General features: G+C 42.2%; 1 protein-coding gene across 1 annotated transcript; it reads left to right on the top strand.

The window, feature by feature from the left end:
- Positions 1 to 7,463: 7,463 nt before the first annotated feature.
- On the top strand, positions 7,464 to 49,584 carry tnfaip8l3 (tumor necrosis factor, alpha-induced protein 8-like 3). Its single transcript, XM_060924246.1, has 2 exons — positions 7,464 to 7,768; positions 45,425 to 49,584. Exons 1-2 carry the CDS (start codon positions 7,723 to 7,725, stop codon positions 45,985 to 45,987), a joined length of 609 nt encoding a protein of 202 aa, XP_060780229.1. The 5' UTR covers positions 7,464 to 7,722; the 3' UTR covers positions 45,988 to 49,584.
- The last annotated feature ends 1,154 nt before the right edge of the window (positions 49,585 to 50,738 follow it).

Raw genomic sequence — 50,738 nt, 5'->3', positions numbered from 1 at the left:
TCCAATCTGTGCAGATCAGACTCCAATCTGTGCAGATCAGACTCCAATCTGTGCAGATCAGACTCCTCAGACCACTTCAGGTTCCTCTCTCAGACTTACCTCTGAGGGTATCAGACTCATCTCACTTTTCTTCTATCTTTTAATCTCATTCTCTCTGTCAACTTCTTTCTCTCTCTCTCTCTCTCTCTCTCTCTCTCTCCATTGTTCTACAGTGACCGAGGTGTAATTTTGTCTCTGTGCTTCTCTCTGATGTCTTTGTAACAATGAGCCAGAGAGCAATTACCTTCCATTAAAGCTTTCTACCGTTGTTTTAATTTCCCTCATCACCCACACACACACACACACCCACACACACCCTCGGAGGCTCCGTGCCCACTGTGCAGTGTGAGACGGTGTTGGAGTGTGTATCGGTGTTTGCGGTGTGTATAACCATGTGATGTATAAATGCATGTGACTGGTGTTCATTAATGTTAATGAAGGTTAATTCATGTTAATAAGTGTTAATTCATGAACACTGACCTCCAGCACAAAGTGCGTCCAGTTTTGCCTGGGGTTCAGTGCCCTTTCTCCTGAAACACACGGCCAGAAACGAGAACCGTTCCCTTTAAATGTTAAAGGAGATAAAAAGCTGAATATTCATCAGCATGTAATGGAATTTAATATTAGATATGAATATTTATTTCAGGACCTGAGCCTTTAAAATGAGGTTTTATTCAGATTTAAAAGATAGAAATAATCAACACAACACTTTATTTCAATAAAAAAGACAATTTAAATATGTTGTAATTATTTTTTAAAAATCCATCAACAAAAATATACAACTATATATTTTTTTAAAATATAGAAAATCATTTAAATTTAGTAAACTAATGACAAAATATTATTTTAATACCAAAATAATATATTTAAAAACAATATGAGGTAGAATATTAAAATAGAGCATGTAGACTTCATCTCATCTCATCTCATATCTGTAGCTGCTTTATCCTGTTCTACAGGGTCGCAGGCGAGCTGGAGCCTATCCCAGCTGACTACGGGCGAAAGGCGGGGTACACCCTGGACAAGTCGCCAGGTCATCACAGGGCTGACACATAGACACAGACAACCATTCACACTCACATTCACACCTACGCTCAATTTAGAGTCACCAGTTAACCTAACCTGCATGTCTTTGGACTGTGGGGGAAACCGGAGCACCCGGAGGAAACCCACGCGGACACGGGGAGAACATGCAAACTCCGCACAGAAAGGCCCTCGCCGGCCCCAGGGCTCGAACCCGGACCTTCTTGCTGTGAGGCGACAGCGCTAACCACTACACCACCGTGCCGCCCGTGATTTATTTTTATTTTCATTATTTAGCTGTTTTAGCCACATTAGCCGGCGATTATTAAAGTAATCCTGTCTGACTGAATTTGTTCTTTTAGCCATATTAGCATGGCAGATTGAGTCATTAATAGACCGCATCGTGAGGAGATCAGGCGAAATCACGACCATCTGCATATTGAGATGTAATAGATGACCCCATACACACACACACACACACACACACACACACACACACACACACACACACTGCCCCTGGATTACGGAGCCATCTGCTCCCTCACTGTCCCCACTGTGATTCCTGTGAGGCATACAGACAACCAGACACACGCCCCGGAGAATGGAAGGAGAAAATAAATGAAAGAAAGAAAGAAAGAAAGAAAGAAAGAAAGAAAGAAAGAAAGAAAGAAAGAAAGAAAGAAAGAAAGTTTAGACTTAAGAGGAAACATCTGATTAGCTTTGCGTACACAACACTAGCAAAATCTGAAAGTTATCCTATTAGCATTACGCCACACCAGTAGATAAACACCAGGCTTTAAACATGCTTCCAGATTTTTCACACTTTTAAAGACAACATAAATCCACTGAAGGCTCAATCTAGTGATGTTTCTGAACAACAACACTTTAAACATTATTCTAGAAGTTTCCTCTTTCCTGTGCGGTGTGACATGCTGTTCAAAATCTACAGAAATGGGATTCAAATATAAAAACTTTCAAATTTTACCAACCTGAGTGTTAAACATCCGAAAAGCTCTGAATTTAAAGAAGAAAAAAGAAAACAGGATGTAAATGAGATAAAACACTCAAACTGGAGTTTAATTTACTGATCAGACCTCCCACTGAGAGGCCGTCTGAATGGGTGTGGCCTAATAGTCTAATGAGCATGCTTGAGACCCCGCCTACAACTCCACTCAAACAACTACATCAGGGTCCATGGAGTAAATCATTATAGAGCGTGTCGAGAAAAACATCTAGAAAACAGTTATTATTTATTTATTTATTTATGCTTATGAGCTTTTTGGTTACTGATTTGTTTTTCGTTATATTACACAATATTAATTTTTTTCCGGACAAGTGGAAAACGTTATTAACACTGGATGAAAGGGTTAATCATAGTGCCTCTTGGTATGTTTACTGGTTCCTGACACCTATGGAGTTTTTTTCCGTCTTAAATCAAGAGTGTAGTCTTTCATTTCGAGAGCAGTGTTTATTAATTTTGCACCGATTTTCCTCAAACCTGACCCCTCTCTCTCTAATAGCCCCTGCTCACATGCACATCTGCTCTGCTCCTGATCAAAACTGTGTCTGAACTCAGATATATTGTTCGTTGCTTCACCTTGAGTTCATCTCCTTGCATTCACACTGGATCCCAGTGTGCTTTGTAGCTACTATCCTTTATGTAGAAGAAGAAGAACTTTATTCATCACACACTTGTGAAATGCCTCTCTGCATTTAACTCATCTGAAGCAGTGAACACACACATGCACATACCCAGAGCAGTGGGCAGCCATGCTAACAGCGCCCGGGGAGCAGTTGGGAGTTTGGTGCCTCACTCAAGGGCACCTCAGCCCAAAGCTGTCCCATATTAACCTAACCGCATGTCTTTGGACTGTGGGGGAAACCGGAGCACCCAGAGGAAACCCACGTAGACACGGGGAGAACATGCAAACTCCACACAGAAAGGCCCCTGCCAGCCGCTGGGCTCGAACACAGAACCTTCTTGCTGTGAGGCGACCGTGCTAACCACTACACCACCATGCCACCCATGCCCCCGGACCATCCTTGAAGGCCATGACTGCATCATTATTATCGTAAAAAAAATTTCAGACACTGATATTTATATTAACTCCAAAAGTTCAACCAGAGAACAGTGAAGTACCTACACTGGACAAATCCTGTAAACAGTGACACACTTGACACCCCCCAGAGAATGAGAAGCAGTGGATCAGACTGCGTGATGCAGTCATTGCCTTCAAGGATGGTCTGGGGGCATGCTCGTCCCAGAAGATTTTGAAAAAAAAGGTGTAAAGTGGTGCATTCTCCTGCATTCTGAGTGCCATATTTGAAGAAAACTGATCTGGAAATCGGACCAAGGTACTGTGCTTCACAGAATCCGTGCTTCTCACCTCACTTCAGTGTTGGATGATTGGATGACCAAGTTGCCTTGAACATGCTGTCATCAAAACTTCAAAGTCCTTCCCATGCCAGGACCTGGTCTTCCCAGGCAGTCTCCCATCCCAGTACCCCTTAAGGCACATCGGACATCATCAATCTCATCACCATCTACAGCCCTCAACCTTTCACCTATTACTCAGCTAGGGTTACAGTGGTGGTGGTGGTGGTGGGGGGTCCTCTGGTAATCGCGAGAGTTTGACTCCCTTCTCACATCTGTACTGTGGCACCTCACCAGATGGCAGTAGGCACCATTTTTATGATGGTCTTTGGTACTTGACCGCGAGTAGAACTCACAAGCTTCCGGTTGAGAGGCGGACACGCTAACCACGAGGGCAACTGAAGGTGAATTTGTTGTCATAATGAACCTTTTTTATCTTCAGAGTTTTTATTGTTCATGATCACCAGAGCGTGTTTGGTTTTTACACATAAATACTGGTGCGATTTGTTGTAGTATGTGAGCTCATTGCTGATTGCCTCGAACCATAACAAGAACCAGTGGAAGAGTGTGATAGGACAGAGCTATACAATTTAGATTCAAAATCATTATCGTGCCGTTTCATTGGCTCTTGGCTTCACTTCATACCACTATCTGACGCTGTAGAATTGTATCCCCTGTGCTGAAAAAAGCTGAAGCAAGATCAGAAGAGTGAATCCAGCAGTGTTCACTGATTCTTTCATAATGCAGTATTTTTTAGATACCCGTTCACAGTTTGTACATAATGATGACGTAGTAAGTACGTATGCGGGCGCATTTTGGCAACAGAAGTATGGTGGAAATCAACAGCTTGTCAAGCTATGCAAGGGGATTAACCACAAAAGACTGCGAATGTTACCTCAACAAGTTGACTTTGACAAATGGTGATCGACTTCCAGATCAAGTCAAGTTTATTTGTAAAGCGCTTTTAACAATAGACATTGTCGCAAATCAGCTTTACAGAATTTTAATAACTTTAAACATGAGCTAATTTTATCCTTAATCTATCCCCAATGATCAAGCCTGTGGTGACGGTGACCAGGAAAAACTCCCTCAGACGATACGAGAAAGAAACCTCAAGAGGAACCAGACTCAAAAAGGAACCCATCCTCATTTGGGTGATAACAGACAATGTGATTATAACATTTTTAGCAGTTTTAACATGAAATCAGTTTCATTGATGTTATAAACTCTTCACTGACGGAAACTTGAGTGCAAAACTGTTCATGACCACTGCAGTCCTAAAGTTAGCAAGTCAACTGTAGTCCTCAGCCATAAAAGCATTACTGTAAGAGTCCAGAGCGTCTTCCAAGTGTGACTTTCAGCTGTCCGTATGGGGCGCCGTCCTCCACAGGAGCGATGTGATGAGACTCCAACCATCAGGATGGATGAGGCAGGTCCGAGGAGCAGAAGAGGTCAGTATCTCAATCTCAGTATTGACATGTAACTCAGAGGGACAGACGGGGGGTTTTGATCCATGTGCTGTTAATGTGCGGATTGAAGACTTTAGCAAGTAATACTACTACTAATAATAATAAGTTAAATTTATATAGCGCCTTTCAAAAAACCCAAGGACGCTTTACAATTATAGACAAGGAAAGAAAAAATAAATAAAATAAAAAATATAATAAAAAATAAAAAGTAAAAAGTACACCAAGTAGGGGTCAGGATGTAATTCCCGTGGTGTAGCAGCCACAGTCCCACCAAAAGGCGCACGAAAACAAGTCCCACATCTCCAGCACCGCCGCCGTGACGCCGTCAGCAACATCGCTCAAACACCACGCCATGGATCCACACAGCGAGCAGAGAAGCTCCACCACGCAGAGCGCTGGTGTGTCCCAAACCGCCTGCACAGCCGCCGCGACACCACCAAGCAACATCGCTCAGAACATCACGCCAAGCGTTAAAGTGCAGAGCGCTGGACAACCATGATGTAAAATGGGCAACGAGCTCACTGCAGTCCATAGCTGGGAGTGCAGGCATTGCCCATGGTGAACCAAGGCCTGGAGGGAACCGACGCCCAAAACTGGGTCCGGAGCTACACCACAACCGGCAGACAAAACATTCAAACAAACATCAAACTACACAAACACACAGAAAAAAAATAGAAAAAGAAATAAAATAAGAGCTTTGGTGAGAAGCGGCAGCCAGAATGCGCATGACGTACTCTCAACCGGAAATGGAAACAAAAAAAAAAAAAAGTAGTCCACCAGTAGAAGGTGGTCGAATATACATGTATGAGGCTTGGGTTATAATCAACAAAGGAGAAAACTATGACCTCACAGCGAACTGCACCTGTATGGCAGGGTACGTAGCCTATTATTTGGTGTTGTGGGCTTGGAGCTAACATAGTTCAAAGTTCTATGATATAGCTGTTATGCAAACATGAATTATGCTTCTGTTACTGTCCTTTCAAATTTAACTTTGGTTATTACTCTCCTTACCATATCAAAAAAGTGTATGCTTTGCCCCTGTAACTTCGACAGATAGATAGATAACCTTATCTAATCTAGGTGCTGCAGATGCAAGCATTTTTGATTGTGTCCTCATTCTAGTCAACACATTTAAGCAGCCACAGAGGCTCAGAAACGGCCGTGATCCTGTCAGAATCCTGTAAAACGTGAGTCCTTCGGTGGAATATCCCTTTCTGTCTGTTCCCCTGAGTTACAGGTCAATCCTGAGATCGAGATGCTGAACCCCTTCTGCTCCTCAGACCTGCCTGATCCATCCTGGTGCCCTGTGTCTGGTTGGAGTCTCATCGCATCGCTCCTGTGAAGGACGGCCCCACATGGACAGTTGAAAGTCACACTTGGAGGACGCTCTGGACTCTTACGGTAATGCTTTTATGGCTGAGGACTGCAGTTGACTTGCTAACTTTAGGACTGCAGTCAGTTGTCATGAACAGTTTTGCACTCAAGTTTCCATCAATGAAGAGTTTATAACATCAACGAAACTGACTTCATGTTAAAACTGTTAAAAATGTTATAGTCACATTGTCTGTTATCACCCAAATGAGGATGGGTTCCCTTTTGAGTCTGGTTCCTCTTGAGGTTTCTTCCTCATGTCGTCTGAGGGAGTTTTTCATTGCCACCGTCGCCACAGGCTTCATCATTGGGGATAGATTAGGGATAAAATTAGCTCATGTTTAAAGTTATTAAAATTCTGTAAAGCTGCTTTGCGACAATGTCTATTGTTAAAAGCGCTTTACAAATAAACTTGAATATCAATTCCGACAACCATATACGCAACAACCAGACATTTTGATGCTGGAAACAGTTTTTATTTGATTTTAAACGCTTGCTATCTTGTCTGTGTCAGTCAGAATGGCTGGGGAACAACACCACTTCCAGTGCCAAAGTGTGCACGCAGTTTTTGATGACGTTGGCTATGAAGGGCTCTAGAACTAAAAGCGGTAGGTGGGATCCACCTATCAGAATCGGTAGAGATGGTAACTATGCAGTAACTACCCTGTTACAGTCCGACAGTTGTGTTATGGAAGGACGCTAATCCACTCGACATGCCCTTTATAGATCTGGAGACGGCCTGTATTTGTGTGAACATGCTTGTTGAGGGTGGGACTGCAGGAGTGTTGGGTATCTGAGGCACCACTTTGTGCCATCCACAGTGAGTCGTGTCTGCATTCTTGGTGTAATATTTACAGCGGATGTTGGATTTGTCAAGTCCGTTACGCGGGAGTATGAAGTCATGACATCATTAGTATGTGCTGTGGTACGACGTGGTACAGTGGAGTGTGTTGTGTAGTGATGTGTTGCGTGCAGGACGCTTGTGAACTTATGAAAAACTTATTCAGAGGAAACGGAACGATCAGAAAACTGAAAACAGGAAAACCACGCGCAGACACACACACACACAACACACAGCTAAAAGACTAGAGCTGTTCCTCTTCTGGTGTTTTTATAAGCAACAGGAACTCTGAGCCAGAGGGGGAGAGAGGGAGGGAAAGAGGGAGGGATTCAGAAGCTGAGTGAAAAGCAGAGCGAGTCGGCAAAGGCGACATAGAGAGCTGCAGTGAAAGAGGCTGACTGAGAGAGAGAGAGAGAGAGAGAGAGAGAGAGAGAGAGAGTGAGTGAGTCACCAAATAGCTTGCGCTCTCAGTGTCGGTTTTATTCCAACCACGGACAGCTGCTGTGATCGAGCCAGAGAGGAAAGCGAGAGAGACAGACAGACAGAGAGAGAGTTTTCACAGAAAGAGAAGAAGAGAAAAGAGAGGAGAGAGAGGAGAGAGAGGGATGGACTCAGATTCGGGTGAGCTGAGTGAAGGAGAGCTTTCTCCAGGTAAGACACACATTTCTCTCCTCTGTCCACAATTTCCTGAATCTGTCTGTCTTCATTCCATTTATACCTCCACTCACTGTCACTCGCTTTTTACCCCGTGTCACCTAACACCAGTTCGAACATCTCTCTAATTTGCTCCTATAACTTCCCTTTGAAACATTTACCTCCACCCCCCCACCCCCACCCCCCCTTCTCCCCAAAAGCCCCTTTACATTATTGTCTGGTTTGACCCCCCGGACGCTTCACCCTGTTTTCAGCTCCAGATATTACTCTACCCTTTTACCTGTTTCGTAAACACGAATGCCCCCATTGTGCAGATTTTATTTGCCTCTCCTCTGCCTTTCTGCCCCTTTACACCCACTTCTACCCCATCATTCCATATTTCCCCTCCTTACCCCCTCACCCCATCCCCCATTCAGTTACAGAGTTACAGTTATGAATAGCATTTTGTGAAATATTTCTCACACAAGATTTCAGCATGGTGCGTTCTGGTTGGCTGTAGGACCGTAGAACACACACACACACACACACACACACACACACACACACACACACACACACAGGAGTGTATGAACAGTCAGTGTATGTCAGGTGTGATTGAGTGAGTGAGCGAGCGAGAGAGAGTGAGAGAGAGCGGTGTATGTGTGTGTGTCGTGTAACCCTGTGTTCGAGCGATGAGTGACGGATGAGTGTGTATTTTCACAAATTTGTGCAACACAAATCGGCGATTTCAGTGACGTCTTAATTGAGATTTTCTCAATTCTACATAAATTAGGTACAAAGCTGTGAAGAAGCGACAAATCTGAGCAACTGTCTGAACAATTCCTGGGTCCGACCCGATGTGGCGTGCGAGCTGATGTTTCTTCAGTTCCTCGCTCAGGGCTTTAGTTCCGACCTGCTGTTAGTTCCCTTTTACTGTTTGACACAAAACTGGAAGGAAAACCTTTAAGTGTGGTTTTATTTCCTTCTGTCATATACACACTCTCATTAAACGTGTACAGAGACGTTACGAAGAAAATGAAGCTTGGAAAGAAGTAGCCGAGATCATTGTGTACAGGCCACGCCCACAAACATCAATGTTATCGCTTGCTACATGCCCACAAGAGATGAGACAGGCCGACATACGACCCACCCACAGCAGCCTGAGGAGCCGTTGGGGGTTTGGTGCCTTGCTCAAGGGCACTTCAGCCGGGCACTTCAGCCAGTCCTGCTGGTCTAGGGAATTGAACCAGTGACCTTCTGGTCCCAAGGCTGCTCCTCTAACCATTAGGCCATGTCTTCAAGTGAAGTGATCGTCTAGATCTTCACATTACCTTTTAGTGCAAATGTAAGGTTAAGGAGAAGCTTTAAAGCTACATTAATATGCACACACACACACACACACACACACACACACACACACACACACACACACACTTTCTCTTACACTGAGACAAACAGACACATATTTACACATGCAACAACACACTCTCTCTCGCTTTAGAAATTTATTCAGCACTCAGCTCACTCACTCACTCACTCTCACACACACACACACACACACACACACACACACACACACACACAGAGTCATTAAGTAATAGGAAACTGCAAGAGTCTACAGAATATTTTTAATGTATTTTCAAGACGGTTGATGTATGCTGTGTCTGTGCCACGCTCGTGCATGTGTGTGTGTGTGTGCGTGTGTGTTACAGAAATACTGACTCTGAGCCAGTCTTTGAAGTGACAGAGTATTGGCCTCTAGTGAGGAATGATAAATATCTTACTCACACACACACACACACACGTGTTCAAATGGAGCAAGCACATTCCATACCAACCGAGCAGGAAAATCACACACACACACACACACACACACACACACACACAGAGTTGGTTAAAATAGATTCCAGTGGTTTTTAATAAAGGAGAAGGAGCTGAACAGTGAAAGCGCCACAAACACTGATATATAGAGAGATGACGACGACGATGATGATGATGATGATGATGTATATTCTGGACTATCAGACGCCTTCTTATTTAGGTTTTTTTTCCATTTATGCAATGATTTTATCATCCCTATTACACCTCCCTGAGATCCATTATTATTCTCTCCACATTCACTGGATATGAGCAATCGCGCGCTCTGATTGGCTACTCTACTACTAGGATATCAGCTCATATACCGTGAGTAGAGAAAAACAAAATGGCAGAGCGTGTTGCTGAACCAACTGAGGATGAAATAAAAACTCTACTCGAAAACAAAACCCTAAAAATACAAAAAAAGCAACAAAATATGGAATAAAAGTATTTGATGATAAGAACATATCTTTTTAATTATTTTTCAAGAATTATTATTATTATTGCATTTTTCACAAATTGCTCCTGTCATTTCGCCGGATTGTTTACATTGTAAGCGGAAATTATTTTGTCAGACGTTTTGTATAAAGTTTTTATTTACTGAATTTGCAAAAATTAAAAATAAAAATGCTCCGTTTCTCAAAATCCAGTGAATGTGGACAGAATAAAACAGTTATTCCACTCAATCTCGGTGCTACGCGCCTCGTCACCTATCAGCTCATGTACGACTCGATTTCATGGAATAACTGTTAAGCACATCTGTGTTACCAGAGCTGCTCAGATTTACGTATTTCATGTTGGATGCTCTACATGGCGTATGAAATGATTTGTGAAGGCGTCTTAAATACTGACACGCTCTGGAAGCCCCGCCCCTTTATGCTTTTAACTGTTAGCTCTATATTGCATCACTGCTCTTTGTCACAGTAAACAAAAACATCTTGAGTTCTTTAATCTGCAGTAATATCCATCAGTGTGTGTGTGTGTGTGTGTGTGTGTGTGTGTGTGTGTGTGTGTGTGTGTAACTCTTTCAACCCAAAATGGTGGAAATTCTCACGTTCCTGTCTTTCCTTTGTTATTTTCTTTTTTATGTTATTAAATTCTTTATTGCAATTTTTAAATGGAAAATTGCAAGCAGGAAAACTCCACTCTATATTGCACAGGAAGACCTGTTTACACATTTATTTATTGTGTGTTTATCCCACCATTTACACAACTGTTCATTTTTGCCATCAGTTTGCTCACATATTAGTGTTTTTACGGTAGTTTGTGTAATTATTGAGATTTTTACATCAGTTTACACAATTGTTTGTTTTTTAATGTACAACCCCGATTCCAAAAAAGTTGGGACAAAGTACAAATTGGAAATAAAAATTGAATGCAATAATTTACAAATCTCAAAAACTGATATTGTATTCACAATAGAACATAGACAACATATCAAATGTCGAAAGTGAGACATTTTGAAATTTCATGCCAAATATTGGCTCATTTGAAATTTCATGACAGCAACACATCTCAAAAAAGTTGGGACAGGGGCAATAAGAGGCTGGAAAAGTTAAAGGTTCAAAAAAGGAACAGCTGGAGGACCAAATTGCAACTCATTAGGTCAATTGGCAATAGGTCATTAACATGACTGGGTATAAAAAGAGCATCTTGGAACAGGGCCGCATTAACCCTTGCCGAGTCCCTGGGCAGACACCCCCCTGAGGCCCCGCCCCGCCTGTTGTCAACTGCGCTCAGCACATTCACCCCCTCAGACGTGCCTGTCTAACTAGACACAGAAACTTAAATAATGACAGTGGCACAATTAGAAATACTATTGAACGATAAAACTTTATATCCATCAACACCTATTTAATCGAGAAAAAGCAATGGTGAAATAGGCAACTGCATGGTGAAAAAATCCATCAGACATCACGGTTAACAAGTCTGGTTCACTAAAGTTTAGCCTCAATTTAGCCTTTGAATGAGTGAGTCAATGAACAACATGTCAAGAACATAACGTCGGCCTACAACAGTTTCTTTAGTATTCAGAACAAGAACATTCATTTGCTATGTAACCATTCGTTTTCATTTTGGAATCCAGGCGACTTTTAACTTGTGAAAACAAAGCGCAATAACAAAGAAAGAAAAATATCTTGCTTCTCAGAAATAAATCTCAAAATGTTAGGCTGTGTGAAACATTTCATCCTTTCACACACGTAATGTCCCAAACAGCAGTGGCACACAGCTTTGCGCATTCAGTTTGACAGCCATGGGTCAACTTACAAGGGCACTTTCCTACTTTTCTGGAAAGCGAAGTCATTAATTAAATCATTGAACTCAAGCTGGCGTAGCGTGTGAAGACATGGTGGACAGTGATCATGTTGACAATGATGGGTGATTTATGCGACGGGACAAGGTGGGCTTCCTTACGAGTGGCGAAATGCATCAAAAATGTTATCAATATGATCAAAACTTCTGAAAATATCGTTTCATATTTTCTGATCTCGCCTCCTCCGAGGCCCCGGGCAGCTGCCCATGAAGCCCATTAGGATAACGTGTCCTTGTCTTGAAGTGACAGCGGCTCTCAGAAGTAAAGATGGGAAGAGGATCACCAATCCCCTTAATTCTGCGCCGACAAATAGTGGAGCAATATCAGAAAGGAGTTCGACAGTGTAAAATTGTAAAGAGTTTGAACATATCATCATCTACAGTGCATAATATCATCAAAAGATTCAGAGAATCTGGAAGAATCTCTGTGCATAAGGGTCAAGGCCGGAAAACCATACTGGGTGCCCGTGATCTTCAGGCCCTTAGACGGCACTGCATCACATACAGGCATGCTTCTGTATTGGAAATCACAAAATGGGCTCAGGAATATTTCCAGAGAACATTATCTGTGAACACAATTCACCGTGCCATCCGCCGTTGCCAGCTAAAACTCTACAGTTCAAAGAAGAAGCCGTATCTAAACACGATCCAGAAGCGCAGACGTCTTCTCTGGGCCAAGGCTCATTTAAAATGGACTGTGGCAAAGCGGAAAACTGTTCTGTGGTCAGACGAATCAAAATTTGAAGTTCTTTATGGAAATCAGGGACGCCGTGTCATTCGGACTAAAGAGGAGAAGGACGACCCAAGTTGTTATCGGCGCTCAGTTCAGAAGCCTGCATCTCTGATGGTATGGGGTTGCATTAGTGCGTGTGGCATGGGCAGCTTACACATCTGGAAAGACACCATCAATGCTGAAAGGTATATCCAGGTTCTAGAGCAACATATGCTCCCATCCAGACGACGTCTCTTTCAGGGAAGACCTTGCATTTTCCAACATGATAATGCCAAACCACATACTGCATCAGTTACAGCATCATGGCTGCGTAGAAGAAGGGTCCGGGTACTGAACTGGCCAGCCTGCAGTCCAGATCTTTCACCCATAGGAAACATTTGGCGCATCATAAAACGGAAGATAGGACAAAAAAGACCTAAGACAGTTGAGCAACTAGAATCCTACATTAGACAAGAATGGGTTAACATTCCTATCCCTAAACTTGAGCAACTTGTCTCCTCAGTCCCCAGACGTTTACAGACTGTTGTAAAGAGAAAAGGGGATGTCTCACAGTGGGAAACATGGCCTTGTCCCAACTTTTTTGAGATGTGTTGCTGTCATGAAATTTAAAATCACCTAATTTTTCTCTTTAAATGATACATTTTCTCAGTTTAAACATTTGATATGTCATCTATGTTCTATTCTGAATAAAATATGGAATTTTGAAACTTCCACATCATTGCATTCCGTTTTTATTTACAATTTGTACTTTTGTCCCAACTTTTTTGGAATCGGGGTTGTATGCTTGTACACTTTGTCCACCAGGTTACACAATTTTTATGGTAATTTATTTTTTTCATGAGTATTCATGACAGTTTGCCCTTTTGTTAGTGTTTTTATGATAAATTTTACATTTCAGACAGTTTTACATCAGTGTGCTCATCTGAGTGTTTTTACAGTTTGTATAATTGTTCGTGTTTTTGTGTGAGTTTATACACTGACAGTCAATGAAAATGTCCAGGTGACATTTATGAAAATAATTTTATTCATAAGCTATGAAATCATGTACTAGAAGCTTACAGATCAATATACTGACATTTAACTCGAGATGAATAAACAAAAAATCACAATTGTTGTGAGTTTTGATAATTTACAGTCCGAACAAAATGGATACCCTGTAATTGGAAAGTTGCAGCTTCAGTACTGAGTATTGTCCCCACCAACAGCAATACAAGCCGTCAGTCTGCGACGCATACTGCGTATCAAATGGCGAATCCTGTCTTGTGGAATGGCCTGCCACTCCTCTTGAAGAGCCTGGATCAGTTGACCTCTGTTCATGGGACGAGGAACACGGTTCTGGATCTGAACACCAAGGTGATCCCATAAATGCTCAATGGGATTGAGATCAGGTGAATATGCAGGCCATGGCAGGGTTTGGACATTCAATCAACGCCCAACTTCTGAAAAACTTAGGCCGGCTTGCACCATGCCGAGGGCCCGCCATCTGTCATCTGGATTTAACCGTGGCATCTTGGACATAAGGAATACAAAAGTCGGCTTTTTCATGGCCTTAATAAAGGCTATCCAACCCATCCTTTCAACCGTGTACAACTTTTTGTTTTTCTCCAAAACAGCACTTTGAGCTGATTCCTAAAGACCACTCCCTGAAGACTATTGAAAAATGTTTGGATTGAGGAGAACTCATTAATGACTTCTGTGCATGCTATTCAATAGAAACATCTCAAAACAAACATTTCCCCAACTCCGTATTGCATAATATGTTGAATTATTGACCTGGACTTTTTCATTGACTGCCAGTGTAAGTTTTACGGTTTTTATATTCTTAAATCGATTTGCCTGTTTGTTCACAGATTTATGATGATGTTTGATACAAAAGCAGAATGTCAGACAGAAACATATTTACAAAGACCCTTATGTTGAACAGAAACCTTTAAAAATATTCCTGTCATCGCTTCCCTTTTCTTTAAACCTCAGCATGACCCTCGTCCTCAGGCAGGTATCTGGGTAAAGTCCTGACATTCCTTCTCTCTCTCTGACAGGAAGGAGTTATTTTTAATAACAAAACTCAAGCCGTGTTTCTATGAACCTGCTTCACTGAAATTCCAAACCAAAAAAAAAAAACAGAAACATATTTAAAAAAAACCTATCAAATATTGTAAAAAAAAAAAATTAGACACTCATGAGATTTTTTTAAAGATGATGTGACAAAGTAATAGTTCACAAAATTGAAATGAAACTGTGTGGGGTTTTTTTTGCATTTGATTAAACACTACACACACACACACATTCTTGCTTACCTACATGTTTTTGTGAGCTGGGAAGAAACCAGAGACCCAGAGGACAGGGAAAGAACACACACAGGTGACCCTTTTCCACAAACAGGCAACAGGTTCAGTTCTGGCTCACACAACAAATACTGAACCTTTTGGAGCATCTCATCTCATCTCATCTCATCTCATTATCTGTAGCCGCTTTATCCTGTTCTACAGGGTTGCAGGCAAGCTGGAGCCTATCCCAGCTGACTACGGGTGAAAGGCGGGGTACACCCTGGACAAGTCGCCAGGTCATCACAGGGCTGACACATAGACACAGACAACCATTCACACTCACATTCACACCTACGCTCAATTTAGAGTCACCAGTTAACCTAACCTGCATGTCTTTGGACTGTGGGGGAAACCGGAGCACCCAGAGGAAACCCATGCGGACACGGGGAGAACATGCAAACTCCACACAGAAAGGCCCTCGCCGGCCCTGGGGCTCGAACCCAGGACCTTCTTGCTGTGAGGCGACAGCGCTAACCACTACACCACCGTGCCGCCCCCTTTTGGAGCATTTCAACCAAAAACAAATCAGTTCATAAGCTGAAAAGTTGTCTCCCAGTAGGAACCGTGATGACATCAGTGGGCGTGTCATTAGTTTGGAGAGGAAGCGGAGCGCAGTGATGGAGAACGCAATGGAAAAGGAAACATCTTCAGGAAAAATGGACTGAAAACAAACATCTGTAATAATTGGTAATCAATGAGCTCCGACATCCTACTCCTACTGTTTACGCCGGTTGTGAATTGTGCCACGCCCTCTGTTCATGATGCGTCCTTGATTACAGCGGTTCTGATCAAAACTGGTGAAAATGTGGGCTGGATCATAAGCGGGCACCAAGTTTCAAAGAATCCTGAACAGAACCGGTTCCAGAAGCCATTCCCTGTTGGCCGAAAAGCAGTAAAAGTGTAACCAGAGCTCGGGATTGAACCGAACCAGAGACCTTCGAGCTGTGAAACAATACACACAGAGTGTGTGGTGAGAGTGTGTGGTGAGAGTGTGTCAGGAGTGTTTACTGTGTGTGTGGAAAAGACAAGTCAGAGGTGAAGAATGCAGGAGCGATTTTAGTTTCTCTTCACGCCAATAGCAGGATATGGGCTAGAAATGCCCAGTGTGTGTGTGTGTGTGTGTGTGTGTGTGTGTGTGTTTGCTGAGAGATGGAAATCTTTCGCAGCCACAGTACCCTCTCTCTCTCAGGAGGAGAGAGAAAGAGAGAGAGAGGCAGACAGACAGATAGAGAGGACACAGAGGGTGTCTCTCCAGCCTTCATTATTTGTAGCAACTCTCTCTCCCTTCCTGTCTCTCTCTCTCCTCCTGTCTCTCTCTCTTGCTCTCTCTCTTTGTCCCTCTCTGTCCTTCTCTCTCCCTCTGTCTCTCTGTCTCCCTCTCTCTTTCTCTCTATCCCTCTCTCTCGCCCTCTCCCTCTCTCTTTCTCTCTATCCTTCTTTCTCGCCCTCTCCCTCCGTCTCTCTCTCTCTGTCCCTCTCTCTCTCTCTCTTTTTCTCTCTGTCTCTTTGAGGTAAAACCACAGTTATTTCTCTCTCTCTCATTAGGTACAGTAAAGGGACTGAGCTAACACTCCTGTTATATTCGTGTGTGTGTGTGTGTGTGTGTGTGTAGAAAGGCATCTCGTGCAACATTTGAAGAGTGTACAGCTTTGACGTAGATCCTGAGAAAACACACACACACACACACACACACACACACACACACACACACACACACACACACACAGATGTGCTCACTTCTGGGATGCGCACAGCAGCGTTATATTAAAGAGGTTATTATTAGAGATTCAAAACAGATGAGCTACAACACACACACACACTTAACGGAAGTACAGAAAAGCTGGCAGAAATTATAGAACTCCCACGCTGTGTGTGTGTGTGTGTGTGTGTGTGGTGAACGAAGTACACTAATCCTGTAGTTGAGTGAAAGCAGAGACAGCCCTCGGTAAAATATTACTACAGTAAAGCTAGAAATCCACTTGAGCTGGAGTGCTAGAGGACGTGTCGTTATATTCACTCACTGGAAGCTGAACTGGTGGAAGTCGCCATCCCAGTTTAACTCAGAGGAACTCTCCACTCCACCTGCCAGCTGTTTTAATATCATCTGCTGCATCCCAAACCCGTCAACTACAGATTTTCTTCCCCCAAGTCCACATGTTCACACTGAGTGTGTACCATTTCACAATCGCTGAAGAGCTTTAAACACTTCAGACTGAGGGGAAACAGCTACCGGTAGCTCGCTAATGCTAACAGAAATGGATAAAAATTGATTACGAGCTCCAATCTGCATTTATTTATTTTTAATTTATTTATAACAATGTTTATTCAGGAGGCTTTCGTTACGGCGGTGTTTTTCAGAGAGGTCCTGCACATATATAATCATATCGATCTAATGAGACCATCAGTGACGGTGTAGCTCACTCGGGCCCCGTCTACACGCCCGGATCACTGCACAGGCTTCATATGGCTTCAGTCTAGGGGCCCCCACGCCCCCCGCCTCACAGGGGGGCCCCCAATTGGTCAAAAGAAAAAAACCCTTCATATTCATTGGCTCAAAATGAATATTTAAATAAACGGACGCTGATTGGGTGAGGCAAATCTGCCTTCCATATATAAACATTAGACGTCACGCACGACATCACTCCACAGTTGAACAGTGAACATGTGTGACAGAAAATACGAGAGCGGTGCTCAAAAGCGCAAGGCGCAACGGCGAAAAGCCCAACGTGACAAAGCTCTATTGAGCAATATACCAAAACTAACAGGGTTTTTTAAACCTAATGAAATTATATCGCCTCTCTGATTTATCATCCGATTCCAGTTCTGGTCAATGTTTTGGGTCGATCTTCCCTCGAGGAACAAAACTTGGTCATTTGTTTGTTGATTTTCCTGTTGTAAACAATTTGTTTATTTTCAGTTAAATCGTGTCGCCTCCCTCCCTCCTTCAGTTCTCAGTGGATTTCAGTTCTGATGGTTTTATTTGAAAGAACTCGACCTTCTGCACAACACTTGGTTGTTGTATTGTCAATTTTTTGTGAACAAATTAGTAATCAAGTCAACTTAACACATTTTCTTCTGACTAGAATCGTATCTCCTCTCTCATTTATCATCCGACCTCAGTTCTGATCGATGTTTTGGGTCGATCTTCACTCAGGGAACAAAATTGAGTTCTTTGTTGATGTTCCTGTTGTAAGCAGTTAGTGGTGGAGGTTGGTCCTCTCTCTCTCTCACATCGTCACATTTCAGTTCTGTTTGATGTTTTGGTCGTCGTGGTTGGTTTGATGGCAGGCCAGATGAGATGCTACATCCTTAACGTTCTGGTAACTGATTAAGAGCTTGAGTGGCAGAAGAGTACTTGGGTTGGTCAAAAACAGATATTTCAGCATTATTTTGTAATATTTGAAGATGCTGCATGAGTACTCATTATTTTCTATCACCCCATACTAAATCAGGAAATAGAAGGTTATTGGAAAGTGTCACGCGAGCGCTAAGCAGTATCAGATGCTCAACGCGGCGCAATACGCCGAACCTCTGAGAGACTTCTGTGCTTAAGGCATTCTTATAGTTATATTTGAGATGTATATTTTTATGACTCATGGAGTGTGTTATTGCTGCTCTGAGTGTGTGAGTGCACACACACACACACACACACACACACACACATTCAATTTTCAGCTGTGTTTTTACAGCCTGCGCTTTTAGAAAGTGTGAGAAAGGCCAGGAATAGAGCTGTGATTACATAAAGCCTGGATCTAAAGCCAGAAAAATAAGTGTAATTACACACTTCTCCGTCATCAGATGAACGGTTCTGATCATGTTGGATGGCGGTGTTTTTTCTGATCTCCTCATAAAGTTTAATAAACCAGGATGGAAATGTAACCCATTCAAACACAGCGAATCAGACTGTGTGACACTCGGTGTGTGTGCGCAAATCCCATGCTGTCATCCCTCAATACAGCAGAATCCACTTCAGTTAAGTTAGCGGTTCATGCTAGGTGTAATGAGGGAGTAATTTTAGTCTTTCTCAGCCTTTTCTCAGTAATTTTCCAACATATCTGAGGTAAATGTTGACGTTGTTGACGATTCTGTTTCATTTCCACCGTTCCTGTGTCTTTACTCCGTCTGTAATCAGAGATCTCAGAGCTACATGCTAACTACATCTCCAGTAAATCTGTTTACACAGTTTCCTCACAACGCTGCTCATGACCTCACCAAAAACTCTGTATTGATTTGTTTTTGAGGAAGTGTAGTGCCCGACTCCCTACTCCCTTTAAACAGCAAAGGGTATGAGGTTAAATCTCTGGGGTACATCATACTGCAGGGGATTGTGGGATTGCTGAAGAGTTGCGTGTTTATGCTGTAGTTTAATCACGCTGATTAAAATCAGACTAATAAATGCATTTGGAGTGTGTGTGTGTGTGTGTGTGTGTGCACACTATGGGAACGCCATCAATCCCACGGCCTCCAGTGACCTCCTGTGTGTGCCAGGCACGAGGAGGAAGAAGAGGCAGGGAGAGACAGAGACAGAGAGAGAGAGAGATGGAGAGAAAGAGACAGGGAGAGAGAGAGAGAGAGCAAGGTAGACAGACAGACAGATAGAGGGGACACAGAGGGTGTCTCTCCAGCCTTCATTATTTGTAGCATCTCTCTCTCTCTCTCTCTCTCTCTCTCTCTCTCTCTCTCTCTCCTGTTTTCACCCAAACTGAGGTCAAAATTTCACGAGTGATCAAAGAAAATGCCAAGTGAAGGCCAAGGTCTAAAGTTTAAACACACACACACACACACACTATATATATATATATATATATATATATATATATATATATATATATATATATATATATATATATATATTTTTTTGGTCTCTGTATGATAGTAGGACATGGAAAACAAAACATCAGAGATGACAAAAGATTAAAACAGAAAGCTCTGATGCAGGATGAGTTCTGAGTTCCCTCGGCAGGCCAACGGTGTGTGTGTGTGTGTGTGTGTGTTAGATTGAGGCCACTTGATCTAGACTCAGTGTGACAGTGAGTCCTGCTGTCTGAGAGACGGGGATCATGTTGTGTGTGAGAGTGTTGCACAGCGACGTGGTGCTGTGTGATCATTTACAGGTTTAATTATTATATTATTATATAATTCTATTATCACAGTGTGAGATTAATAAGCACTGCGCTGGCGTTACAGTGAAACACACACAGGCAGTAACAGGGTGGTGTGATGAAGCAGAGTCACTGTTACCACCCTGGAGCTATAAACACTCGTTCCCTCAACAGTCTCTCTCTCGCTTTCTCTCTCTTTGATTTAGTAAAACAGAAACACGCAGCTTATTACATCATGTTACCATAGAAACTGTAAAGAAGTGTAAACTCCTCTGTACTGAAGATGTCAGAAATCCTAAAGTCCCCGCTGCAGCTCTGACTGATACACAGCGCTGACACTGGAGACTCCTTCCAGAGACGTAACACAAACACCTCCTGCTTATGTGGAGCGTCTGCTGTACGAGTCCCCATGAACAAGCCGTTACTATAGAAACCATAACGATTACGTATCAGAGTGAGAGCGTTAATATAAACCCGCACTACTGTCAGAGCTGCTGTTAGAGACAACTAATCAACACCTGATTAATCAGAGGACAGAATTCAACAGTGGTGTGGTATAAAATTCACACACACACACACACACACACACACACACACACACACACACACACACACACACACACACACACACAGTGTGACTTTCCTTCAGCTCACCTGAAAGAGAGAGACAGAGAGAGACAGACGGACAGAGAGGCAGAGAGAGAGACAGACAGGCAGAGAGAGAGACAGAGAGATCAAGCGAGCAAGAGAGAGTGTCAGAGAGAGAGCAAGTGAGAGAGAGAGAGAGAGAGAATGTTTGAGAAGCCGCAGTGGCTCCTGAACTGACAATGTGTTAAACATTAAAATCAGTTCAGTGACTTCATTCTGTGATTTAAACACTGAGCATCAAAACCTGTATAAATCTTTAATATTCGAATACATCTGAATATTAATGAGCCTACAATGCTGTGGAATGATGACCAGTAAATGAGGAACGGGTCCTGTCAGGGTGTGTGTCCACATCGCGGTTCTTTCTGTCCTCAGTGTCTACTTCGAGTCGAAAGTGCTGGTGTCTTCACTGTCGTGACGTGACGTGACTCCTTTTCAGGCAACCAATCACATGGGTGGGACTCGTCACCATGGTAACCAGGAAAATGGAGGAGAAGCTTGTTCTGTCTCTCTCGATCTGGAACAATAACACACAGAGAATAATAAGCGAAGGGACGAGGCTGGTCTGGCATACAGCGGCAGGTGGAATGGTGTTGTCACGATATTGTTGTCATAGAAACAAAACCCACACAGGTTTTTTTTTCTCCTGATGAAGCGCTGGGCTGAAGCCAGCACGTTTCTGCCAGAGAAGAACGCTACACGGACACACACCCTGACTTACACCCTGACTGCGTTCAGGACATCGTGAGAATATAAAATGTAGGAGTGTGTTCTGCCTCCTATTCCGAGCTCAGTCAGGGTTTAATACTGAAATTACACACATCAGTGTTCAGGCCTCAGACGTAACGACAGACTTACATGCTATTCAGAAGTTACGTGAAAACGTTATGCACACAGGGGGCGGAGTTTAAGTTGAACAGAGGCGTGTCTCAGTTACACCTGATTTTGGCTTTGGACTTCAGTGCATGCAACTTGCATGATCTCAAATACACCCAAACACTGAAATATCATATGACTAAATGAGCTGAATACAAAACGGTGTGTGTGTGTGTGTGTGTGTGTGTGTGTGTGTGTGTGTGTGTGTGTGTGTGTGTGTGTTTTAGATTCAGTAAAGTTCTGATGTTTACATTCATAATGTTTGGGTGTTTAAAAATTTATGTCAGCTTGAGGGTTAGTGAACACACACACACACACACACACACACACATTGAGATAGAAAAATAGAGATATAGCTCAGCTCATTTACCCAGAATGCACTGCGGTCCGATAATGTTTTGATTTGTGAAAAACTAGTGTGCGAATCTGTTTATACTGTAAATATCCAGATCTGATCCAGAGATGAGTGACTGCGTACAGAAATGAAAACACTTCAGGATCACAAGCAGCCAAAAACAACAAACAACTCCTTAATCTCCTCCTTAAAGTAAAAATAAACAAATAAATAATTAAAAAAACAAACAAAAATAAACACCGGTTTCTGAACACAGCAAGTGCCGTGATGTTCCCTCCGCACATTCAAATTAAAAATGAAACTTTATAACAACAATTTATCCATTTTAAAAGTTACAATACTGCTAAAAATTGGTTTACCTGGACACAACCTGAAACCGGATATCCGGCCATAACATTAACAGCTCACGAAAACACTGTTTCCCTTCATTACACAGAGCCATCAAATAAAGGCTTCTAATTCTAAAAAATAAAATCCCCAGGCGCCACTGTTCTCTCTCTCTTGCTCTCTCTCTCTCTGTCTCTCTCTCACTGTGTGTATGTCTCACTGCTTCAGCAGGGTTAAATACAGAGAAAGAACTTCACTGTGCTGTAATGTTTATGTGACAAATAAAGGCTGCTAATTCTAAAAATCGAATCAGTAATATTCTGTAATTGTATGATTTTTACTGGCAACAAAATCCTCGAATCAACAGACTTCACTTTTATGAAGTTTAAATCTCACTCGGCGAGATAATGCATACACAGTACTGACATCTAAAAAACTTGACATCTAAAAAGACTGCATTTCTCAGTGAATTAAAACAAACAAAAGCATGTCACATAAAAATACAAGGAAAATTAATTTAATTCATCATCTTCAAAGTTATTTAACAATTTAGAAGTGATGTATCCACTCGATCTCAGCCTTGGTAAGTCATGTAGTATGTAAGTGACATCACAATCTCAGATTCTCTCACATAATTTATGCTCAGAGCATGATATCTGAACCTCTGAGAGAGTGTGAGTCCCACTGAAGGAGGTGTGGCCTTTGTGTGTGTGAGTCCCAGTGAAGGAGGTGTGGCCTTTGTGTGTGTGAGTCCCAGTGAAGGAGGTGTGGCCTTTGTGTGTGTGAGTCCCAGTGAAGGAGGTGTGGCCTTTGTGTGTGTGTGTGTGTGTGTGTGTGTGTGTGTGTGTGTGTGTGTGTTCCAGGGAAGGAGGTGTGGCTTCTCTGTGTGCACCCGTCACAGTAAAGTGGACATGGCCTCTGTGTCTGTGTGTTGCTATGAAGTGGGCATGGCTTTGTTCCCATCAGTGCCAGTGAAGGGGCGTGGTGGTCAGTTATTACCCCTCCCCCCTTGTGCTGTAGGTTCACACTTCCTCGTTCCTCAGAGACACTTTCCTGTTGTTCAGTGTGTTGAAGACAGGAACGTAACACAGAACAGTATCGTGATTAGAAGCTACAGTGGTGCTTGAAAGTTTGTGAACCCTTTAGAATTTTCTATATTTCTGCATAAATATGACCTAAAACATCATCAGATTTTCACACATGTCCTAAAAGTAGATAAAGAGAACCCAGTTAAACAAATGAGACAAAAATATTATACTTGGTCATTTATTTATTGAGGAAAATGATCCAATATTACATATCTGTGAGTGGCAAAAGTATGTGAACCTTTACTTTCAGTATCTGGTGTGACCCCCTTGTGCAGCAATAACTGCAACTAAACGTTTGCGGTAACTATTGATCAGTCCTGCACACCGGCTTGGAGGAATTTTAGCCCATTCCTCCGTACAGAACAGCTTCAACTCTGGGATGTTGGTGGGTTTCCTCACATGAACTGCTCGCTTCAGGTCCTTCCACAACATTTCCATTGGATTAAGGTCAGGACTTTGACTTGGCCATTCCAAAACATTAACTTTATTCTTCTTTAACCATTCTTTGGTAGAATGACTTGTGTGCTTAGGGTCATTGTCTTGCTGCATGACCCACCTTCTCTTGAGATTCAGTTCATGGACAGATGTCCTGACATTTTCCTTTAGAATTCGCTGGTATAATTCAGAATTCATTGTTCCATCAATGATGGCAAGCCGTCCTGGCCCAGATGCAGCAAAACAGGCCCAAACCCTGATACTACCACCACCATGTTTCACAGATGGGATAAGGTTCTTATGCTGGAATGCAGTGTTTTCCTTTCTCCAAACATAACGCTTCTCATTTAAACCAAAAAGTTCTGTTTTGGTCTCATCCATCCACAAAACATTTTTCCAATAGCCTTCTGGCTTGTCCACGTGATCTTTAGCAAACTGCAGACAAGCAGCAATGTTCTTTTTGGAAAGCAGTGGCTTTCTCCTTGCAACCTTGCCATGCACACCATTGTTGTTCAGTGTTCTCCTGATGGTGGACTCATGAACATTAACATTAGCCAATGTGAGAGAGGCCTTCAGTTGCTTAGAAGTTACCCTGGGGCCCTTTGTGACCTCGCCGACTATTACACGCTTACTCTTGGAGTGATCTTTGTTGGTCGACCACTCCTGGGGAGGGTAACAATGGTCTTGAATTTCCTCCATTTGTACACAATCTGTGTGACTGTGGATTGGTGGAGTCCAAATTCTTTGAGATGGTTTTGTAACCTTTTCCAGCCTGATGAGCAACAACGCTTTTTCTGAGGTCCTCAGAAATCTCCTTTGTTTGTGCCATGATACACTTCCACAAACATGTTGTGAAGATCAGACTTTGATAGATCCCTGTTCTTTAAATAAAACAGGGTGCCCACTCACACCTGATTGTCATCCCATTGATTGAAAACACCTGACTCTAATTTCACCTTCAAATTAACTGCTAATCCTAGAGGTTCACATACTTTTACCACTCACAGATATGTAATATTGGATCATTTTCCTCAATAAATAAATGACCAAGTATAATATTTTTGTCTCATTTGTTTAACTGGGTTCTCTTTATCTACTTTTAGGACTTGTGTGAAAATCTGATGATGTTTTAGATCATATTTATGCAGAAATATAGAACATTCTAAAGGGTTCACAAACTTTCAAGCACCACTGTAATATCATCTGCAGATGCTGTTTGCTAGCTAGCGTTTTGCTAACTAGCATGCGTAAGCAGAAGCAGGAAGTTTGTTTATTAGCGTGGAAGTGAATGAGAGCAGATACACACGCTCATAGTGCAAATGTGTGTGTGTGAGGTTTAATTGCTAACAGAGCTCTGTGTTTTCCGCATTAGCATTGGGGGTTAGCAATAAATTAATGTAGGCGCAGATGCTAATGCATGACCACTAAACACACACACTCCAAACTTAACCTTAGCCATGGAGGGAATCATGGTGTTTTATCACCACTTTGTGTAAAAATACTGTAATATAAACGCCGCTCCAGATAAGAGGGCTGTTTCTAATATATTAGTGCTGTGGGAATTCACTCCTCACGCTCAGGGCAGAGACACGGGCTAGCACAGGAATCTCACAGGAACAGCAGTCTGAATGTGATTGGTTCTGGCAGACAGAGAAATCAACAAACCGATCAGAGCTCAGGATGTTTACAAAAACAGACTTTAATTTATTTTGCAAACCCAGATAAAGTTTTTATGATTTGGGGAGTTTGGTGGCATGAGACAGGACACTGAATTCCAGAATCAAAGGGAGGATCAGAGAGTCAATTATAGCATCATCCTGTCCCATGAGCAGTGTGTGTGTGTGTGTGTGTGTGTGTATAAACATTTATATTTAAAAACTACATATTTTATTAGGGCTCGATACCACAAATGACATCACTGAGCCACAAATGTCCCCGTGGCCTATTTAAGAAATACACTCTTCTACCAAACATGCACCATATGAGGAAAAATGCAGATGCAGGAAATGAAAGAAAACATCATTTGTGTCACATACAGGTATGTTTAAAAAAAATGGAGCTTTAAAAATATATGAAAACTAATGTAAGTCTATGGAGTGGATTCAGGGGTGCACTTATTTTTGGTAGCATGCATTATTGCTGGAAAGGAGGAATCAGTAGTGGATTTATTTAAAATCAGGTTAATATTTAACATCAGACAGCTAATGAAATGCAACAGTATTTTAAATACAGTGGTACTTGAAAGTTTGTGAACCCTTTAGAATTTTCTATATTTCTGCATAAATATGACCTAAAACATCATCAGATTTTCACACAAGTCCTAAAAGTAGATAAAGAGAAAACCAGTTAAACAAATGAGACAAAAATATTATACTTGGTCATTTATTTATTGAGGAAAATGATCCAATATTACATATCTGTGAGTGGCAAAAGTATGTGAACCTCTAGGATTAGCAGTTAATTTGAAGGTGAAATTAGAGTCAGGTGTTTTCAATCAATGGGATGACAATCAGGTGTGAGTGGGCACCCTGTTTTATTTAAAGAACAGGGATCTATCAAAGTCTGATCTTCACAACACATGTTTGTGGAAGTGTATCATGGCACGAACAAAGGAGATTTCTGAGGACCTCAGAAAAAGCGTTGTTGATGCTCATCAGGCTGGAAAAGGTTACAAAACCATCTCTAAAGAGTTTGGACTCCACCAATCCACAGTCAGACAGATTGTGCACAAATGGAGGAAATTCAAGACTATCGTTACCCTCCCCAGGAGTGGTCAACCAACAAAGATCACTCCAAGAGCAAGGCGTGTAATAGTCGGCGAGGTCACAAAGGACCCCAGGGTAACTTCTAAGCAACTGAAAGCCTCTCTCACATTGGCTAATGTTAATATTCATGAGTCCACCATCAGGAGAACACTGAACAACAATGGTGTGCATGGCAGGGTTGCAAGGAGAAAGCCACTGTTCTCCAAAAAGAACATTGCTGCTCGTCTGCAGCTTGCTAAAGATCATGTGGACAAGCCAGAAGGCTATTGGAAAAATGTTTTGTGGATGGATGAGACCAAAATAGAACTTTTTGGTTTAAATGAGAAGCGTTATGTTTGGAGAAAGGAAAACACTACATTCCAGCATAAGAACCTTATCCCATCTGTGAAACATGGTGGTGGTAGTATCATGGTTTGGACCTGTTTTGGTGCATCTGGGCCAGGACGGCTTGCCATCATTGATGGAACAATGAATTCTGAATTATACATACCAGAGAATTCTAAAGGAAAATGTCAGGACATCTGTCCATGAACTGAATCTCAAGAGAAGGTGGGTCATGCAGCAAGACAATGACCCTAAGCACACAAGTCATTCTACCAAAGAATGGTTAAAGAAGAACAAAGTGAATGTTTTGGAATGGCCAAGTCAAAGTCCTGACCTTAATCCAATGGAAATGTTGTGGAAGGACCTGAAGCGAGCAGTTCATGTGAGGAAACCCACCAACATCCCAGAGTTGAAGCTGTTCTGTACGGAGGAATGGGCTAAAATTCCTCCAAGCCGGTGTGCAGGACTGATCAACAGTTACCACAAACGTTTAGTTGCAGTTATTGCTGCACAAGGGGTTCAGATACTGAAAGCAAAGGTTCACATACTTTTGCCACTCACAGATATGTAATATTGGATCATTTTCCTCAATAAATAAATGACCAAGTATAATATTTTTGTCTCATTTGTTTAACTGGGTTCTCTTTATCTACTTTTAGGACTTGTGTGAAAATCTGATGATGTTTTAGGTCATATTTATGCAGAAATATAGAAAATTCTAAAGGGTTCACAAACTTTCAAGCACCACTGTATTTAAAAAAAAAACAATAACAGTACATGTGACCTATAGAACACTATTATAATAACAATAATTGTATTAAAATTATTAAATCAAAACATGAACAAAAGGGATTTAATATAAGATACAGTGAAGTAAAATTAAAATGAAAGGACAATAACTGAATAAAAGTAATGTTAAAATAATTTTTTTTTTAAATGCCCTTTTATTGTTAACATTTGTATCTTTTCATCACTCGGGGTAACGACACCAGACAACGACGTCCTCCAGCTTTAGAGTGTTAAATTACCCAGAGTTCCTCTTTATTATTAAAATAAGAGCAAGATTAAAGTGATAAAGACAGAAATGGTTTAAAAGTGATGAATAAAGAAGAATAACGAATACATAAGTGCCAGAGGGCTGAGTCAGAACAATGAGCTCCGACTCGCTGACAGACGAAACACAACTGAACTCCAGCACGGGTACAGTGATCACATCCCACACAGCAGGGATCAGGGATGCGACACTGCACTAAAGGGGATTTGGAGCACAGCCCATGGGCTCAGAGCAGAGCAGAGCAGAGCAGCCCACCAGAGGGGTTTACAACACCAGGAACTCTGTGTGTGTGTGTGTGTGTGTGTGTAAAACGTGTATTAATCTCATCTCATTATCTGTAGCCGCTTTATCCTGTTCTACAGGGTCGCAGGCAAGCTGGAGCCTATCCCAGCTGACTACGGGTGAAAGGCGGGGTACACCCTGGACAAGTCGCCAGGTCATCACAGGGCTGACACATAGACACAGACAACCATTCACACTCACATTCACACCTACGGTCAATTTAGAGTCACCAGTTAACCTAATCTGCATGTCTTTGGACTGTGGGGGAAACCGGAGCACCCGGAGGAAACCCACGCGGACACGGGGAGAACATGCAAACTCCGCACAGAAAGGCCCTCGCTGGCCACGGGGCTCGAACCCGGACCTTCTTGCTGTGAGGCGACAGTGTTAACCACTACACCACCGTGCCGCCCACGTGTATTAATGATAATGATAGTTTAATATTGTATAAGGAGCACACACAAACTAACTAATAGACTGTCGCACTTTCTCTCTCTCTCTCTCTCTCTCTCTCTCATTTTCTGTCTGTCTGCCTCTCTGTTTCTTTGTCTCACTCTCAGTCTCTCTGTGTCTTTCCGTCTTTCTTTCATTTTCTCTCTTTCTCTCTCATTTCTCTCTCTCTCTTTTTCTATTTTTGATTTTCTCTGTCTCTCGCATTACCTGTCTGTCTCTCTGTATCTGTTTCTCTCTCTCACACTCCAGACGTGTTCAGTCTGACACTGCTGATTACTGTAACACTAACGCTGACAAAAACCCTGCAGTCAGTCTCTCTCTCTCTCTCTCTCTCACACACACACACACACACACTTCCTTGTCAGTAATTTGACCCATCATTCTCTCAGTCTGACCTGTCAGGGAAATCAGTGACAGTGTGTGTGAGGAGTGTGTGAGGAGCGAGAGTGTGTGTTCTCTCTCTGACTGACACAAATCCAGGACAACGTTAATAATGATGGAGCCTCAAACTAAATGCAGTCCAGAGCCTATCACCCCTGCTCTATCATCCCTACCTCATCACCCCTGCCTCATCACCCCTACCTTATCATCACTGCCCCATCACCCCTGCTTTATCCTACAGGCTGCTATCCAGTGATTATTTTTAGATTAATCCCATAATTAATAACAGTTGACAATCAACAACATATGACATTTTTAACCTCGCCCAATTTGGAGAGAACACACAACCATGGCAACACGTTAAGCTTCATGTCCGCTGCTCCTCCCCCGAGCATGATGGAGCAGTGTGATTCCTGCCCCAGTGGGATTCTATTAACTCTTGTTGCAGTTCCCATTTTGACCACTAGGTGGAATAACAACTCTACAGAGCTCATGCTGCGTTCCATTTACCTCAGAATTCAGAAGTCGGAGTTGTGAATGACGTCAGACCCGAGTTGACCTCGGTCCAGTACAACAAGTCAGAAAACCAAGGTGGCAATTAGCATTACCAGTTCTAGCCAGGTTAGCCATTGTTAGCATTACCAGTTTAAACCAAAGCATTACCTGGTCATTTTGCATGTAAAAGCACTGTAGCAACACGTCCACAGGTAGAAGTTGGACATTACTGCATGTACGACTGATATAATGAGACACGAAGAAGACAGAAGTACATTACTAAAGCTTCCTTACAGCAATGTGCAAAGCAGCCATCTTGGATTTTGACGTCGGGGTTGGTGAGGTTCTTCTGACTTTCCAAGTTGGAAATCTGACTTCGGGGGTGTTCCAGTTTACATTTCTGACTGGGAACTCAGAAATTTCAACTTCCCAGTTCAAATAGAATGCACCATTACATCCCACGACAATCTAGACAATTCGGCAACACTGGATTAAAGGTGCTGACTGGAAAGTCATCTGAAACTTTTTAATTTTTTTATGTCTCAAAAGAACAATATCATGTGAACGAGATGTGATCATTTTGAGGATTGCTTTCCTCAATTTTGGGACCGTTTTCCTCCCTCTTGAGGTAAACAGTACGGCCCTACGGAAACAGGAAACAGCTGAATGCAAGGGAGGAGCTTTAACTAATTAGCATAACTATGGGACTGCGTCACACCAAGATGGCGACGCGCGGAAAACATCGTGACTCTGTATCGACCTCGGAGAGCGTTGAGTCGCAGGGATTTGTGTAATTTGTCATTGACATTCATGAATAGATCCATGAAACAAACAAAAGATGAATATTTATATCTTTTCTCTGCTCCTGCTTTTGTGTTCTCGTTTCTTTCTCTGTAAGATTAAAACGTTAGGTGTGTAACTCCATACTCGCTACCATGGAGTCGAGCCCATGCACTCTAAGGCTAAAGTAGCTAAGCGCTAGCTAGAATGATTTAGTTATCTGTCCAGAAAAATGACACGTCTTCTCTCTAACCTTGTTCGATCTTGCTGTTGCACTCATCAGGCAGGCTTGGCTTTTCTTTTCCGCTGGAGGGAGAGCAGAGTCCACCGTGTTTGTTTGCCCATGCCGACTTGTTCTGGTTAAAAGTAGTTCAGACACACCCCACGGTGGTGACATTTTTATATTGGTGCTCGCTTGCGTCAGTGATCTCTGGAATCGTAAAACGTCAGATGCTTTTTATCTCGGCAAAACATTTTACACACAGGATACACGGTGTGTGTGTGTGTGTGTGTGTGTGTGTGTGTGCAGCAGCACAACATCTCGAAACTCCAACACCAATAGAAATAGAACATTTTACCCAGAATTCAACTTTGCAGTCAGAACCTTTGTAAAATGTCTGGAATTGTGAAAGATAACTTTATAAAGATAAACGATTGTTGACCAGGCGGCACGGTGGTGTAGTGGTTAGCGCTGTCGCCTCACAGCAAGAAGGTCCTGGGTTCGAGCCCCGTGGCCGGCGAGGGCCTTTCTGTGTGGAGTTTGCATGTTCTCCCCGTGTCCGCGTGGGTTTCCTCCGGGTGCTCCGGTTTCCCCCACAGTCCAAAGACATGCAGATTAGGTTAACTGGTGACTCTAAATTGAGCGTAGGTGTGAATGTGAGTGTGAATGGTTGTCTGTGTCTATGTGTCAGCCCTGTGATGACCTGGCAACTTGTCCAGGGTGAACCCTGCCTTTCGCCCGTAGTCAGCTGGGATAGGCTCCAGCTTGCCTGCGACCCTGTAGAACAGGATAAAGCGGCTAGAGATAATGAGATGAGATGAGATTGTTGAACAGCTGATAAATATGAATTGGGGCTCTGCTTCATCTGCCCCCTGTGGACGAGTCGCCACTGCAGAAATGACACTTTATTTTATTCACACTTGAGTTTTGTTACTCAGAATACCTCACCTCATCGACACACCCGCTAACACACACTCCTGTAGTGCACACTACTTAGCAATGGTGTCTTTTTATATATTTTATACAGGCAGCATTGTTCAGTGGAATATTAGCGAGTGCATCTTCCTTCACACTGATGTATCTCTTGTTAAACGGTACGCATGACCAGGAACACAAGCTAACATTACTAACTAGCATGCTCTAATGGACAGAAGCCTAAAAGTTTATGACGTGACTCGTGTCCTTGAAAATTCCTCATGAAGAAACCGCCTCGTCACACTCACCGCTTCGGAAGCCAAACACTCCTGACTCACAGTTACTCAACAGGGCAGAGCTTGTGAACGTTGTGTTTGTATCTGAGCAGCATATTCCATAAGAGAGCACTTTTCAGAATAAAAAAGAAAGCATAATGAAGGCTGCTGGGTTTTGGTGCAAAATGAAGAAGCGAGTGTGACAGTCAAAGTGTCCAGAAGAACTGTGGCTGGTTCTGTAAGATGCTCAGGAAAACCTACAGATCATTTCCACATAAAACTGCACTCACTGGACCTCAGACTATTTTTTTAAAGCAAACGGAATTTCGTCTCACACCAAATATTGACATTGTTTCAGTTATTCTGGATTACTGATTACTGTTTATAGTATTTTTTAATGTTGAAACATTTAATTTCATTTTGGTCGACAGCATTTCTTTATATGTGCCGAAGACTTTTACACAGGACTTATGTTTTCATTCGTGTATTATACACGAATGAAAACATAATTATATCCGTGTGACAGTCTATTAGTTGGTGTGGTTTTGTAACTTCGAATAAGCCCTCTATGACTACGTTCAGACTGCACCCTGAAACGACCCATATCCGATTTTTTTGCCCATATGCGACCTGTATCCGATTTGTTATTGACAATCTGAACGACACAGATCCGATTTTTTCACATACGACCCAGGCCGCTTGGATATGTGGTCCTAATTCCGATGCATATCCGTTATTTTCACATGCGACTGCAGTCTGACCGGACAGGTCGCATTCATGCGACCTACACGTCATCAACAAGAGACAAACGTCACTATCCTGTGTTGGCTAATCCCGCCTCTTTGGTGGAAAACAACAACATTTGTACAGTTTTCAGAATTTAAATAGACTTTTATAGAATTGATCAAGCTAATGGTGGATTTGGTAGGGACCTGGATGTTGATCTGTTAGCCTGATTAAATAACACAGTTTCTATAACTGATTTATAACTTAAACCATCCTGTATTACAAGATTATAAGATTGTTCTGGAAATTTCCAGTAATTTGACACCTTCGGTCTCATTAGTCTGCTGCCCACATTAATCAGATTATTGTGTGAGTTCCGCCGCCGCCATAAAAACCACATCGCCAGGTCTAACCCAGGTCTCCATGCTTTATTTGCAAACTTGAAGAGTGCGCTTTTTTTTTGTTTACGTATTACGTAGATGTGCTTATTACGTGTCAATTTGCGCATGCGGGACACTTTTGGGTCGTTTTCCGTTCATATTGGAGATCGCATACAAGTCTCATATAATTGGTAATGTGAACAGCCTAACAAAAAAATCGGATTTCACAACAAATCGGATATGGGTCGTTTCAGGTTGCAGTCTGAACATAGTGTATGTCTGTATAGTGAGCAGATCCAATTCCACAGAGCCGCCATGTTTCTCCAGCAGCCCAGAACAGACAAACTAAACACTGGCTCTCAAGAGCGCATTTCTCATTCCATGGCAGCCTGAATCCAGCACCAGACAGAAGACGAAGAATGTAGCACTACGTTCAGACTGCAACCTGAAACGACCCATATCCGATTTGTTGTGAAATCCGATTTTTTTGTTAGGCCGTTCACATTACCAATTATATGAGACTTGTATGCGATCTCCAATATGAACGGAAAACGACCCAAAAGTGTCCCGCATGTGCAAATTGACACGTAATAAGCACATCTACGTAATACGTAAACAAAAAAAAAGCGCACTCTTCAAGTTTGCAAGTAAAGCATGGAGATGAGGCGAGACCTGGTGATGTGGTTTTTGTGGCGGCGGCGGAACTCGCACAATAATCTGATTAATGTGGGCAGCAGACTAATGAGACCGAAGGTGTCAAATTACTGGAAATTTCCAGAACAATCTTATAATCTTGTAATACAGGATGGTTTAAGTTATAAATCAGTTATAGAAACTGTTTTATTTAATCAGGCTAACAGATCAACATCCAGGTCCCTACCAAATCCACCATTAGCTTGATCAATTCTATAAAAGTCTATTTAAATTCTGAAAACTGTACAAATGTTGTTGTTTTCCACCAAAGAGGCGGGATTAGCCAACGTAGAATAGTGACGTTTGTCTCTTGTTGATTCATGCGACCTGTCCGGTCAGACTGCAGTCGCATGTGAAAATAACGGATATGCATCGGATTTAGGACCACATATCCAAGCGGCCTGGGTCGAATGTGAAAAAAATCGGATCTGTGTCATTCAGATTGTCAATAACAAATCGGATACAGGTCGCATATGGGCAAAAAAATCGGATATGGGTCGTTTCAGGGTGCAGTCTGAACGTAGTCTATGAGTCATTTTAAGAGACTGATACGCTGTAAAAAATAATAACCATGTTAATTTATATGAACGTATTTTGTCTCTTTAATTCCAGTAGGGGCGGCACGGTGGTGTAGTGGTTAGCGCTGTCGCCTCACAGCAAGAAGGTCCGGGTTCGAGCCCCGTGGCCGGCGAGGGCCTTTCTGTGTGGAGTTTGCATGTTCTCCCCGTGTCCGCGTGGGTTTCCTCTGGGTGCTCCGGTTTCCCCCACAGTCCAAAGACATGCAGGTTAGGTTAACTGGTGACTCTAAAATGACCGTAGGTGTGAATGTGAGTGTGAATGGTTGTCTGTGTCTATGTGTCAGCCCTGTGATGACCTGGCGACTTGTCCAGGGTGTACCCCGCCTTTCGCCCGTAGTCAGCTGGGATAGGCTCCAGCTTGCCAGCGACCCTGTAGAAGGATAAAGCAGCTAGAGATAATGAGATGAGATGAGATAAACACCAGTGTGTTGGACGCTGCACGGCAAATCTGTAATTCCTTCTTCCAGAAGTCCCTGTCTAAAGCATCTTTTAGTGTAAGGCACCACTTCTTGAGGTCCTGGTTGACCAGTTCACACCAGGTCTTGCGGGGGCGGTCCTTTTTCCTTGATCCGTCCACCTGCTGGGACATGACCCTTCCAATACAAGAGGTGCTCCGACGGACGTGGCCAAACCACTGTAGGTGCTTATATCGAAGGTCGACATCAAGCTCCACTAGGCCAAGTCTCTGACGAAGACAGCTAGAGCTGACCACATCATCGGGCTTCATGCTACACATCCATCTTAGCATTGCTCTCTCGTTCCTCTCCAGGTGCTTCATGTCCACGCTTCTCAGAGGCCAACTCTCACTAGCATACAGCATAGCACTCCTTACACAGCAGCTGTAGATGTGGCCACAAGTACGGAAAGTAAGACTCCGGCATGACAAGAGGGGGAGCAATTCTCTGAACTTTCCCCAGACTGCTCTGGTTCTCGTGATCGTGGCTAGCTCATGTCCTCCACCAGGGCATAAGGTGTCACCAAGGTAACGGAAAGAGTCAACTGAATCTAGGACATGTTCACCAACAGGAACTTGATTACAAGGCCTGGCATCAATTGGATGGGCAAGACCAAGACATCTGTTACACCTGAAGGATGGGTCTGCAGGGAGTCTGCCATGAATGCTGGTACATTTCTTGTGCACCCAGTGTTGACAACCATTACAGAAGATGGAGTTGCAGCCTACGCCTTTCCTGCAGACAGCACATGGGTATTGACCAGAGTCCCTTAATGTGTTAAAGTTTGGACCAGATATCAACACTTTGGTTTTGGCCATATTCACTCTCAGTCCTTTAGACTCCAGATTATTAACTTTTAGCCTCAGCACTTTCATGCTAAACTAACTAGCTATTAGCAATAAGCGGATGGTGGTTGTCATGGTAATATGACATTATAGTCTGACAGGTTTGGCTACCGTTAAATAAATAAGTGAGGAAATGATGATGCGAATGAAACCCTGAGCGAGTTTGCTGGCAGGTAATTACCCTGCTGGTTAAGTTAGTTAATGTTAGTGGAGTGGAGTGTTCAGATGCTCACTGTAAGATTGTACATACGAGATGGTGAACAAGGAAACGCTTTATTAATCTTTACTAATGCTTTAATATACTTTACTCCTTATAAATGCTTGTTTGTTTAGTCTTTCAACTTGTTTTATTTCCTCATTATTTCTTTCTCTTCCTTTCCTCTCTTTGAATCTTTTTGTGTTTCACTTTCCCTTTTTTAATTTCATCTCATCTCATTATCTGTAGCCGCTTTATCCTGTTCTACAGGGTTGCAGGCAAGCTGGAGCCTATCCCAGCTGACTACGGGTGAAAGGCGGGGTACACCCTGGACAAGTCACCAGGTCATCACAGGGCTGACACATAGACACAGACAACCATTCACACTCACACTCACACCTACGCTCAATTTAGAGTCACCAGTTAACCTAATCTGCATGTCTTTGGACTGTGGGGGAAACCGGAGCACCCGGAGGAAACCCACGCGGACACGGGGAGAACATGCAAACTCCGCACAGAAAGGCCCTCGCTGGCCACGGGGCTCGAACCCGGACCTTCTTGTTGTGAGGCAACAGCGCTAACCACTACACCACCGTGCCGCCCCTTTTTTAATTTATTCTGTATAATTTATATATTAACATTTGTTCTTCTTGTAAATATGGGGAAACAGGAACTGAACTTCTGCATATATATCCTTTTTTCTGATGCTTTTTTCTTATCAGAAGTAACTCTCGCATATTAACTTTAGCATAATTAACTGCAAGCTAAAAAATATGATCTCTAATAAATACAGAACTGATCTACAACTTCGGCTAGGATTATTGGTATGGTCCATGCTGTTTATATGACAACAGGAGGACGTGGGGGCGTTTCCTAATTTGCAAATTCATGTACAGTATATTCATATATCCTGGTATTTGTAATGAGAGTAAAGGTGTAGATGTGTGTCTCAGCCATTTTATCACAATTTAAAAGTGTGTCTGGTGTTCAGCAGGACTTTTAGGTGTTTCAGGAAGAGTTTGGGATGATCGTGAAACGAAACTTTTCAAAATGATACCCAGAATGCACTGCAGTATTTACAGTGAACACATCAGGACAGCCTTACATGGCCTGTTTACATAAACACGGGCATTTTAAACACCACACCGCACACACACACACACACACACACACACACACACACACACACACTAACTGAATAAAGTCAGTATAAATCAGGAGCGAGACAAAGCCTTGAGTGCCCACATGATGGAGAAACAGAGAGAGAGACAGCAAGAGGAAGAAAAAGGGCAGAGGAAATAAAGGAACCAAGGCAAGAAGAGATAGAGAGAGAGAGAGAGAGAGAGAGAGAGAGAGAGAGAGAGATCTGTTTCTCATTGAAAGCCAGATGCTCCAGTGAGTTGAGCCAACTGCTCCGTTCTACAGTCACACAGGAAACGTTCAATTACAATTATATTTACTTCATAAGATCTATAATTACATTAATGTGCCACACAGGACACGCTGGTGTCGATGGGTGGCATTATTTATACACATTTACCCATAAAATATATTTAAAACGTCCATTTACCACTTAGCTGTACATACAGTTCTGTGTAAAAGTCTTAGTCACATGTAAAGAAATGCTGTCGACCAAAAATGGCTTAAAATAATGAAATGAAATGTTTCAACATAAAAAAATACTCTAAACAGTAATCAGTGAGCCATAATAAATGAAACAAAGTCAATATTTGGTGTCAGACGAAATTCCCTTTGCTTTAAAAATAAAAAAATATCCGTCTCAGGTCCAGTGAGTGCAGTTTTATGTGGAAATGATCTGTAGGTTTTCCTGAGCATCTTACAGAACCAGCCACAGTTCTTCTGGACACTTTGACTGTCACACTCGCTTCTTCATTTTGCACCAAAACCCAGCAGCCTTCATTATGCTTTCTTTCGGGCGGCACGGTGGTGTAGTGGTTAGTGCTGTCACCTCACAGCAAGAAGGTCCGGGTTCGAGCCCCATGGCCGGCGAGGGCCTTTCTGTGCGGATGTTCTCCCCGTGTCCGCGTGGGTTTCCTCTGGGTGCTCCGGTTTCCCCCAAAGACATGCAGGTTAGGTTAACTGGTGACTCTAAATTGAGCATAGATGTGAGTGTGAATGGTTGTCTGTGTCTATGTGTCGACCCTGTGATGACCTGGCGACTTGTCCAGGGTGTACCCCGCCTTTCGCCCGTAGTCAGCTGGGATAGGCTCCAGCTCGCCTGCGACCCTGTAGAACAGGATAAAGCGGCTATAGATAATGAGATTAGATTTAATTTTGTGCTGGAAAAAAATGAATATTTGGACTTTACAATGTTTTTGTAATGTTTTGACTCGATAATGTAGACATCATAAAATAGAAATCTGTAACAAAGTTTGGGTGAAAAAAATAGGGGGCTAAGACTTTTGCACAGACCTTGTGTTTAATTAATCTGTATTTAATTGCATTGAAACTTATTCAGCACCATCTGTTTACTCTTAATATTTATATCTGACCTAATAGAACACAAAGACAATACAATGGTTTATTTTCAGAAAGAATTGTACACTAAAGTATTGGCACCCCAGCCTTATTTTAACTTTTGCTTATAATATTAGAGTAAACTGTTGTTTAAGACACACACACAAATATTTCTCACACAATATTTTCACCATCATGCCTAATATAATCTCTTTTCACAGTTCTCTGTACCTAGACTGTCTCTGTCTCTCCCTGTCTCACACACACAGAAATGAACAGGACGCGTGTGTCCCTCAATCACCTCTCACTGATATCATCATGAGCCATAAAACAAAGAGCAGCTTCAGATAAACATCACACACACACACACACACACACACACACACAGGGTTCTCGCTCCACACGGCATACAAATCAGATGCAAAACAGGACTTTATTTTGGCAACATTTCCTTAAACTGCCATCAGATTACCGGTACACACACACACACACACACACACACACAAGCTCATGGTCTTGAATAACTCCACAATATCTCACATCTACATGAACTTTTAAAGTGGGTGTGGCTAATAATGGATGTCACTCTGAGTGGGAAGTCTGCATTTTACATTCACTTTTCTTTTCTTTAAACTAAAATGATGCAAAAGTATTGGCACCCTCACCTGTTTTGGTCACTCAGCCCCATTAGAAAAGTGTTTCTGAGGAGGGGCGTGTGTGTGTTTCTCATTGAAAGCCAGATGCTCCAGTGAGTTGAGCCAACTGCTCCATTCTACAGTCACACAGGAAACATTCAATTACAATTATATTTACTTCATAAGATCTATAATTACATTAATGTGGCATTAAAACTTTACATCGATGTGCAAAAGTTTTACATACATTCAGGTTAGATAGAGGGACAGACAGACAGACAGACAGACAGACAGATAGATAGATAGATAGATAGATAGATAGATAGATAGATAGATAGATAGATAGATAGATAGATAGATAGATAGATAGATAGATAGATAGATATTAAAGCTAAAACATGATTGTGACATTGTGCTGTTGTGTAGAATCAGCAAAATGAAGTGTGTGTGTGTGTGTGTGTGTGTGTGTGTGTGTGTGTGTGTGTGTGTGTGTGTGTGTAAAGTAAACATGTGAGACCTAACAAAATTTGAAAATTTGAAGAACATGTAGCCCTGTGATGACCTGGCGACTTGTCCAGGGTGTACCCCGCCTTTCGCCCGTAGTCAGCTGGGATAGGCTCCAGCTTGCCTGCGACCCTGTAGAACAGGATAAAGCGGCTACAGATAATGAGATGAGATGAGAGATGAAGAACATGTGAACTTGTGCCTCATAAATACACACACACGCGCGCACTTTGCAAGGACATAATTCTTAATGTAATAATTATTATTGTATCGAAACCCTAACCTCAGTCAGCTTTACTATGAACAAAAAGCTGCATTTTTTGCTGATTCAGAATCACCACACACACACACGCACACACGCACACACACAAAATAGTTCCTAAAATGAATTTGAACCCTGTGGTAAGACTGTTATATAATCGGCTCCATCCTAATAACATTAACATGTTCCTTCCTCATGCAGGCTCCTTCTTTTGAATTAGGATTTTAAATCGATCCTCTGGAAAATCTGAATATAGAATTAGGTATCTGCTTGCTCACACACACACACACACACACACACACACACACACACACACACACACACACACACACGGCCATAAAGGGAAAAAGTGCCTCATCATTCAAGGTGGGAGGATTCAATCATCTGGAGTGCAGCATCTCAAACGCATACTTGGCCTGAGAGCGTGAGGCTGGAAGTCATCACACAGACACAGTGAGGATGTGCACACACACACTCCGCGCTTCATCCTGACAGATTCATGGTGTTTAACAGGGGCACCAGTGAAGTGGAGGGGCGTGAAGAACGTTTCAGTGTTAGTGAGAAGATAAACACTACAGAGGGGCTGCAATTAACTTTAATAGTATTAAGTTCCTCATATTACACCGAACTACTGCCGAGTTCTGGATTCTGATTGGTCAGAAGGTTCATTCATGTTATCGTTTCTATAGTAACAACTCATTCACAGGGACATGTATGTTGGATCCTCTAAATAAACAGATTTTTTTTAAATTGTTGACACGGTGACGTTTTCTGTAAGGTGTTTGCGGAACATTTCTGGAAGGAGTCTCCAGTGTCAGCGCTTTGTAACACTGAGAGGTGAAGCTGGAACCAAGTCTTTTAACATCTGCAGGACAGAGGAGTTCTTTGCGGTTTCTATGGTAACATTTTTAACAAGCTGCCAAAAACCTTTTAAAAAAGATCAATCTGCTCAACAGAATAGTTGTATCTATTCATCAGACCAAAAGGTTTTTCTGTGTTGCCCTCTGGGTGAAATCATTAAAGCTTCTCCTGCATATAGAACCCAAAACCCAGCTTCCAAGGAGCATTTCTCTTTCAGAAGGGCTTCTGAGTAGAACCTCCCTTTCTGAAAGCTACAACTCTCTGTAGAAGTCCTGAGATACCTTTTGTTTTAAGAATACAAAAATTACAAAAAAATGTCCCATCTATGGGCGGCACGGTGGTGTAGTGGTTAGCGCTGTCGCCTCACAGCAAGAAGGTCCTGGGTTCGAGCCCCGGGGCCGGCGAGGGCCTTTCTGTGTGGAGTTTGCATGTTCTCCCCGTGTCTGCGTGGGTTTCCTCCGGGTGCTCCGGTTTCCCCCACAGTCCAAAGACATGCAGGTTAGGTTAACTGGTGACTCTAAATTGAGCGTAGATGTGAATGTGAGTGTGAATGGTTGTCTGTGTCTATGTGTCAGCCCTGTGATGACCTGGAGACTTGTCCAGGGTGTACCCCGCCTTTCGCCCGTAGTCAGCTGGGATAGGCTCCAGCTTGCCTGCGACCCTGTAGAACAGGATAAAGCGGCTACAGATAATGAGATGAGATGAGATGAGTTCCATCTAGAAGCCTAAATGGTTTGTTGGTTGATGTCTCTTTTGACAGCAGTGTTCTGAGGACACTTGCTTCCAGAAAACGTTTCAAGAAAAACACTTTTAGAAAGCTATAACTATTATCCATCAATAGAACCTTCAAGGAACCTTTTTTAAGGAGTTCATTGTTAGTACTAAAAGTTGTGGCAGTTTAACAACAGGTTCTTTTGGGGTTCTATGAAGAACCTTTCAACAAGGTTCTTAGGAGCTAGACTATTTATCCCTCTAGAGAACCCATGAGGAACCTTTAAGTTTCATCAAGAAGCATAAAAGCATCTTAAAGGGTTCTTTGGTTTTCTGTTGTTACTCTCGATGGTTCTACAGAGAATCCTGCCAAATTGTTTTTCTTTTTAGGAAAGGTGACAAGTAGAACCCTTTTAGAAAGCTTGTATCCTTATTCATCCAAACAACCCTCAAGGAGACATTTTATTTTAAAGATTCCATGAAAAATTCCATCTATGAACAGCCGGTTTGTCACTCTGGGGGTCATCATTGTAATTCAGGGTTTGCCTTTGAAAAAAGGTTTGAAGTCGAACCTCTTTAGTTAAACCACCCACATGTCTTCAGAAAACACTTTCTCAGAGTGTTCAGCCATAGACACTTTCAGACTGGAGGAACTTCTTCATAGTTCTTAGAACTGCTGGAGGAAGTTCCTCTTTTTGTGTGTCTGCACTGTAGGAACTGAGGACGATTATAGTTCTTAGAACGCTGTTTTGAGGAACTTTTTTAGCTCCTACTTCAGGATAGGTTCTCTCCAAGCACAAGAGGAACCATGAGTGATGTAAGTGTACGCTGATTGGTTGAATACAAATCAATGCAGCTCCAGCAACTTGCATTTTAAAAAATCTGTGTAAAACGTTAGCCATGTAAAAAAGCAGCTCTTAACGTTAGACAGAGAAGCCCTGGCTTTATTGAGCATATCTGCGATAGAGGAAATACAGCACAATTTTGATGCATCTAAAAGAAATATAAAATGTTTTGCTAGCATTTCCTGCTAACATCATGCTAGCAAACTGGCTGACATCATCACTTCAGTGTTCCCACTGTTGGTGTGAATGCAAACAGAAAAAATCCCTTGAAGGTATGTAGTTCTTGGTGAGTTCTCCCCAGTGGGTAGTTCATCCCAATGAATCCCTAGAACCATTTAGTCCGAAAGCACTTCATCATATCTATACCCATATACTGTATGAGGTTCCATCTAGTACCTTGAAAGTTTCAAAAGTACTTTGTTTCTTACAGGTTACCGTTAAAAGCTCTGCATAGAACCCTACAAGAACACCTCTGGAAAACTAGAAGCTTAAAAAGTTCCATCTAGCAGCCAAAACAGTTTATTGGTTCATCTCTTGTCTCTTAGGGTTACCATAGGGTTACATAGAGATCTATGTAGAACCCTATGGCAGATGGTTTGCCAGTTGGAAAAAGTCTGAAGAAGAACCCCTTTAGAAAGATAGAACCACTGACCTTCCAAAGAAGCAGCTTACGGAACCCTGTATGTGTATACCCATATACAAATATACAAAGTCCCATCAAACACCTTAAAGAGTTTTTGGTTTGTCCCTCTGAGGTTATTCTTAAATTTTCTTCTGCTTGAATGCTTCTCTTTCCAAGCAGGACCTTGACAGAAACCTGACGTGGTTTTATGATGCTGTCTGACACACAGTGATCTATAAATAACAAAAAGGACAAAAAGGACAAAGTGAAAGATATAATAAAGACTTGAAGTAGATTTTTCCCTGTCACGCCATCATAAATTGTGTGAGAACAAGAATAATTAATAAAGAAAGAAAGAAAGAAAGAAAGAAAGAAAGAAAGTTAAAAAGTGTGAAATTAGCACTGATGATAGTTATTTCTCTCGAACGCTTCCTTCTATTTTTCCAGCCTACCTCTTTTCTTCTCTTTTTTTCTTGCACTTTGTCTTTCTGCGTGTGTAAGTTTCTTCACTTCATTTTATTCACGTTCATTAGAGTGCAAAAAGTAAAATGTGATCGGAGAACCTGTCACAAGTGAATAGAGGTGAACAGACACTGAACTGTGTTAAAAGAGGTGAAATTGAGCTGCAGTTCTTTTCTGGTTCCTCCCACTCATTCTTTCTCACACTTCGCTCCAGTACTGCTTCACTCCCTCATTCCTTTTACTTTTCTGAGTATTCTCTTTTTGTATATGTTAAATGTTTTCTTTAGGGATCCTGGGGAGCTTTCGAAAGGAATTCTACTTAGAACCTGGCATAAAGGGAAACTATCTGTTATAGGTTCCACATAAAACCTTGAAGAGGTCTATCCACTGAGCAATAAATCAAAGAACGTTTTAGTGTGGTTGATTGTGTTCAGGGCGGCACGGTGGTGTAGTGGTTAGCACTGTCGCCTCACAGCAAGAAGGTCCTGGGTTCAAGCCCCGGGGTTCAAGCATGTTCTCCCCGTGTCCGCGTGGGTTTCCTCCGGGTGCTCCGGTTTCCCCCACAGTCCAAAGACATGCAGGTTAGGTTAACTGGTGACTCTAAATTGACCATAGGTGTGAATGGTTGTCTGTGTCTATGTGTCGGCCCTGTGATGACCTGGCGACTTGTCCAGGGTGTACCCCGCCTTTCGCCCGTAGTCAGCTGGGATAGGCTCCAGCTTGCCTGCGACCCTGTAGAAGGATAAAGCGGCTACAGATAATGAGATGAATGAGATGATTGTCTTCATTTTGTCTCTTCAGGATAACCCTTGAAAGGTTTTTTTTTTTTTAACTCTGCAACAGAGATTTTGAGAAATAATCCATTCAAAATGATCCAAGCTGACTCTCTTGAGAATGCTTTCCATTTATTAATGCAGCAAGGTTCTACATTCTACAAAGAACCCTATTCAAAGGCACATATAGAGGCCTAAAAATGTTGTTTCACAAGTGGGTTCTAGCAGTTGTGTGCAGGCAACAAGGACTGTGGCAAAGTCCCTCCCGTGCCAGGACCTGGTCTTCCCAGGCAGTCTCCTTTCCCAGTACTAACCAGGCCCTTAAGGTGCACTGGGCAGCGCTGATCTTCACATCTAAAGCCCTCAGCCTCTCGTCTATACAGCTAGGGTTACAGTGGGGACTGGTCCTCTGGTAACCACAAGAGTTTGACTCCCCACTCACATCCATATTGCAGCATGCCTTGCCAGACAGCAGTAGGTATCATTTTTATGATGGTCTTTGGCTGCGAGGAGAACTCGCGATCTCCCAATGAAGAGGCAGACACACGAACTGCTAGACCAGCTCGCAGTAACAAGAACTGCTTACTATCTGAAAAACAAAAGGTTCTACATAGAAGCATTAACAATCCAAAAACCCCTTGAGAACCCATTTTTAGGGGAGTTTCCCTCTGGGGGAATCTTTAAAAGTTTGATACAGAAACCTTCAACGTTCAATGTAGAACCCAACAACAGGGTTCTGGGGCACATTCCTCTTTCACAATTTCAAATTTCACAAAGCACAGTGAAAGTTGTTTCTTCATATATCCCAGTTTGTTAAGAAGCTGGGGCCAGAATGCAAGGTCAGTCATGACACAGTGCCCCTGGTGTCAAGAGGGTTAAGGACCTTGCTCAAGGGTCCAACAGTGGCAGCTTGGTGGTGCTGGGACTTGAACCCCCCAACCTGATCAGTAACTCAGTTGAGCCACCACTGCCCAGAGTACACTGAGAATATACTGAGAGTATACTGTTAGAAAAAGGTTTCCCTCTGGGGGAACCATTCAAGGATCTATGTAGAACTTTAGAACAGAGGGATTTCATTTCAGCAAAGGTCTCATGTACAGGGAGCTTAAAGAACATTTTTTTCTGGACTGCTGAAACCTTTGTTTTTTGAAAACTTTTGTTTGTTGAATTGTTGAAAATTGTTGAAAGCTCATATCCATCCATCCAGCCAGCTATTATCTCCACTGCTTACCCATCAGGGTCATGGGGAAGTTGGAGCCAATCCCAGCTGACTTCAGGCTGGAGGCAGGGTATATCCTGAACAGGGCTGAATCTATCACAGGGATAAACCTCATCTCTATAACCATTAAAACACTGTCTACTATCTTGAAGGTGTCTTTGGTTTGTCCATCTGGAGATATACTTAACGGTTCTTTGCAGAACCCTGGAAGAGTGTTTTTCTTTTCATAAGATGTTCAGGGTTTAACCATACAAAGAATGTTGATGAGCCCCCTTTCTAAGTATTCTATGCATTTAGATATTTGTTTTCCACCTTCCTGTTTTCTTTCCTCACTTTTTCTTTTATGCATCCAGGTTCCTCTGTGTCTACATACATGTTTTTATCCCCTTGTTCCATTTCTGACTTCTGTCTGTTCTTCCTCCAGGGCCTGAGATCTTCAACTCAAAGAACCTGGCCCTGCAAGCACAGAAGAAGATCTTAAGCAAGATGGCAACGATGGCGGTGGCCAACTTGCTGACGGACGACACAAGCAGCTCCATCCTTGACGAGCTGTACAAGGCAAGCAGAGAGTTCACCAAGAGCAAGAAAGAGGCACACCGCATCATCCGTGACATCATCAAGATTGCGCTGAAACTCGGCGTGCTCTACCGTAACCGCCGCTTCAGCACCGATGAGCTTGAAGCAGTCGAGCGCTTCCGCAAGAAGCTGAACCAGGCGGCCATGACAGCCGTGAGCTTTCACGAAGTGGAGTTCACCTTCGACTGTGGCATCCTGTCTCAACTGCTCCTCGAGTGCAGGGATCTACTTCACGAAATTGTGGAGAACCACCTGACATCGCGTTCACATGCGCGCATCGATTGTGTCTTCAACCACTTCTCCGACACCAACTTCCTGGCTGAGCTCTATGGCTCAGGAGAAGAGTACAGACTCTACCTGAGCAAAATCTGTGATGGGATAAACAAACTTCTTGATGATGGGATACTTTAGCGACTTCTTATCTTTCTCCTCGTTTCCTCTTTCTCTTCTGCCCTGTTCCTTTTTCTACCAGCGTGCCAATCAATCAGTCTCCTCCATTTTTTCCTGTTCTATCTTGCCCTTTCTTCTCTTCTACCATGTCACCAACACTGTTTCTTCATACTGATTCCATCCAAGTACATTTCAAATCACCTAGTGACCATGATTCAGATAGGCTCCACCCTCTGGCACAACAGATGCTGTTCTATTGGCCAGAATTACCACATGGTCACTACCACTGATGGTCATATGTTTGTGGTATCATGGGTGTTATACTAGTACCAGAGTGAAATAAATTGAACAGTACTGTTTACTAATGCTATGTGGATTGTGTTCGCATGCTTCGAACCGAGCTAGTACACTCTTAGGACATTTAGAACCCTAAAACTTAGATAGTTTTGTGATTAGTAGAAACATTTTTGGTAGCTAAGACTAATTATCAAAGGAACCCTTAAAGAACCCCCACTGTGGTGTTGCTTTAGTAAAATACTGAGTGACAAGGTGATGTGATGAAAAACAGAGTTATTCTTATGACCTGGAAGTTGATTAATTTCCTAAAACAGCATGCCCTGTAATTGTTATTCTGCTTATACTCCAGTGATTTTCCAACAACTTCAATTTTTGGCTCAGCCGTTGGCTGAAGCCTATAGAGGCACCTGTCTGTAGGTGTGTGTTTAATTGAGTTCGAGTGTGTTTAAGAATGTAATTGGCGTGCTAACCTCAGGTAGCAATTCCCCAGTTGTGGCATGGTGCTGCTGCATACTGACTATCTAATTGCCATTTTACATAACCTCAGCTTATAATATAATCTTCTATGGCTGAGTGGCTTAGCATACTATCCAAAAACAGGCCAGATTTTGCAACATCGGTTCAAATCCTGGCATCGATGTATTTTTGAGCAGGCTATTTTTCCGATTGATGTACCCTAGCTTCTATCTCCCAGCCAGAAAAAAGCTGAGCTCAGATCTGCACAGGTCTCTTCTTCTTCTTCAAGTGCCAAATCAGAGTCTGATGTTGGCAACCATGTTTTTGAAACCAGTTCTATCCCATGCCAACCGTAACAGGTCCACAGTTCTCATACCCGTTTTCAATGCCAGACTCTGCAAAAGGTTCTGTCTTTGTCTTCTTCTCCCCTCCACTCTTCCTTCGATGCATAATTTTTCAATTGAGTTTTCTTTGAATATATATATATATATATATATATATATATATATATATATATATATATATCCAATGAACCTCAATTGTCTTTGGCAGAGAGTTCAAATGAGGTTCCTTTTCGTTGACCAACTCCAGCATTTGTTCTTTTCGATCCAGGATATTCTGTTCTCTTCCAGGCGATTCATATCTTGTTTGCTCAGCATCCATGACTCACATCCATAGGTCAAGGTGGACCATACTGTATGTAGCATTTCCTAAGTCTTTTGTTTGTGTTCATTGATAAGTTTTTGTTTGTGAGGGTACTCGACATGTCTGTAAATGTCTTCTTTGCTACTGTAATCTGTTTTCTGATTTCAGCGTTACATCTGCAGTCTTGGGTGAGGATGCTGCCGAGGTAGTTGAACTGTTCCACTTGTTATATTTCTTCGCCATCAAGAATAATTTTGCATTTTGGGGGGTATATTACCGTATCTTTGGCGAATACCATAATTTTTGTTTTCTTCTTGTTGATGTTCAGCCCTCTTTGTTCACTTTCTTCTTTCAGAATTTTTAAAAGTTGTTCTAAAGCTTCTTCACTTTTAGCTAAGAGTACTGTGTCATCGGCATATCTGATATTTTGGAGATGTATGCCATTGACGGTGAAGAGCATCTGGTTTTTTTTTTTACACAGGTCTTTAGTATATTTATTAAAGAATTACATCACTACACTTGATGTCCATGAAACAAGTCAGTTCCTGTTTTGACTTTAGGTATCGCAGTTGTTCCTTCCCCAGCCTCTCCTTTTTCTCTGTCTTGGAGAACAAAAAACTCTTTAACTCTGACTGTTACAAAGCGCTGACACTGGAGACGCCTTCCATAAATGTTAAAATTAAATAAATTAAATAAACGAAATCTTCACCATATTAACGATTAGACACACTTACGTAGACTGTCCACCGTACACATCCCTATGAACAAGCCGTTACCATGGAGACAATAATGTATCAGAGCAAGAGCATTAATATAAACCTGCACTACTGTCAGAGCTGCTGTTAAAGAAAACTAATCAACACCTTCTGACCAATCAGAGTCCAGAATTCAGCAGTGCTGTTAGTTTAAGGCAAAGCCTCTCCTGTTACAGTATGCACTGAGCCTGTTGGTGTAGATGTACACTACCGTTCAAAAGTTTGGGGTCACCCAGACAATTTTGTGTTTTCCATGAAAAGTCACACTTTTATTTCCCACCATAAGTTGTAAAATGAATAGAAAATATAGTCAAGACATTTTTCTGGCCATTTTGAGCATTTAATCGACCCCACAAATGTGATGCTCCAGAAACTCAATCTGCTCAAAGGAAGGTCAGTTTTATAGCTTCTCTAAAGAGCTCAACTGTTTTCAGCTGTGCTAACATGATTGTACAAGGGTTTTCTAATCATCCATTAGCCTTCTGAGGCAATGAGCAAACACATTGTACCATTAGAACACTGGAGTGAGAGTTGCTGGAAATGGGCCTCTCTACACCTATGGAGATATTGCACCAAAAACCAGACATTTGCAGCTAGAATAGTCATTTACCACATTAGCAATGTATAGAGTGGATTTCTGATTAGTTTAAAGTGATCTTCATTGAAAAGAACAGTGCTTTTCTTTCAAAAATAAGGACATTTCAAAGTGACCCCAAACTTTTGAACGGTAGTGTATGGTTTGTTCAGAAAGCAGTATCGGGAGAATTTATTGCAATATTGATACCGCACTGCCGTATCACTCCGCCCTAAAACTCAACAGTTGAACATTTTAGTGTAACACTCCTTCCATTCTCTTTAATGTTTTCCTTCATCCCATTCCATCTCACTCTTTTTCTCTTCATCTTTTCCTCCACTTCTTTATGGACTTTCACTTCCTCGAACTGAGAGACAGCATGAACAATCGCCTGGATGATGGCGTGCTTTAGCCACTTACTCCTCTCTGATCTTTCCTTCCTTTCAGCGTCCGTGCCACAATTTTGAACTCTGTCATTTTTAGCACTGTTCCACTTCCTGTACTGTTCTAGACTGGTGTTTCAGCTGATGTTCTCCTTTCGTTCTTTCTTTCTTTCTCTGTATGTTTTTTTAATATTATTTTTTCCTCTTACTGTAGAGGAAAGACAGGATGGTCACAACGCTATGATGTATGTTATTTGTATCCAAATAATCTGTGTGTGTGTGTGTGTGTGTGTGTGTGTGTGTGTGTGTGTGTGTGTGTGTGTGTGTGTGTGTGCATGTGTGTGTTCTGAATTTAGTTGTCATCACATGCACCGTATGACGTTTTAAGAAAATCACATGCAATGAAAAGCGATGCGACACCAGAAAGTGGCTTTAGCTTGTGTGTATTGCATGTGTGTGTGTGTGTGTGTGTGTGTGTGTGTGTGTGTGTGTGTGTGTAAGGGAGGTACTGAAAATAAAAACTGTTTGATTTCAAATAAAGAATCCCGAGTCTATCATTTTCAGCACACACACACTAATCCAGCTCCAGCAGCAATACTGATTTGGGGTAAACTCTTAGAAAACGGGTTCTTCGTACAGTCAAAGGTTCTAAGCTGCCAAAACCAGCTCTAGTTTGTAAACATTTCTGATAGAGACAACCTGCTGTTAGTTTCTACATAGAACCTTCAGGTTAAGTCATCTGAAATCTCTGGTTATGGATTTGAGTTGTTCTTCCCACTGCACAACCAAACACAAGATCGCAGCCCAAAAGTGGGTTCTAGTCCAAGTTTCTGTTCCACCAACGTGAGAGATGACTGACTCATGTTCATTCAGTTTGTCAAATGGTTCTTTGGATGTCTTACAGGTCTAGTAGTGGTGCAGATAACTGGAACAGTTGTACATTTTGTGATAAAAACAAACAATCTGGTACATTATAGCCAAAGGCATTCCACAAAAATGTGGATTCTGAGTAGTCAAGATTTTTTAATTACAATTTTTAGACCAGCCGTGGCACCATCCTGAAAAAAAATGATGGTTATTAAGAATTGTGAGGGAGAAGGAAACATCTGGAACATTCTAAAGCTCCAAATTCAAATTCTGTTTTATACAAAATATATGATTTGATATCAAGATCATCCAGACCAGAGCAGTGTACACAACTTTACTGCGATTATAATTCTCGCACCAGTCATGGCACCATCTTGAAAAATGGCGTCCATCTTGAATTTTCAATGACTTACATGTATTACTCAAAAGGAAATTCCCAAGAATTATTTAACTGTCCTCAATAATCATATCATATCATACCCAACACTGATAAAGAAACTGATCTGAAAACAGAGGTCACTGGTGGCCATTTTGAAAAATGGTTGTGATGGGAGACATACTGAACAGATGTGATGGCTCATTATCCAATTTTTTTTTGGAATGCTTATGACTGTATTGAATTATATTCTATCCACATTCACTGGATATGAGCAATCGCGTGCTCTGACTAGCTACTCTGTGACTAGGATATCAGCTCATATACCGTGAGTAGAGAAAAACAAAATGGCAGAGCGTGTTGCTAAAACAACTGAGGAAGAAATAAAAACTCTACTCAAAAACAATCCCCCAAAAAAG

Source organism: Neoarius graeffei, chromosome 6 (genome assembly GCF_027579695.1).
Source record: "Neoarius graeffei isolate fNeoGra1 chromosome 6, fNeoGra1.pri, whole genome shotgun sequence".
NCBI lineage: Eukaryota > Metazoa > Chordata > Actinopteri > Siluriformes > Ariidae > Neoarius > Neoarius graeffei.
The sequence above is the reverse complement of the archived record's forward strand: the minus strand, read 5'-3'. Positions and strand labels throughout refer to the sequence as shown.

Excerpts from the sequence above, each read along its gene's own strand:
- tnfaip8l3 (XM_060924246.1), top strand. The coding sequence starts at position 7,723 with ATGGACTCAGATTCGGGTGAGCTGAGTGAAGGAGAGCTTTCTCCAG. Across the intron at positions 7,769-45,424 it reads TGAAGGAGAGCTTTCTCCAG|GGCCTGAGATCTTCAACTCA; the intron begins GTAAGACACACA and ends TTCTTCCTCCAG.